Here is a 72,089-nt window from a genome sequence, read left to right as displayed (position 1 = left end):
ATTTGTCCTATGTTCTTGTTTAGACTCAAGTATGTGCAATTGTGTAACTGAGATTAAACACAAAGGTTAGTGTTTAATTCACTCAGTGTTGGCTCTGATACCAACCTGTCACACCCCGATTTCCACGTGTCTCACCGGTGGGCCCGGTGGGGGATTACCGTGACGTAGTTGGCAACATTATAGTCAAACCACACAATATAAATTAATGCACAGCGGAAGCATAAAGATAATATATTTCAACATTAAGTGTAATATCAATGTATCACCATTGTTGAAATAATAATCCACAGGGGATCAAATAATAATAACAAAAGTATTGTTCAACAGACTTCAGGCATCTTAAGCTTGCGAGACTTCTAGTGATGCTAAGGAGAAATCCCAGGCAATTACGCATAGTACCTGCATTTAGTCTTTTTGGGGAAAATACGTCAGTTTACACTGGTAAATACATTCAACCGACACTTTTGTAAAATGTTTAATAAAATTGGTTTAAATGCACAAGGCACAAACTCTTTATAACTTGGGATAATTTATAATCAAATCTTGTAAAGAATTACATGTTACTATGCGTTCGGTCGCCCGAGTCGTGTCGGGTTAAAGTTTAATAGACACACCACATAGTATAAAACCGTGGCGGGTAACCAACGGCTACACTTTTATAATTATGGACATAATGCCGGGTGTACGCCTACACCGGGATGTCAAGGTCGTGGCCATTCGTAAATGCTGCCAAGGATATCCGGGACATGGTCATTAAGCCCCCAAAGGCGTGAAGCCAACAAAACAAGTTTTTAAACGGGTCACATTGATAATACCCAACTACTAATGAGTTGGGGTCAGTTGCCCGACGAAGCGGTATTTTAAATACCGTAGCCCAAGCCCGTATAACGGAAAATAAGTTAAAAGTATTTACCTTTGCAAGTATAATTCCTTAAATTGAAATAAATTGCAGATAGCTTTTACTGGTCCCCTAATCTGGAACGAAGGTTAAATTTAACCTATTAGAATCCTAATGGGTCTTTAATTTAGCCGTAGCTTAGACCGGTCAGTTTCAAAGTATAGTTACGGTTTAATCGCGTGAAAGGCGAAAACCGTGAATGGAGTGTGATTTTGACCCAACAAGTTTGAAGACTTGTTTTATATGGGTATAATAATCATACTCTGGATTTTGGGGTCAAAACAATATGGTTTGACCCGTTTCGGCTAATTTATGTAAACTAGTTACATAAGCCGAACCGTGCGCGCAAAAGGCGCAACGGGTAACCGTAAGAGTCCTACAATACTTTCCTAAGTCAACATGCTTTAAAGAGGTTGTGGTATCAGTAGGATACCTTCCATAATGCCCGTAACGAGTTTAAGTTGATATTATGCCCCGTAGGGGTATTTCGGTCTTTTTAAAGATTATAACAGAGGTTTCAGAGTTCTACAGGAAATCTGAGTTTCCCGAACAGTTTATAAAGTCTAAAATACTTTATTTATTAGTAAAAATCAGTAGCAACTGGAATCGGGTCAAAAGACCTTGTAGAACTCAAGTTATGGCCGAAAAGGGTATATTCGGTATTTACCGAACCGTTGCCATAACCGCAGGTTATGAGCAGGTTAAAAATAATTAAAAATCTTTAAAAATCCCAAAATATTATTTTACATCAGTGAGCAAAAGGTTTGGTGTCGAAATCCGGGTTTAGATAGGCGTTATGCTAATTGCGCTATTTAATTACTAAAGTTTCGCAATTTGCGCTATTTAGCATAACTCATATTCTGGACCTCGGATTGACGTGAAATTTTAGGGACATGCTTAGAAATCAGTAACCAAGGTTATGATCCTTTCACATGTTCGAAATTCTCGTTTTAATTTAAAAAGGGCGTTACGGTCAACTTTTAAGCATTTAACGGAAATGTGAAAAAAGGCTCGGACAAACAACGAACCGGTCACAGAGGGTTATACCATCATGTAACCTGGTCCTAAGAGAGTCCTAAGGCATTTCTAAATCAAACTTTAACGGGTTAGAACTGAAGTCAATGCAAAAGTCAAACTTTTGCGACTTTCAGCTCCGAACCGGGTCTAAACAGAAAATGGTCGGATCAAACAAGCTTAGACTAGTTAATATACTTATTATCATGTTTTATGAGTGTTTAAACAGGTTACATATCATCTACATTACAGATTACGTGTAAAATCGCAAAATAGCTTTCTGTTGACTTTTTCTAAGCATGTTTGACTCGTCATTTGAACTAGTTAGAGTGGTGATCAGGAGGAACCCTTTTAAGGGTTTATTACCCACATAAATACCAACTTAACTACTTTCAATTCGAGATATGACTGAGCCATTGAGGACTAATCTCGAAGTCAAACCGTAATTACGACGGTTTGATTTTTAGCTACATAACTAAGCAAAAACTAAACCACAAAGGATTGAACGACTTACAGAAGTCCAATGCAGATAGGAGAAGACTTGAGAGTGTTCTTGAGCTCCAGATGTGATCAAGAAGGTGTGAGGAACATTGTTGCAACATTATGGCCTTTTATAGGCAATGAGGATCACTAAGATCATCACACAAGGGTCTACAAGGCTCCCTTGATGATCAACAACTGTCCCTCAGTGCTAAAATATGATTAGGGGTCGCCCATATCTCTGGAAGATCTTGGCATTAATGTTTTACCGCTTAAAACAGCCAACAGCCAACTTTCTGTCGCTGGGCGTCGCTTACGGACCGTATGGCATGGCCCTTGCGGTCCGTAAGCCTATGGCGGAAACACTTTTACTCCTTCACCCCCTTACGGTCCGTAAGGCAGGACCCTTACAGTCCGTAAGCGCTTAACAGTGGCAAAAAAAATAACCTTTCAAGGTTTGAATAGTCAACTTGCAATTCATAATTCTTCTGGCTTTCCTTTAACCCATACTTGACCAGATGTCTACCCCATTATGCATTATGGGTTTGCAAAGGATGGGCTCATGGACAATTATTTAGGTTGCATTATTTCTTAGGATTTAGGTTAGTAATTTTGATCCTTTGATAATTAGTAATGACCAGATTAAGATATATTAGATGCTTATTAATTTTGCTTAGGGTCTCGGGATTTATAACGACGAAGCCGCTCAGAGGTATAAATTTAACATGTCGACATAATCGAAAATCCTACCGCATATCTTAATTAAATCCGGGTTTATATTACTTTTGTCGTATTTGACACGTGTCATTTATTTATTGGACACAAAATTTCGAGGTGTTACACCGAGGTGAGTTCACACTTTCTACAAGGCATGGGATTCCTAGGGGTTGGGAATGGGTAAAGGATTTGAACTGAAACTGCGTGATCTCCTGGTTTGGAACACGTACACACCCTCTTTATTGAAGGGTGACAACACGTACTAAGAACTTAATCGGAACCTGCGTAATCTCCTGATTTGGGGATTGCGTACACACCCTCTTTACTGAAGGGTGACAACACGGATACTAGACCAAAACTTTCTATCATGAAGTCCCTCCTTTTATATCGACTTAATCGCCGGGCCAATGGCGAGCGGGTCATTAGTTAGATAGCGCTATTTAGGTTTGACAAGCCTCACACCTTGCCGCAGAGGACGGGCGTGAACTAATGGATCTGGGCACTAGTCAATGATGATAGACATTGACGTCAGGGCACCAACTTACTTTAGTCAGTGGTCGATATGGTAAACGGGTCTAGTGGTTAACATGGGGAAGCCCCCACTGATTATGGATATGTTTGGGAAAGAGGGTAAACTAGTTAACTTACGACTTACAAATGAACTCCTGGTTTTTTAAACAACTTAACAATGAACCCCACATGTGAACTCGCTCAACTTTGTTGTTGACTCGTTGTTACATGCCTTGCAGGTCGTTAGGTATTTATGGAGCTTGCACGAGCAGAAGGAGTCGTTCTGGGACATGGACCGTTGTGTGCCATGTTATCATTTAAACTTATTGAACTTATGTTTTGGTTTTACCTTTATTGCTTCCGCTGTTTAGTTTGAACTTGGTTAACTTGATTTTGAACACCAATTATATTGTGTGGTTGGATTTTATTTACTTTAAGTACATTGTTCAATATGATTGGTGGCTTGATCCTAGTCAGTCACGCCTCCATGCGGTGATACTCCGCTCGTGGATTTTGGGGGTGTGACAGAAAGAGGTGAATGGTCTTGAAAGATTTGTTGAAATCGAAGAAAAGAGTAACTAGCATAAGACGTGTCGGGTTTTTCTGCTAGTTATTCGGAATGTTTCGAATCATCACATAAGACGTGTCGGGTTTGTATTTCCCATAGCCACCGTTTCCGTAGTGAAAAACAGTTTGCACATTCAATCTTCATTGCTTCATTAAAATTAACAAACTGATTCGGATCATCTTTCGTAGTGTTTGTTTGACAACTTGATTTAGATTTAAACAATGCACGCCTCATTTAATCTTTTTTACTCATTTATTCGATTTCAACAAATCTTTTCAACAATCAGTAAGCAAATACACAACATGATTCACATCATTTAATTTGTAAGTGCTTGGGATCTCTCAGTCTCTGAGTTAGGGAAGATTGGAGGCTACTCTTTAGACCTCAGAGGAAGAAAAGAGGAATTTGTCTCCATTCATAGACAATTGAGAGATGTGTAAAGGTTTGTTTCTCAAAGCCTTTTACCATTATATAATGTAATTAAGATCTAAAAAATTATGATAGGCAAATAACCTTCTGAAGCTTATGAAGGATTTCATATGAGCTACTTCCTATTCTTAGGAAGTGTTGAGATTGAAAACTATTTTGTATAAACAAGCTTCTAGTTTTTCTTTACTTTTCAGTAGTTTTAGGTTTGAAGAAACTTCTTAACTCCTTGATCATCATGGTTGATGTGAAGTTTCTGGAAGAGCCAACATAATAAACCCTTATTAGCTTACCATCTTGATACTTCTTTGCTAACCTAATGATTGGTGAAAGCTCTTAGAAGATGTCAACTAAAATTTACGGGGTAGGAAAAATACTGGGATTCCAAAACTACTGGAAGGATTCCAACGCTTTTGGAATCCAGTACCTCTAGTCTTCTGATGTTGACATGTTGACTTGACTTGTTGTCTGATCTTTAGTTTTTAGCTTTGATTTGTTAACTGATCTTTGGTTTTCTAGCACTTATACTCTGTCTTCCAGCACTTTGACCCAGTAGTTCTTGTTCCAACAGTTTGGGTTGGTTGTTTGAGACACTTTAGGGGGGAACTTCTGGTATGATTGATCATTCTTTAACCTTAGTCCATCAGGCAGGGAAGATGGTTCCTTTGGGTTTTGGCTTTCATCATCTGCAGATCTTATATAACCCAACAATTTCTCCCTAGATCTGCTGATGCCAAAATCACTCGTATTAAGGCCTGTCTTTTGTTCTCTTATTTGTTGATGAAGAGTCATAGAAATATTTTACTGCAAATATTACTCTAGACAAGCTCTTTATCTTCATCATAGTCATCCATCCTGACCTCAGAGAAAGGTTCTCTGATCATCACTTCTTTTAATTTGGCATGATTGTTCATTCTTTAACCTTATTCCATCAGTTAAGGAAGATAGTTTCTTTAGGTTTTGGCTTTCATCATCATCATCACATTTTATATAACCCAACATACTAAATAGTTGTTGGTTCCCGATTAATTAACAAGGTGTGAATGTATGCACTAATTACATATATTTTTAGCTAACCGAATTGAGATTTGAAACGAGATGTATTAAAATAAGACATAAGAACTTAAGTTCATATATCGAGAAAACGAAAATAAACACCCTTGACTAGATATACTTACAATGTGAATAAATCACAACAAAACACAAACCCTAACATATGACAAATTTGTTTGGATTGTGATCTTTGACTAGTATCCTTGAATCTATAGTGATTTAATAGAGGTTTGTGTCCAATTTTATAGTGATTAAATTATTCAATTATCTTAATTACATACGAGTTGTGCGCGAAGATAAACTTGCATATAGATACAAAAAGTAAGGTTGCGTATAAAGATTGGTAAAGTGCTTAGTTCAGTGTTTCCCCCTTCAATACCTCTTCCTTTTGGTAAAATGCGTAATACATTCAAGCCATGTGACGATACCAAGATTACATTAATTTCTTTAGTCGTTAAATTATTAAGATGATAACAAACTTTTGACGTTCTTGCCTTAGAAAAAGATGATGATGCACACGACGATTAACCATCATCCACCAACAATATATACAACGTAGTAATCCTTGATCGAGTAACACTGCTTCACAATTTGTCGTTGATCAACATTATCTTCGGTTGTAATCATTATTGACAAAGATATATGATTATTTTAGGTGTAAACTATAGTAAAATTTATTTATTTATTGTTTAAATATACAGTTCTATAACTTGCACAATAGATAGAAACAAAAAGCACATTATATTCTAACAAATATGACAAAATTCGTAAAGGTGTTTAAAGGTTTCGCCTTTACCAATGGACCACCACCCCATTGTTGATCTTTTCTAGGGTAAAGTTATTTTACAAAGGCTTCTAAAACTAAGAAGTGTACAAAGACACAATAGTTCGCAAAAAAATAACACAATGTTGAAGTAAAAAGACACAATGACACAAATATAGAAAAGATAACGATAAATAAGACACAATGATGTAAACAAAATGTCTAAAATATACAAGCAAAACATCTAAAAACAAAAACCTAAAATCTCACGTCGTAGAGTTCGATGAGACGGTTCAAATGTCACTTGAATAAGGTTAATTGGAGACTCTTTGATACCATTCTTACGAATTCTTATTTTTAGAAGACTTTGTATTTGATTCTAACCCTTCTTTTCTATTATATGGCATGTCTCACTTCCGTAAGATGTGAAGTAAATGGTCCCCTACTATGATCAAATTTCGACAATTTTAATGTTATAGATACCCGTCAAAATAATGTTCTCTTAAAAGGTTTCAAGCCAACCAAATGGCATACAAAAAGAGTTGGTCCATTTATTTTTCCTACTCTCATGCCACAACACTATATATTTATCTCTTCAAAGTCCGCTCGAATAAACATGTATTGTTAGGTCAGCTGAATTCAATATTGCCGGTTTGAAAGGTTTGAACTATCTTTGATTGCTTGTTTGTCATATACCGTTGATGCATCATTAATTGCTTGAAGCCCATCTAATGTTGTGTAGATTGAGAATAGATGAAGGGTTAAGACCGTCGTTTGATGTCATTGATGTCATGAAAGTTACGAATCTATCTTTTTTTCAACGACAACAACTATATAGAATATATAGAAACAAAGGGGCCAACAAGGAGTTGAAAACCCCCCAAAGACAACAAACAAAGCGTTTACAACATTGAAATTACACCAGAAAGTTGAAAATCATCTAAAGTCACAGATTAAAAATAAATGAAGGGTTAAGATCTCATTAAAGTCTAGTGGATTAAAAATAACTGAAGAGCTAAGATTAGGGTGTTTTGGTTTGGTTCAACCAGTTTTGGCGAAAAATTTGGGCTAAACCGGTAACTAAGGTTTGAGAAAATACAAACCACTCGTTTTCACGATTCGGTTTTACAAGTTTTAGATGATTTTTTAAAGAATAGTTTTGTATTATATTCTAAAAAAAAGTGATACAGATTATTCACGATACATACACACGACTTTATAAGTTATTAAAACCAAACCATGAAGCAGACCGTACATCTTTCAAACCAGCCAAACTGGCCGCCTATTTTCAATTTGGACGGTTTTGATGGTTTTTTTTGTGAACACCCATGGTAAGGTTGAGTTCTTTTCTTTTCATGAACATTCTTATTTGGAGTGTCAAACATAGGAGTGTTTATGGTTTGGTTTTGACAGGTTTTATATCAAACCGTGAACCAAACCGTCAGCAATGATTTTTAATAATCGAAAATCAAAACTGAACCTTTAAGAAAAACCGAACCAAACTGTTTCATCAAATACTAGTATCGATATACATAATAGTAGTATTAGTAACAAAAGTTTTCTTTTTTTATATATTAAAGATCATAAAATATTGGAAACTAAATTACCTTTTGTGGTGGGGTTAAATATGTTTTCACACAGACACCAACAGCAAGTGTTAGGGATAAATATGTATCCACACAGAACATGATAAAAAACAAAATAGAAAAAAGACCAAAACCGTAACCAAGTTGCGATAGGAAGAACACACTAACCAAAATGTGTGTCGAACAATGAAAGGAAACTTAAGGGGGATAACATGAGTTGTACTTCATTTAATCCTAATATAAAACCTAATTATAATATAATATAATATGTTAAAGACAACTAGATGATCACCTTCGGTCCAGTTTTATACGACTAGTTTTCAGTATATACTATAAAGTATAAACCAAACCATCTAGAACGTTTTCAATTTGAAACCGACGGACTAAGAGTTCATGAAAAAACTGACCACGAAACCAAACCAAAAACCAATTTGTATGGTTTCACATAGTTTCATATCTTTTAACTTGCTTAGGATTCCAATAACTTGGTTGCATTGTTACAAATATCTTAGCTCAAAAATTGGAAAACTTTCCAACTTTAAACATTTCCTTCTTGTGAATAGGAGTCACATAAAGCAGGTGCTTTTGACCACCAAAAGAAGTGCCACAAGTTAACATAAAGCTATTCTTTCTCCAAAGAAAGAAAATCAGACACAACACATGATATTATCAGCAGCCTTAAAACCAACCAAATACTTGGTAACGTTATTGGTTGGCCACCAAAGCCGGAATACTAGGTTCAGCGACCGTGAGCCGTGAGCGCACTGGTCGCTATCCTACGTGTCAAATCCTCGACACCAACTATATGATAAGATTTTTACAATTATATATGAGCCTGAAATTACCATTGGTCTCAAATACACGACTAAGATTTCACGTATCTAATAGTTATAGATGATAATTGTTCTCATATCTCCTTAGGCCATATGTAGTCATAAAGCCCCCGAGGGGCGTTATGCGACAAGTGGCGAAACGCGTTAGAGAGGAGCTTTATATCACAAAAGGGTGTAGTGGGGTTATATATGTATAGGGCATTATATATGTATGTATATATGTGTGTGTGAGTGGTAACTATTGGATTTTTGAAAACAATCCCCCCTCATGCCACGAAAGGATAACGGGAGCACAATTTTAAACACCCGTAGCGCCCCCTGTAATTGTGTTGGGTGGCGCTATGGGGCGCCATGTTTGATTTGAGCGGTATATCACGGAACACTAGACATGGCCTAATGGTCGAGAAAATGACTACCTTGAAAATTGTCTCATCATAATTTTCAAGCTTATACTCTCAAAATCATAAACAATAATTCCTTTTCTGTTGTTTGGTTTGTCGCTAGTGGTCCGTTAGATTAAAGGAAATGGTCCCCTCCAATTACCAAATTTCCAAAATTTATTGTTATATTTATGTTCTAATAAATGTTCATCTCTTAAAGCTAATCAAATGTCATACAGAAAAGTTGTTCATTTATTCGGTTACTCTCACGCCGCTAAAATAGCTTCATGACTAGGCTCAAGCTATTCACACATCTTAAAACTTATTTTGACACCCTGACATGTATACGACCCGTGTAGACGAGCCTCTTATACATCCTGTTTACACATATACGAGTTGTGTTTTTAGGGAATATCAACTATTCACCAATATACATTTATATGACTCATCTACACCTATACGATAAATGTCAGGGAATGTTAGCTTTGTTGTGTGATGTGAATGTATACGACCCATATACATGCTGCACATATATAGGGCCGGCTTAACCATTTTAGAGGCTCAAAGCAAAGTAAGAATTGAGGGCCCTTTGTTAACAAAGAATTTGGTCCGTACTTTTAATTTCTGTTTTACATGGAAATTATTAGTAAGGAGCTAATCAATTTAAAATTAGGTGGTTTTTATGCTATACAAATAAAGCACAAATAATGAATATTAATATAAATGAATTAAATAATTTAGAAACTATACAAATCAAAGCAATATAGTAAGTTTATAAAGAAGAAAATCTAAGTAACCATTAAAGATGGTGGCCTCATGCTATTGCTTCATTTGGATCGCACTGGAGTCGGCCTTGTACATATAGAAAGACCCCTAAGGCTAGGAGGTGTGGCTTGTGGAGGGGGATCGTGGAGGTGATGACCATTAAAGATGATGGCCCCAGGCTATTGCTTCATTTGGATCGCACTGGAGCCGGCCTTGTACATCTAGAAAGACCCCTAAGGTTATAAGGTGTGGTTTGTGGAGGGGGGTCGTGGAGGTGATGTGGTATCATGCACATGACAAATCAATAATGGAGATGATTTGGGTGACACATGGACATGTTGAATAAGTTAATTGACGTGAAGAAATGAGAAAAACCACCATTGTTGTTTTTTTGTTATCATGTCTATTTTCACTATTTTTAAATGTAAATTATATATATAAACCTCATTATTATTCCAAAAAGGTATACCATAAAAAATGAAAATTTATCATCTTAAATTTTATATAGCTTAGTATAGGTATACTTGAAAAAAAATCAGAATATTTATAACATCAATGTACTATGTGTTACATGCGTAACCGTGTATTATAAACTTTGGTTGCGTAAATATTTAACATACATTGTGTAATTATTCATGAATTGCATATACATCTTGCCTCAGCCAGCCACGTGTCGACTCTTGATTGTTTAGTACCTTTTCATGATAAGAATCCTGTGAACTCTATACGTACAGTTAACATGTAGACCTTTTTTAAGAGGTTTTGATGTATCAATGCCTGAAGCACATGTAGTTAGGGCTGGGCATTGAGAGCCACACCGACCAATCCGAAACCTGATCAGGTCCTATGTTTAAATCCAAAGAGCAGACGTAATTTGGTAAGTTAGTCGGTTGTTTCGGTTTGGGCCAGACCAAATATAATGTTGTTTCGGTCAGGGCCAGATCGAATATAATGTTGGGCCAGATCGTTGCTGCAGTTGAGTTCACTTGACCGTCGATCGTATAGGTGCTGCTGATTCGGTTCCCATGGAGCCGCACACATACACATTAGGTTAAAATATTATACTAAATCACCAAATATCACCAAATCGGGTTTCAGTCATGGTTTTAAAAAACGCTTGAGGCGTGTGCCTCAAGGCGCGCCTCAAGGCGAAACGGCCAAAAAACGAGTCTGAGGCGCGCCTCATGGGGTTTTTACTGCATATGCGCCTCAGAGGGGCCGAGGCGCCAAGAAAGGCTGCGCCTCAGGTGCGCCTCATGGGATTTTCATGGTTGTTTTTGATGTTTTTGACTTTTTGTGTCAATTTCAAGCATTTCATGTCTTTTTTATGTATGTTTTTGATAATTTTGATGAATCTAATGATGAAATTACAACCACCATACCCAGTAAATCCCACAAATAGCAAAGCTACTTATAGGGTCTGGGGAGGAGGGGAGGTAGCAGAGATGAGGATGCTGAGGTGGATGTGTGGACAGACGAGGTTAGATCGGATAAGAAATGAGGTTTTTAGAGAAAGATTAGGAGTGGCTAGTATATCGGAGAAGATTAAGGAGAGGAGATTGAGATGGTTTGGGCATGTGAAGCGGAGAGAAACGACGGCACCAGTTAGAGTAGTGGAAACTCTTACTGTGAGGGGAGGAGAGGAAGAGGCAGACCCAAACTGACATGGGATGAGCAGATTAGGCATGATTTAGTAGAGTTGCATCTTTCTGAGGACATGGTCCAAGATAGGATTTCGTGGAGGCGTAGGATTAGGGTTAAGGACTTCTAGAAGATATTGCAGTAAGGTCTTAGGTGTATTTTAAGGAGGTAGGTTTTCTTAATCTAATGATGAAATTAGTTAGTATTATTATTTTTATAATATATAAAATTTTTATATTTCTTTATTAATACCGCCTCGGCCTTACGCCTCGTTTCGCCTCAAGGCTTACGCCTCGTGAGGCGAAGGGAAAACGCCTCAAAACTCGTTTCCGTTCTTTTAAACCTTGGTTTCGGTTGACCATTTAATACACTCAGATTTGAACCAAACCCGAAAGCTTCAAGTCTAAAACAAAAACTGTACCAAATCGGTCAGTTCTAAGCGAGTCCAGTTATCGGGTTGCTCGATATAGACCGCATAACACACCCTACTACTGGTTAACTAATGCTTGACGCTTGACATAAATATATGGTTAAGACATTACGTTCGGTAATTTCTTATAGTTCTTTAATATGCAGGGTGACAATCGTGTCGGTTTTACAGTTTAAGATATTATTAGGAACAAACACCCAAAATTATGGTCAAGCAAATACTGTTGACCAAAACAAGTGCCACAAATCAACATAAATCTGTTCTTTCCACAACGAAAGAAAACCAGACACAACAACACATGATATTATTAGCAAATCTTAAAACAACCCAAATACTAGGTAGCATTATTATTAGCCACCAAAGCAGGAATACTAGGTTCAACAACCGTGAGTGCACCGGTCGCTATCCTACGTGTCAGATCCTCGACACCAACTTTCACGACATCCCTCCTCATACCGATATCAGCAGCATAACGACTAGCACAATACACGCTAACAGCAGTCGCCACCATCCCATAAACATTTGTCGTCACCAGTCTAAGCGGGGTTGAAAGTACAGCCGCAAGTGGCCCGCCGATGATTGAAACCGCCTGCCCGCTTTGACCCATTGTCCTTTGGTCAACAACAAGAAGACCCGTCTTGCAATAGATCGCAAAATCTTCACAGTTGTTCTTGAATACATTATAGCAGCCGAAGCCGTTGTCGAGGAGGTATTTTGCGCGGTGGACCACGATTTCACTCGGGTCCGAGACTGCAAGTGTGCAGGTCCCACCACGGGCTTTTGCGAGAAACACAGCTGGGGTGACGGCATACTCAAACCGGTACAGAATCCCGCCGGAAAGGAAACAGTTCAGACATGAGGACACGACTCCGTTGGTGTCTTCGGTGTGAGTGCAGGTGGTGCACGGGACTAGGGACCGGCGTGGACCGGAGCTAACCAAGAGCACATCGAGCACCGTTCCGGTTCCTACCTCTTGACCACGTCTAGTGAAATGAACAACTTTGTTATCACCAAGATATATACCTGTTGACATTAATTCAAAAACATTTAATTTTGAGTCTCCCTATTCCAACACCCTAAAATCTTATTTTCACACCCCTACATGTATACGGCCCGTATAGAGTTATACGGGCTGTATAACTGATTGTTGCACAAAAAAAATGTCAGGGAATGTTTTTTTGTCCATGTATACGGGCCGTATAACATTATATGACCCGTATAGAATGTTATACGACCCAAACCTCATATAATGTTATACGGGTCCTAATATTTTCTATATGTATACGAGCCATATAACATTATACGGCCAAATATTTGTCATGTTAGAATGTTAGATTATTCTATACGGGCCGTATAACCTTATACGACGGGTGTGAAATTAAGATTTTAGGGCGTGGGATTATTAGGACCCTTAATTTTCTCCAAATTTCTACAATCAGAACAATAATAACAAACTTCAAACCAACCAGATTCCAAAATCTACAAACTTATAAATTACTTTAATTTAGTCCTACTAATATAAAAATCAAACACACGAACACGCGTGCATATCACGCAATCAAATAACAAAAAATTACTAAATTAGGGTTCATAGCTAGATGAATAACACATAAATACACAACAGATCGATCGAAAGAAATTAGAACAAATTGATGATATATTACCGTGATGGGCATAAATATAAGCAGTCCGCCATGAATATATATGATCTCCTGGCTTCAGACTCGCTCTATCCAATCTGCATCACAAAAATCAAATTATTCGTCAAATAATCAACAAAAGCAAACATATGAACCACAAAATTGAAGAAAAAAGCCACCTGTTGGAGAGCAGACCCATCAAATTCTTCCTGAAGATGATGAACAATGGAGTCTTTCACGTTTGTATTATTTTCTTCAGGGAAGATAAAGTTTGGAAACCGTTTTCTTTTCGGCAGAATTAATATGAATTTTATTTTATTATTAATGACGGTTCTGCCCCACACGGTGCTTCGTCGCTAAGTAAACGCAAGTAGGAAGCGGCGGTGAACCGGACACGTGGGAAGGTGCCGGTTCAGAATATTTGATGTGTAATGGGCTGTTGTTATGATGCTTAAAGAAATGACCAACTGGGCTTATGAGTTGGGCCACATTCTCACTCATGAGTTTTTTTTTTTTAATGTTGTGATTATGGACTTACGGTTGTTTTGTTGGGCTTGGTTGATGCTGGTTTGGTGTCTAGATATAACATAACTAGGTTAGAACCCCGTGTATTATACGGGTTGAATAAATATTAGTTTTATATACTAAGTAATAAAAAAATTACATCTTTAAAAACACGTGCGTTGCACAGATTTAATAAACGCGTGTATTACACGGCTTGAATACATATAATGTAATCAGTTAACACACATAGTCGTCAATATATGTTTTTGGAAAATGAACTTTGATGTGCTATATAATTTTTATTATATTTTACTTTGTTTATTTATTTATTATTAGGTTAGAAACTTGTGTATTACATAAGTTATAACATTTTACTTTGTTTTTTTATTTATTAATAGGTTAGAAACTAGAGTGTTACACGTAGCCGAATCAATGAAATATTAAATAGTTATTGATAAGTAAAAACAAAAAAAAAAATAGTTGAGAAAAGAAAATTAAATAAATAAGAGATAAGAGGAAAAATGAAAATAATTGTATATTAACAATCACTGAAATTGATATTAATAAATAACCCGTTATACTAAACAATATATATTGATTCTACTATATGACAAAACGATCCATTTATATTTATTATGTGGATATATTATATATCATCTAATAATATACATATTGTAGCTTATTGGTATAATAACTGTATAATCCCTTATCCTGTATAATCTAATCTAATTTAATACGCATATAAGTAAATAAAATTAATAAATAACCCATTATACTAAACAATATATATTGATTCTACTATATGACAAAATGATCCATTTATATTTATTATGTGGATATATTATATATCTAATAATATACATATTGTAGCTTATTGGTATAATAACTGTATAATCCCTTATCCTGTATAATCTAATCTAATTGAATACGCATATAAGTAAATAAATACATGATCATTTAGATGTTTCTTAGCTAAAAGAACACACAAAAATATGCAGGAATCTTATATGTAAATATTAATTACGGTGAAAAGTATACATACAGACTAATTTATAGAACGTTATATATAAATTAACCATTTCGATGTATCGGGATACAAACAGACTAATTTATAGAACGTTATAGATAAATTAACCATTTTGATGTATCGCGAATATCGATAATAAAATGAATTTATTTAAATAATTTGAAGATAATTTTATGTAAAATTAATATATTACCTTTATAGAAAGTTAATAAATTAGACATTGTTTTCAGAATAAAATTTAATGGATATAATAACTTAGACAATCCATATTGATAGTTAAAAAAATTGGGCATTGTTTATTTAATTTTCAAGGTATAATATTTGACTTAAGTATATCCAACATCTTAAAGCTAGTATTATTTTTTCAGTTTAATTTATTATTTAATAGCAGAAGGATAAAATGTTATTACGTTTTAATTTGTTGTTATTCTTATCATTATTAGATTAGATTAAATATTATTATTATTATTTGTATTAGATTAGATTAAATATTATTATTAGTATTATTAATAATTTTAATCAATTAAATGAGAAAATGACAAGTATCTCAAAACAGGTTTCTTTTATTATATAGTATAGATTTGTATTTTTATTGCATGTTAACTTTAAGGAACTTAGGCCGTGGGGTATGGGGCTTGGGTTGGGGTAAAACGCCCAAGACACCACCCCGGGTGGGCTTGGGTTGGGGCGTGACCCCTTGGGGCTTGACTTTCAAGCCGGGCGTGGGGCGGGGGAGCAAGTTTAGTTGGCGGATTGTCATTGGCCCATTAAAAGTAGCCGTTGGGGGCTACTTTAAAAAAAAAAAATTCTCCTTTATAAATGCTTACCACATTTAACATTTTTCTCACACAATATCAAACACATAAAACACAATATTACCATGAGTTCTTCAAGTTATACTGAATCGTCATCATCATCTGACGATGGTGCGGAAATATTTCTACAAACGATCGCGGCGGTGGTGAAAGCTATCGTGGAAGACGAAGACGATGAGGAAGAGACTCAACAACCTAAACGGAGGAGAAGGTACATCGCTCGTGAACGGCACACTGCTAACGATTTGTTGGTAAGCGATTACTTCTCAGCGGAACCTAAGTATGATGAAAAAATGTTTAGGCGTCGTTTCCGTATGAGTAGAAACTTATTTTTAAGAATATCTAGAGATCTTGAGGAGAAATATGATTATTTCCAACAAAAACCCGATGTAACCGAGCAATTAGGATTTAGTACGTGGCAAAAGGTCATGGTCGCACTTAGGCAGTTAGCGTATGGCAATAGTTCGGACATTATGGATGGCTATTTAAAAATGTCTGCACGTGTAGCTAGAGAAACTCTTCACAACTTTTGTTCGTGTAATTCTGGAACTTTATAAGAAAAGATATTTGAGAAAGCCCTCCTTCAGTGACATGCAACAAATATTGGAACATCACGCTGATTATCATGGGCTATCCGGGATGCTAGGTAGTTTAGATTGTATGAAATGGCCCTGGGAACTTTGTCCTACCCAATGGCAAGGCGCTCACACTAGTGGATTTCACGGGGTGCCAGCCATCATGCTTGAAGCGGTTGCGTCCCAAGATCTTTGGATATGGCATGCGTTCTTCGGTATGCCAGGTTCACATAATGATATTACCATCATAAACCACTCGCCTCTTTTCAATGATCGGGTAAATGATATAGGACCCAAAGGAACTTTCTTTGTAAACGGGATTGAGTACATGTACGGGTACTACCTAGTTGATGGGATTTACCCAGAGTGGGGGGTTTTCGTAAAATCGTTCACAAGACACGGCACCTCAGATCCAAAGAGATTAAAGTTTAACAGGGTGCAGATGGCTGCACGTAAAGACGTCGAGCGAGCATTCGGTGTTTTGAAGAAAAGGTGGCGAATATTGGCAATGCCTTGTCGACTGTGGGACAAGGATCAGATTGGAAACGTGATGTACACATGTATCATTCTTCACAACATGATTTTGGAGGATGAAGGTAGAGCGGTCGTTACCTACTATGATGACGATGACCCCCAACCAGGTAACGTAACAGACGAAGATAAAGCGGCAAATGAATTTTTAATAAAGTCAAAGGATATACATCAGAACCTTCGAGCTGATTTGGTGGAACATGTTTCAACGATTCCTGAGTTCGAAACCGACGAAGACGACGAAGAATGACTGTCTTTTATTTTGATAATTATTATGTATGTTTATGTATTTTTTTTAAATATGTATGTTTATTTTTATGTAATTATAAATATAAATATATATTAAAAATAATTGTTGATGTGGCATAGCCACCCGCCCAGCCACGCCCAACCCAAGCCCCAACCATACCCCTTGAAAACTTGGCTTTGGGTTGAGAATATTCAAGATACACGTGTCACCAAATGCCCAACCCAAGCCCCACCATACCCCATGGTCTTATGGAGGGTTCAATTGAAAACTACTAATTAGAGTGAAAACTTGAAAACTAACTAAAAAAAGCCTAAAAGCATACCAATTTTTTTTTTTACAATTTTTTTTATAAATTTTCGCTACTTTTTATATAAAAAAACTTAAAAAAAAATTATAGTGCACACGTGCAATAATACACATGTGTAGTACACATATAATGCATATGTGCAGTACAAGTTTTTTTTTTTTTAAAAAGATTTTTTTAGACATAAAAAGTAGCGAAAATTTGTAAAAAATGGCATGTTTTTTAGACTTTTTTAGTTAGTTTTCAAGTTTTCACTCTAATTAGTGGTTTTCATTTGAACCCTCCCCTATCAACGAAAGCTATATATAAGAGCATTCACATCCATCCCATCATATTTTCACCCTAAATTACACTTGAAAAATACTACATTTTCTCTCTCCTTTTCAATTAAATAATATTTCTTATACTATTATCATTATCTTTTCTCTCTCCTACACTCACAACCACTTTCAAAATATATTAAAAAATTATATGGGTGAACAGTGTCCCCCAAATATACAGATGAACAGTAACATTTTCCCTCCCCTCCACTCACAACCACTTTTTATACTTTTTATATTTTAAAAACACCATACACAGAATTTGATGCCATGGATGTGAATACTTTAATAAGTTAATTTTGAAAAACTTAAAATTATATGAATATCGTATTTACCACATATACATTTATAAGTTGAGGGAATAGTGCCAGGCAGCTTGCCTGGCAGTTCCCTATTGAACCAACCAATTTTTAATTTAATTTTACTTCCAGTTTAAAATTACGCTTTCGTCATTCGTTTAAAATTACGTTTTTGCCCCCAGCTTAAAATAAAACTATAATTTTGCCCCTAGCATAAAATTAAGCTTTTGCTCTCGGGTCAAAAACTCATTTTTAATTTTGTTCCCAGTTTAAAATTTCGGTTTTGCCCTCCGTTTAAAATTACGTTTTTGCCCCCAGTTCAAAATAAAATGTTGTTTTTTCCTCTAGCTCAAAATTACGATTCTGCCCTCAGCTCAAAATTACGTTTTTGCCCACAGTTCAAGTATTTTTAAGTTAAGGGAATAGTGCCACACAGCTTGCCTGGCACTTCCCTATTGGACCAACCCATTTTTTTAATTTTATTCTCAGTTTAAAATTACACTTTCGTCCTTAGTTTAAAATTACGTTTTTGCCCCCAGCTCAAAATAAAATACTAATTTTGCCCCTAGCTCAAAATTACGCTTTTGCCCTCGGTTCAAAAACTCATTTATAATTTTGTTCCCAGTTTAAAATTACAGTTTTGCCCTCCATTTAAAATTACGTTTTGTTAGTGCAGTAATGTCTATCGCCTCCGTCATTTCCGTTTGTAGCAGAAACAGAAGAACTTTAGTGATTATAATGTAATATCTTGTTACTAAAAGGCAAGGTGGCATTATTGTAAATAAGGAAAGATTCCTTATCACCTTTGGCCTATAAATAGAACCATTAGGGTTCTCATTTAGAACTTTTGCCATTTTGGAGCTTTGAAGGTTAGAGGTTAGAGAGAGAAGCCAGAGAGAGAAAGTAGAGAGAGAAAGGCAAAAGGTGATTCATGTTGCTTGTACATTTTCATATGTTTCTATAGTATCACAGATTGAGTACGTCTCGTGTGTTTCGGTCGTTCACGTTCACGGATTCCGCACGTCGAACGTGTCATACGCAATCGTTTCGGAGTCAAACTGGTCCTAACAAGTGGTATCAGAGCAGGAGCTCGATTGCACGGATCAAACGCACGAATTCGCACAGAAATTCATCAGATTCAGAGTCAATTTCACTCAGATTTGTCAAAATTTCTTCACTTCTTCATCTATTCACGTTTTTGACTGAAAATCGCAAAATTAAACAACTTTTTACGATTAAAAATTACTGAATTTTTGATATGTTGTGCGAAAATATCTGATCTACAAGCCTACAAATTTTCAGGTCAAAATTCCAAGCCGTTTTGGAGAAATCTTGAATTTTTGGTTCGAAAAGGGTGATTCAAGGTAATTCAGAAGTTCAAACCATGGCTGAGGAATTCTATAACACGTTTTTCAACGCGTTCACATCCGAATCGTCCGAGATTGCAAATGTTACACCAAAAACCATCACGAAGGCGATCAATGAGAACATCAAGCATGATAACTTTTACGGAACGCACTCAAAGCCACCAACTCTCGAAAGTATTGAAGACTATACTTGGTGGAAAGAGCGGTTCATCAACTGGGCAAAAGCGTATGCGCATGAAAGTTGGTTCTGTCTAGAGTATGGATACGAAAAGCCAAAAGATGACAAAGGTGAAGAACTACCATTCAAAAGATTCTCCAGAGATGACAAAGCAGAATTTGCCGCTGAACAAAGGATGATTGCATTGATACAGTCAGCAATTAGGAATGATATATTTGCATTGCTTAATCATAGTGGGTCATCAAAATTGGTTTGGGAAGCTTTACGTGTTAAAGCTGAGGGTGGCAAACAGATAAAAAAGAACAAAATCGCTTTACTTAAAAAAGAATTTGATCTTTTTGATGGTTTAAAAGGAGAATCGGTGAGGCAAATGATAGAGAGATTCTGTCACCTTAAAATCGAGCTTGAACGTTTTCAAATTGACAAAACAAGAGAGGAACATATAGATAAAGTAATTGAAGCGTTACCACGAGTTGATCAGTGGCAAACGTTTGTTTTTATCTTAAAAAATGATGCTTCATATGATGAAATTTCTCTTGATTCTTTGTTTGAAAAGATTGAAAGTCATGACTTGGAGCTACAAAAGCAAAGCAAAATGACTGGTTCTTCACATCAACAGAATGTTGGATTGTACTACAAAGGCAGTGTACCTTCTGATAAAGGTGTTGGTTCACCAAAGACAGCATTCAGTGGTGAAAAGATGAAGGAACCACAAACAACGTCAACAAGTCATCATTCTGGATATCATTCATCCTCACAAACTAGATCTGAAGATGGAGAGGAGATTTTGTGCAACATTGCTCTTAAACTAAAGAATTCTCCTTCGATGAGCATCAATGCAGCAAAGCAGCAAATGAGCTTTCTTGCATCCGTTCTGGAATCATATGAAGGTCTTGTAGCTGGAAAAATCGGTAATTCGGAACTGACAAAAGAAGACTACGACCAGATTGATCCAGAGGAAATGGAGCTTATTGATATTCGTTGGTGTTTGGCAAGCTGCATTCGAAGAGCTCAAAGATACATGGAAATTACTGGGAAACAATCTCTTGGTGGTCCATCAACGAAGCTCGGATTCGACAAGTCAAAAGTGACCTGCTTCAGATGCAAGCAAAAGGGTCATTTCAAAAGAGAGTGTAAAAATGCAGAAGTTGCTGAAGTAAATGAACGTCCTTTCAACGATGACTATTATCGAAAGATACATCTACCACCGAAGCAGAGAAGAGCCGAAATTAATCGAAGATAAACCCAAGGAGAAATCAAGAGCCTGTTTTGTCATTCATGATGATGAAGGGTTTGACTGGAGCGAAATTTGTCTAGAAGAAGATCGTTTGGAAAATGTTCGAAAAACAGCTCATGGCAGGGCTATTACAGAAAAAAGAAAGTTTGTTTTCGTTGCTGAGATTCAAGATAAAAACAAAGACAAAGACACTGCTGAAATCCATGAAGAAAAAGTTGAGATCAAGGAGAAAACTCGAGAAGAGATCTTGAGTGAGAAGACTTACAGAGAAAGAAATGTGGTCTACAACAGAATGGATGAGATACAGGAAGAGTATGAGAGTGCTGTCAGCAACAGAAGATGGGATAAGAAGAGAGAATGTTACTACAACAGAGAAGGAGAACCGGTTGTTCCAAAGAAAGACATAATTTTTGATGATGTTCTTCTTGTTGTCCCGTTGAGAGCCAAATACTACAGAAGGGTGATGAAAGATGATGCATACGTTAAACAGTATGAAAAAGATATCAGATATGCTATGCTGTCATGTTTGAGAAAAAGGGATGAGGAAAGAATGAAGAAAAATGTTGAAGAGATGGTAGATAATTTGAAGAAGTTTGCTGAAAAGGTTGTTGAAGCAGAAGTTGTGAAAAAAGTTGTTTCTGTAGAACAACAGATTGAAGAAGAGGTAAAAGAAGAAGAAAAGAAGGATGTAAAGTCAAAAGCTGGTGATGTTGGTGAGAGAGTCAGTGTTGAAGAAAAACAAGATGATGCTGATCAGAAGAAAAAAGAAGCTACTGAAGACACCGAAGTGACAATCACTGAGGTAAATTCTGATTCTGAAAACTTGAAACTGATTGTTCAGTGCAAGAAATGCATGGAACCATGCAGAGATTGTACTGAAAAAGATGAGCAATTCAGAATAAGAAATCTTGAATTCACAAAAATCGAAAACATTTTCAAAGAAAAATGCAAAGAGATGTTAGAAAAAGAAAAAGTTTTTAAAGAAAATGATGAAAAACTTTCAGAAAAATGTAAAAAAATAGAAAAAGAAAATGAATTTTTGAAAGAAAATGTTTCTAAAATGACAGAAGACTGTTCTCAAAAAGAAATTGCTTGTCAAGAAATGAAAAAGGAATATGACTCTATGAAATTAGCATATCATATTACAAAAGAGTCATATGAAAAGGTGAAAGACGAAATGAAATATGCTCAATCAAGAATGAATTATTTATGTGAAAGAACCAAAGAACTTAAACGAATGTATGCTATAAAACAAGATGTTGTTAATTCCTATATTGAGGATGTTGCTAAGCTAAAGCAACAGATTGTTGATTTAGAACAGGAAAACAACAAGTTAAAAAGTTATCACGTGTCGTCATATGTGCTTGAACGAATTTTCAATATAAAACCGGGTGATGGTGAGTCTGAGCAGAACAAGAAAGGCATTGGCTCAGAGTATCATCAAGTTCCACCACCGGAAAAGTTTGCATTTTATGATGCGGAAAAGGTCGAAAAAGCTTTCAACATGGTAGATCAATTGCCAGATAACATTGACATAACCTATTCCAAATCTGATGATTCTCATGATCCAGAGGTGGTAGGTAAAGTCGTTGAAAGCGTGTTGAACAAAGAGTCGGTTGATACAAGTAAATCTGAATCACAGGATGAAGATGAAGGAAATCTTCATGATGGATATCTGAAGAACACAAAATCTGAGAAAAATTTGAATGATGATTCAAAGGGATTGGTTTATACCATGATTGGATCAGACAAATTATTCTTAGATGTTGTTTTCCCGATTCAGAATGTGATTTCAGAAAAAGTTGATAAAATTTTCAAAATGGTTGAAATTGAAAAGTCTGAGATTCCAAAGTTTGCTAGAAAAGGTCACAAAACTTTTTATAACAAACCTGGTTACAAGAAGAAAAACATGAAGGCTGAGTTGGGTTATAAGAAGAAACAAAATTGGAATAAAAATGAAACTCCGAATTTTCAGGCAAAAATGAACTTCGTTCACGGAACAAGTTCAGAAGAAGAGAAAGAACTCAAATTTAGACAACAGTCTAATGAAGAGTTTCATGCTCAGAAAAAACAACAACAACAGGTCAAAGATGTGTCCAAGAGAACATGTTTCAAATGTAATCAAATTGGACATCTTGCACGCAAGTGTCCGAATCTGAAACCTGTTGGTGTTGAGACGAAAAAGAAGTCTGTTTATGTTGAGAAACAGAAATCTGAAGTTGTGAATCAGAAGTCAACCAAGTTTGATTCAAAGCAAACTTGGAAGCCGAAAATGTCAAAGGCTGACTCACAACAAACATGGAAATCAGTGACACCCAGACTTAGAACAACACAAAGTTGGAAAAAAACTGTTGATGCAACAAAACCAAACCAGTTTTGGAAACCAAAAGTTGTTGTTCAGAGTCCAAATGTTCAAAAAGAGTCACATTTTTACAAATGAGGGACTCCAAAAGGTCAAACATGGAGTGTTAAGAAACAAATTGCTTCGGTAAAAGATGAAAAGGTTGAAGTCAGAATTGACAAAGTCTTTGTACAAAAAGACAAAGATTTTCCGAAGCTGAATGATGCATATTGTGTTGAAATGCCTAAGGTTCAACAGACCTGGGCTAAATTGTTCAAGTAATTGAATACTTTGAATGTGCAGGTGCTTCTGAAGAAAACTGAATGTCAACCAAAGGAGACTCGAAGCAGCCTGGCACAGGAGGCTGCTAATCCCTGCAATGGTTAAACAGGGAGTTTGTTTGTTTTCTGTATATAAATAAACAATATTTCAAAACCCTAAAAATTGAAAAATTTAAAAACCAAAAATATGTTTTCATTTTATCAAAATTTGAAAAATAAAAAATATGTTGTTTTAAATTTGTCAAAAATACAAAAATTCAAAAATATGTTATTTGAATTTGCCGGAACTCCCAGGTTGGTAATTGAGGAGTAGGAATCGGCATTTTTCTTGAGAAATGTTTTATCAAGGACATGAAGTTGTACTTGATTTAACTTTCGTACTAGTTGATGAAAGAACAAGGTGATGAATAAACCCCGTGTGTGAATCAAACAAAACTTATTTTCCGGAAAAACCATTTTGATTAAAACAAACTTAAGTGTTTTGAAATCATAATGGGAAAATAGTTTGTTATCAGGGGAAGTTCTGATTGAATATGCCGAAACCCTCACGGCGGAACAAACATGATTAATTTCACAAGATTGAAAAACGGTTTTCAAACTGTAAAAGATCAATGTGTTGTAAATCATGGGGGTACATTATATATTTTCTGCAAAACGGAGCATGTGAAGCAGAAAATGGATGGCGAGACAAAGCTATCAGTGTCGGTTTGTCAAATTTTCTTTAAATGGTTTTGAATTTTAGGTGGAGTAAAAAATATTGTCAGACAATCCAAAAACATTAGAAAATTTGAAAAGGCCAAAAACATGATAAAATTCAAAAATTGAGTTTTGTATAAAAAGAGGAAATGATAGTACATCAGTAGACAGTTACAGTATGCTAAAGAAATGTAATGATTAAATAGCGTTAAACAGTCTCACTGATGATATGCCGATAGGTTTTTATACATTTAGTAAACTTTTTCGGGATATAAACCTAAATTCAAACTTACTTATTTCGTGGGGAACACTACTTGGATATATAGGTAACCCCTGAAATCTCGTTTGAAAGGTTTCGTATTCTGATATACTAGGTTTTTATACTCAATGATGTCTGGGGTATTATTCCGGGACTTCTGCTGAATGGAAGTTCTGACCTAGTCCTTGGATAATACTTTCTGCCAATGCTTGAAACATAGCATAAACCCTCAGCATGCAGATGAAACAATAAAATTGATAGTCGCTGCTGTTGTAACTAAAAGATCCTCTAAAGGGGACATACCATAAAGTCGAAGCTGATATCTCTCTACACATACGGAAGTATCGACCTGAGATCCCTCGGCCCTCGCATACCTAATTTATGTACAGATATCATTGTAGTATTCTCACCTGTAAGACTGAATATTGGGATCTGGATACGGGAGTATATTCAAGAGGTGGGACACATGAATGAGTTTAAGTTCTTAAAACATCTAATTCGTATCGTGAATCAGTTGAAATTTGTATGAAATGTTAAGTGGACAAATATATCGACAATCTAAGTGAATTGTTTAATTCTTAATGTGAAAGTAAGCTCAACGGTACTTGTGACTTGTCAAAAACTGATATGATCCTCTGACGCATACTTAAACAAAAATATTGTCTGTAAATATGTTTGTACATATTTCTTTACTGCTTTATATTTCAGAAAAATACAAAAAAATTTTGATTTCTGCTTTATTCTCGACAACCGATGTCTGAATGCTGAGTTTCAAAATCTGAGATTGCTGATCGTGTTTCTGAAAATAAAACAAGTTCATTAATTTGAAACTTGAAGTTAAAAATTAAAAGTTAAAAAGAGTTTGTGACATCTCCAAGGTCATTAATTTGGACTTGGATGATTAACCGTGAAGGATTTGGATGCTCATATTGTTAAAATCTGTTGAAAAGAGCCAGTTTTCGTTTTTGTTCGCTGAAACTGCTAAATCTATGAAGCTTTTTGATAGGGGGAGAGAGTCAAGATAATCCTGGATATATTCATATTATTATATCTTTAAAGCCAGGATCTTGATTTAGAAAGTTTAAAGATCCAGAATACGATTTCTGGACAATTTCAAAACATTGTCACTTATAAATGTATGAGTGTTGCAGATGTTATTCCAGACTACGATCCCGACAGCCGAGTCTGAGGGGGAGTCTGAAGACGAGCTCAATGCAAACGGAAGCGTGTAAGAAGCCAGGTATCGTTTCTGGAAGAGCTTGTAACCGGAAAGCCAGGTGTCGATCCCAAAGCACGGAAGCTTGACGAAAGGGGGAGCCTGAAGAGTCTACCGAAAGGGGGAGCTGAAGCTGAAGACAGATCCACCGGGATTCTGTACGAGCAAGAGGGAGTCTATGTTGCTAAATACGTGTTAAAGCTTCAAGAAGACTCAAGAGAGAAAGAAAGAAAAGTCGCTACGAGCTTGATTACGGATTGACTACGGCAATATCCAAGTGGGAGTCTGTTAGTGCAGTAATGTCTATCGCCTCCGTCATTTCCGTTCGTAGCAGAAACAGAAGAACTTTAGTGATTATAATGTAATATCTTGTTACTAAAAGGCAAGGTGGCATTATTGTAAATAAGAAAAGATTCCTTATCACCTTTGGCCTATAAATAGAACCATTAGGGTTCTCATTTAGAACTTTTGCCATTTTGGAGCTTTGAAGGTTAGAGGTTAGAGAGAGAAGCTAGAGAGAGAAAGTAGAGAGAGAAAGGCAAAAGGTGATTCGTGTTGCTTGTACATTTTCATACGTTTCTATAGAATCACAGATTGAGTACGTCTCGTGTGTTTCGGTCGTTCACGTTCACGGATTCCGCACGTCGAACGTGTCATACGCAATCGTTTTGGAGTCAAACCGGTCCTAACACGTTTTTGCCCCCAATTCTAAATAAAATGTTGTTTTTTCCACTAGCTCAAAATTACGATTCTGCCCTCAGCTCAAAATTACGTTTTTGCCCACAGTTAAAAATAAAATTATGTTTCTCCCAGCTCAAAATTATGACTTTGCTCTTAGTTTAAAATTATAATTTCGCCTCCAGTTCAAGATATAGTTACGATTTTACCCTCTGTACAGACATACATGTTATGAGAGAGAAATATTCGGCTTATTACCCTGTGACACGGGATGGGCAAAAACTGGTTCATTCTAAAGGTCACTTCCGACTTCTATTAAGTAACGAAATATGTTCTATAAAAGTAGAAATACAAGATTTTCTACTTTAGTCAATTATTATCATAAATATGTTAATAGTAAGAGGAAAAATAGTAGTAATTTTGTGAAAAAAACAACTTAGAATTTTAAATAAATAAAATTTAGTCACAAAACAATTGCAAATCTGTACGATCACAAAACAGTCAAAAAAAAAAAAAAATATCTATGTCTGTCACTCGCAATGAATTCACAAATTAATCAAAAATTATACATGGTAAAAAAGTTAAAGAGTAAATTTCACGGTTTGTCGAGTAACTTTATACCAACTTTCACCGTGTATCCTTTGTCTTTAGAAATTACACCGAGTGTCCTTTATTTGAAGTAGGGGTGTGCAAAAAACCGAATTAACCGAACCATAACCGAATTAACCGACAAAACCGAACTAAATAAAAAACCGGTGGGTCGGATAATGGTCTTTTTGAAAACCGAATGTAGCGGGTCGGTTATGGTTATCATTTTTTCCATACCCACCATAACCAAAGCGAACCGACATGTAATAAATCTTTGTAGGATTTAGGACTTTTCACCATATGTTTAAAATTTGATGTTTTTGACTAAAGATTTTTAGTACTTATTGGTTTTTCATATCATTTTGTGGTTTTGGTTGAATGTTTATTTGAATTTATGGAATGCATCATATCACTTTATTTGAATATTCGATAATAATTGGTATTAATATTATAGATTATATGTATTTTTTAATACTATGTAACATACTAATATATACAAATATGCAATAACAATTTATTCCATGTTAAAAAATTAAGCTATTTTTAGCTAAGCTAAACACACGGTTAATCACCCAAAACCGACCAGCTATAACCATCAAAACCGAATAACCATAACCGGTCGGTTATGGTTATGGTTATCCAATAACCGACATCACGGTTATGGTTATGGTTGTTGGTCAAAACCGACCCAAACCGACCCATGCACACCCCTAATTTGAAGTATTTGCACACCACAAGTCCTTCACACTAACCTCCATCCATTATATATATATATATATATATATATATATATATATATATATATATATATATTAAGTCTAACCAACTTTTAAATTAATCTCCACCATTAGATGTTGCTAAAACTAAATCCTGACCATTTAAACTCCATTTTTCAACTGCTATTGTGGCAGTTTAGGGCAGTTTGTTCCTCATGGTCGGTTCACCCCACTACACTTTTCTCCTCCTAAAACCTTGCTACTACAACCGCAACTCCTGTAGGTTATTTTATAGACCGACCCCAAATCTTCCATTCTCATTCTCATATTTACATTCTTCAACTATTCCCCAAAACCCTAAAGCTATTCAAAATACATCCAACTTTACAAGCCACTGGAGTAGTTCGATTTCATCAACAATCATGGAGCCGTTACCAACAACTGATTGGTAAACCCTTACCTATTTTCTCATCTTCTCCGTTCAATCTCCAGTAGGTTTCCGTTCAATTTCACATCGACATTCTCTATCATCTAACTTTCATCACTGATTCGATGCATTCATTTTTTTTGTTAGCGAATCGCCAATCACTGCTTGGAGCAACTGACCGTGTCACTTCACCAGTGTCCGCCGATGAATATGTGCCATCTGTAACGGAATGGATGTGGTGTATGGAGGGACCTCTTCGATGTTGGGGGTATTTTCGAGTTTTACTTCTTTGTTGGGCCGTCCTTTCTTGTCGTGGTCGCCTTACTTGGTGAGTAAAATATCTCTTATTTTAATTGTTTTAGTTACTGATATAACCGTTTTTTAGGTTTTATGGAATTCTTAGTTGAAAAGCCTAATACGGATGTATATGTGTAGAATTGGTTGTTGAGTCATGTATACGACAGGATGATCCTGGATGGTGTGAAACCAGAAAAGGATAGAATGATGGAAACAACTTGAATGCAGAGGATGTTGCAATCCTTAAGTTGGCATGTAAGTAAATTGACCCTTTTTTATTAGATTATATGTGTTTTAAATAATTTTTTTTAATTTGCAATGTTCTTTGAAGATCTCACAACAAAAAACATGGGTTACTCATGTTTTTGTAACCAAAGGAGCGGGCTATGCTGGTTCTCACGCTACACTTGACTCTAATCGTGTAACCAGTGTGGTATGTCTATGTAATTTATTAATACTGTACTGATAATCAGCTTTGATACAAACTAAATTTGTATGATTGTGTTATAGGATAATCGATCTTGTGGAAACATAGGCGCTGTTAAAGTTATTCAAGACATGTTTCCTAAACCTGGGAAACTTCATTTCATTTATGCTGTTCTAGGAGATGAAAAGTTGTATCCTACTAAGCATAAAACATAAATTTTCTTGACATAATTTGTTTTGGGCATGCACTTGGACAGTTGTGTTGTTTCTTATGGAAGTTTTTAATGCTTGAATTATCATCAATAGATTTGTTAATTTAGGCTTCAACTTCTTTTTTGTTTAGGTTTACGGGCGTCCAACAAGACACGGATTGATTCGATTAATATTTTATAAGTCCTTTTTGGCCATTAAGGTAACTAATCAAACACTAATGTCTTAACAATTGCTTGAGCATGGTTTTTGGGAATGGTTTTTCCTACCAGTTGTTCGATTAAATTTCTACTAGATATAGCTAGCTATCATGTGGTTATAATTTCATAATGTTCTTTATAGAACAATTGCTCCACTTGAAGATGACGTAGCTCCTTGTGAAATGTTTTGCTGGTTTGCTACTGTAATCGTCAGAAGAAGATCTCAACTTCTGGCCACACAGGTTCTATATTAGCTTTGCTTCGGGTGAACTTTTTTCTTATATATTTGCACCGTTGTCTTAAACCTTAATGCACAAATGGGGATTTTTTTAGTCAGTTTCTTTTTTAGGTTCAAAAGAGTAATATTAACTTTTTTAGGTTCAAAAGAGTAATATTAAGAATAATAATGTCACAACCCCAAAATCCACCCGCGGATGACACCCGCTTTGAGGGCGTGACTGACCAGGATCCAGCCACCAATTATACTGAATAACTAAATTGATAACAAAAGTAGTACTTACTAACCATGCGATTAGCAAGTGTTAAGTTTAGAGTTCAAGTCTTAAGTTCAGAGTAAAATGTAGCGGAAGCATAATTAACAGTTTTAAACATTGTTCATAAGGTAATCATGATAAATGCCCAACACACGGGCAGACGACCACTACACATCCCAAGCAGCTGCTCCAGTCACTGGCCACCTGCAAAGCATGCAGTAAGGGGTCAACAATAATGCTGAGTGAGTTCACTAGTTGTCCAGTTTTAATTACCAAAAACTCGTTTCACCAGTTAATTTATCCGTTTATACATGCCATGGGGAGCTACCCCAAAAGTTAGCGACTAAACGGTTTTTCCAATACCGAACACTAGGTAACCGAATGCGTTTCCGCAGGATGCCCCGATGTCAATGTTCTATCATCATTGACGGATGCCTGAGTACATTAGTTCACGACCGATCCCATACCATGGCACGGTGTGAGGCTGGTAAGACCTAAATAGCGCTATCAACTAATAACCCGTTCGCCTGGCACCGGCGACTAATCGGTATTATGTAGTAGGGACTTGAGTGATAGAGTTGCGTTTAGTGCCGTTGATTGCATTCCGTATAAACAGTAATTAACTAAAAAGGGTTTCCCAATACAAGGGAAGATAAAGTAAGTTTGTTTCCCAATAACTAGGGAAGGAATGTAGACGGTATCCCCTTTACAAGGGGATAGGGTTGTTTCAGTCTCGTGTCCCAAACCACCGGGACGCATGCTTTTAAGTTGTGAACTCACCTTGGGTTGCTCGGTATGATACGTTACTTGGTTAAGTATGTTGGTCACCACGTCCTAGCATGGTTACCAAGTATGGGTCAAGTCGGGTACAAGTAAACACGTATAGCATGTACGTATACAAACAGTAACATGTAGACAAACAGTAGCAGATCAGAATGAAGTCCAGTCAATAGGAGGCCCAACAGTTGAAGCCCAAAATAACAAGACCAACAGTCAAGGCCCAATAACATAAAACAGCCCAGTCGAAACTAAGGTGATTGCGACTCGCAACCGAGGTTGCGACTCGTAACTGCGGTCACGGTCCGTCACGTTTTGGTTACGACTCGTAACCGGAGATTGCGACTTAGCAGGTGTGGTTGCGACTCGCAACCAGGTTTGATGCGTGCTGATTGCGACTCGCAACTGGGAGGTTTCGACTGGTCATGCGTGGTTTCGAGTAGCAACCAAAGGCTGCGACTCGCAACCGTGGTTACGTGTGCATGAAGCCCTTCTAGAACCTGTCATTTTGTACGAACCAATAGAAATGCATTTTCATGAAAATTATGTACCATTACCACTAAAACATGTTTGTTTGTCTGATCAATAGCCAAAACAGATCAAATATACACATTTCAAAAATATTTCAAAGGCATTCAAATTGTTCTTCATGTTCATCATCATCATTATACATAACATTCAAGCAATAAGCTGAAAATCATTCCAACAAAGGCATACTACTAAAACCCAAAGCCGTGCACTTAAACCTCATAATCAAGCCCTTAATATGATCATTCAAGCAATTAGTTCATATCCGAAACATACATATTATTTGGCCAAAATCATTCAAACAAGCATCTAGCATAATATCAAAACCATTTAACACCAAACCGGATATCATAACAACAAACATCATAAACATTCACAACAAACATCATCAAGTAACCATCTTCCTTAGCATATTTATGAACATACAAGCCTAATATTCATACTAAGACCTCTAATCACATCAACAAGCATAAGACCATAGCAATCACCAACAATCATGGACATAAAAACACTAACCGGTTACTCGGTGTTGAGAGAAAAAGGGGTGTTCGGGTGGTCTCTTGGTTCGGCCAATCTTCCTTGTTGATAGCTCACTTGATCCGAGAGATATGAAGGAATGGGAGATGATTTTGGTTGCTAGAAACTTAGGGTTTTAGGGTTTAGTGAAGAAGATGAGAGGAGAGTGTGAGAAGAGAGTGTGTAAAATGGATAAGGGAGGTGGGGTTGGGTTTATATAATGTTCCGAATGGGCTTAGGGGGTTTCCGGGTTGGGTTTCTCGGCTACAAGGCCTTAACCGGCCCACGCACTTCACTGCTCACTCGAGACCGTGGTCTCGAGTCGGGTCTCGGGTTTGGTTCACATATATATAGCACTTATATATATATATATACACATAAGTAAATCGGCACATAACACATAATGACAAAAATAATAACAAATAGTTTTTCATACATTTCTACTGTTAGTCGATTACGTACACGTTTGTTACATCGAAAGGTTATCCGGAAAGATCCCAGGTGTCACATTATCCCCAAGTTTTAGGAACTTTCGTCCCGAAAGTTAAAGCAGCCACTGTCAAGCTAGTGTAAGTGAAAGCGTTTCAACGGGGTGTCACATCATCCCCCCGTTAGTTTGGAATTTCGTCCCGAAATTCGTTCGTAGCTTCAGTGCTGGGATTTTCGTTAGGGAACAGCTGGGGATATTTGTGCTTCATCTGGTCTTCCCGCTCCCAGGTATACTCTGGGCCACGTCGCGAGTTCCAACGAACTCGTACAAGAGGTATCTGGCTACGTTTGAGGGTTTTGATCTCTCGATCAGTGATCTCAATCGGTTCCTCAGTAAAGTGTAGCTGTTCGTCAATCGTCAGTTCCTTAAAAGGAATCACAAGTGTTTCATCCGACAAACACTTCTTCAGGTTGGATACGTGAAAAACGTTGTGTACCGCACTCAGTTCTTCAGGCAGCTTCAATCTATAAGCAACCTTACCGATCTTCTCGGTAATTTCGAATGGTCCGATATATCGCGGATTAAGCTTGCCCCGTTTGCCAAAGCGAACCACACCCTTCCATGGTGAGACTTTAAGTAGAACCCGGTCACCGACCTGGAATTCCAAGGGTTTCCTACGCTTGTCAGCGTAGCTCTTCTGACGGTCACGAGCTGCCGCCATGCGTTGTCTGATCTGGGCAATCTTTTCCGTTGTATCTACCACCATCTCTGGGCCCGTGATTTGACTATCACCGATTTCTGCCCAGCAGAGAGGTGACCGGCATTTACGACCGTACAATGCCTCAAAAGGTGCTGCCTGAATACTGGTGTGGTAGCTGTTGTTGTAAGAGAACTCTACTAACGGTAGATGCTTCTCCCAGTTCTTGCCAAAATCGATCACACACGCTCTAAGCATGTCTTCTAGAGTTTGGATGGTACGTTCGGACTGTCCATCCGTTTGCGGGTGATAAGCAGTGCTCATATCCAAACGTGAGCCAAAGCATTTGTGCATAGCTTGCCACAATTCCGAAGTAAATCGAGCATCTCGGTCGGAAATAATTGAGGTTGGCACTCCGTGCCTCGAAACTACTTCCTTTAAGTAAATCTCCGCCAAGGTAGAAAACTTGTCTGTTTCCTTAATAGCCAGAAAGTGCGCGGACTTGGTCAGTCGATCCACTATTACCCAAATAGCATCATTTCCGCGTTGAGATCTAGGTAGCCCTGTAACAAAATCCATGGAAATTTGCTCCCATTTCCATTTCGGGATTTCTGGTTGTTGGAGTAGACCTGCTGGCTTCTGGTATTCTGTCTTGACTCTCGCGCAAGTCAAGCATTTGCTGACGTATGTTGCTATGTGGGCCTTCATACCAGGCCACCAATACGTAGTCTTCAAGTCGTGGTACATCTTGTCCGAACCAGGATGTACTGAGTAGCGGGACTTGTGGGCTTCATCCATCACGAGTTCACGTAAACCTCCAAATAGTGGAACCCAAATACGCCCTGCTACATAGTAAGCACCATCTTCTTTCTGTTCTAGTTGCTGTCTCGATCCTCGCAGAGACTCAGCCCTGATGTTTTCCGGCTTCAATGCTTCAACTTGAGCATTCCGAATCTGAGTAGGGAGGTTAGACTGGATGGTAAGTTGTAGTGCTCGCACGCGCTTTGGTATAGTGTCCTTTCGGCTGAGGGCGTCTGCCACGACATTGGCTTTGCCCGGATGGTATTTGATGGCGCATTCGTAGTCGTTCAAGAGTTCGACCCATCGACGTTGTCTCATGTTCAATTCCTTTTGCCTAAAGATATGCTCGAGACTCCTGTGATCGGTGTAAATGGTGCACTTGGTACCGTACAGGTAATGTCTCCATATCTTGAGAGCAAAGATCACTGCTCCCAGTTCCAAGTCATGCGTCGTGTAGTTCTTTTCATGCGTCTTGAGTTGTCGAGAGGCGTAGGCAATAACTTTCTCGCGTTGCATTAGCACGCAACCGAGTCCATGAATAGACACATCGCAGTAAACCACAAAGTCGTCAGTGCCTTCAGGCAACGAGAGAATAGGAGCGCTACAGAGGTTATCCTTAAGCCTCTGAAAAGCAGATTCCTGTGCTGCATTCCACTTGTAGGCGACGCCTTTCTGAGTGAGTGTTGTGAGAGGTTGTGCAATTTTTGAGAATCCCTGAATGAATCTGCGGTAGTAGCCTGCTAAACCCAAGAATTGGCGAACTTCAGTGGGGGTCTTAGGTGTAGGCCAGTTCTTTATCGATTCGATCTTAGCGGGGTCGACGTGAATTCCGTTCTTATTAACTACATGGCCGAGGAAATGGACTTCTCGAAGCCAGAAGTCACATTTAGAGAATTTGGCGTACAACTGCTCGTTGCGAAGGAGTTCGAGGATAAGGCGTAGGTGTTGTTCATGCTCTTCTTGACTTTTCGAATAAATCAGGATGTCGTCGATAAACACAATCACGAATTTATCGAGGTAAGGCTTACATACGCGGTTCATAAGATCCATGAACACTGCCGGCGCATTGGTCATTCCAAAAGGCATGACGAGGAACTCGTAATGACCATAACGAGTCCTGAATGCAGTCTTGGAAATATCTTCATTACGAACTCTCAGTTGATGATACCCTGACCGCAGGTCAATCTTAGAATAGTAGCTCGATCCTTGCAGCTGATCGAATAGGTCGTCGATACGCGGGAGAGGGTAACGATTCTTGATGGTAACCTTGTTCAACTCACGGTAGTCGATGCACATTCGAAATGTGCCATCCTTCTTCTTGACAAAGAGTACTGGTGCTCCCCATGGTGATGAACTGGGACGGATAAATCCTTTATCCAATAGCTCTTGTAGTTGCGTAGAGAGTTCCTTCAGTTCTGCAGGGGCTAAACGGTACGGTGCACGAGCTATAGGTGCTGCTCCGGGAGCTAGCTCGATTTGGAATTCGACCTGACGGTGAGGAGGGAGTCCAGGTAGTTCCTCAGGAAATACCTCGGGATAGTCGCGTACTACAGGAAAATCTTCAATCCTCTTTTCCTTTTCGTGGGTGTTGGTGACGAGTGTTAGAATAGCGGTGTGCCCTTTCTGCAAACACTTCTGGGCTTTCAAAAGCGAGATGATGCCTGTGACTTCTCCACCTTTGTTGCCTTTAACGATGAGGGGTTGACCAGAACGGCGAGGTATACGAACTGCTTTCTCTTGACAGAGAATCTCAGCGCGGTGTTTGGATAACCAATCCATCCCAATGACGACGTCGAAGCTTCCAAGTTTGACAGGGAAAAGATCGATACTAAACGTGTGGCCAGACAATTCTAAGGTGCAGTCGTGGATCACATGCGTGGCCTCGATGTTCTTACCATTAGCTATCTCGACGGTATGCTTAGAACTTAATAATGCGGGCGAGTGCTTAAGTTTCTTACTAATGCGAAGGGATACATAACTGGCATCGGCACCGGAATCAAATAACACAGAAACATAACGATCATCAAGTAGGAACTTACCCGCCACGACGTTGGGATCGTTCCTTGCCTCTCCAGCACCAATCACGAAAGCTCTGCCCCTTGCATTTCCAGCATTGTTGTTTTGCTCATTGTTCCCAGCTCCCTGATTGTTGTTGCGATTCTGATTCAGTTCAGGGCAATCCTTTCGCATGTGCCCTGTTGCCCCGCATTTAAAACATGCTCTGTTGTTTCCCTGCTGCTGCTGCTGGGGTTGTTGCTGATTCTGCCTTGCCGAGAACTGACTTCTACAATCCCTTGCTTCGTGCCCCATCTTGTGGCATCGCTGACACTGACCCTTGTTGCATGCCCCATTGTGGTGCCTGTTACACTTGTTGCACTTAGGGTAGTTTCCCCGGTAGCCACCCTGTTGCTGAGTGCCTTTGTTGTTGTCAGTTTTCCTTTGCTGAGCTGGGGCTTGAGTAGGGTTAGCATCCTTACCCTGATTTCCATCCCACTTTCGTTTGCCATCACTAGAACTTCCTTCCGCAGCACTGATCCTTTTGGGCAACCTGCCCTCTTCCACAGCCTGATCCGTGAGTTTGTGAGCAAGTCGTACGATCGGCTGAATGGTAGTGTGGTTAGCTGAAGTTACATGGCTTCGGATTTCTGGAGCCAGACCCTTGATGTACAGTTCGATCCTTCGGTACATAGGTCGAGACATGTTTGGACAAAGAGCAGCATAGTCGTTGGACAGCTTGGTGTAGGTCTCAATCTCTGACCCAACCATTTTGAGTTCATAGTACTCATTCTCAAGCTTGTGGATGTCATCCCTGTGACAGTACTCTTCCTTGATCATATCCTTGAAATCTTCCCACGCAGTAGCGTTAGCAGTCTCCAAACCAAGCATTTGAATTTGCGCTTTCCACCATGAAAGTGCGCTCCCCTCTAGAGTACCAGTAGCAAACTTCACCCAATTAGCAGGGGGACATTCGCAGACAGCGAAAACAGCTTCGACCTTCTCGATCCAGTGTAGAAGTCCTATGGCACCCTCAGTGCCACTGAATGGAAGAGGCTTGCAATCCATGAAGGTCTTGAAGGTACAAACACGTGGTTGCACAGGTGCAGGCTGACCTGTTGTGAGGAGTGAAGCGAAATAGGTTTAGAGGCGAAAAGACGATGTGGCGGTAGGATCTAAACATCCTAAAGCATCGAGTTTACCTATAGGGTGAGCTGCGAAAGCTGCAGCCACAGTGTTGAGCAGGCTAGTGAACTGAGCCTGAGTCATGTTGATGTTTCCTCGTCCGCGTCCACTCATTGTCTTCATAACCAGAAAACATAGTATGAGCGTGATGTCGCAACATAGCGAGAATAAGATAGAAGAGAGAAGATGTATCTATCTAATCAGGCAAACTAGTACGTATAGCAAAACGGAAAGCATAAGACAACCAAGCAAGTAAATATGGGTCCGAGCTACGAGGTCAGATAAGTCGAGCCTTGTACTTGGAGTGTAGTGTCGTCACGAGTCACGGGTTATAGTCTGGTTTTTCTCAAAAAGATTTTCCCTTTTTAAAACCAAGTTCACTATAACCAATGGCTCTGATACCAATCTGTCACACCCCCAAAATCCACCCGCGGATGACACCCGCTTTGAGGGCGTGACTGACCAGGATCCAGCCACCAATTATACTGAATAACTAAATTGATAACAAAAGTAGTACTTACTAACCATGCGATTAGCAAGTGTTAAGTTTAGAGTTCAAGTCTTAAGTTCAGAGTAAAATGTAGCGGAAGCATAATTAACAGTTTTAAACATTGTTCATAAGGTAATCATGATAAATGCCCAACACACGGGCAGACGACCACTACACATCCCAAGCAGCTGCTCCAGTCACTGGCCACCTGCAAAGCATGCAGTAAGGGGTCAACAATAATGCTGAGTGAGTTCACTAGTTGTCCAGTTTTAATTACCAAAAACTCGTTTCACCAGTTAATTTATCCGTTTATACATGCCATGGGGAGCTACCCCAAAAGTTAGCGACTAAACGGTTTTTCCAATACCGAACACTAGGTAACCGAATGCGTTTCCGCAGGATGCCCCGATGTCAATGTTCTATCATCATTGACGGATGCCTGAGTACATTAGTTCACGACCGATCCCATACCATGGCACGGTGTGAGGCTGGTAAGACCTAAATAGCGCTATCAACTAATAACCCGTTCGCCTGGCACCGGCGACTAATCGGTATTATGTAGTAGGGACTTGAGTGATAGAGTTGCGTTTAGTGCCGTTGATTGCATTCCGTATAAACAGTAATTAACTAAAAAGGGTTTCCCAATACAAGGGAAGATAAAGTAAGTTTGTTTCCCAATAACTAGGGAAGGAATGTAGACGGTATCCCCTTTACAAGGGGATAGGGTTGTTTCAGTCTCGTGTCCCAAACCACCGGGACGCATGCTTTTAAGTTGTGAACTCACCTTGGGTTGCTCGGTATGATACGTTACTTGGTTAAGTATGTTGGTCACCACGTCCTAGCATGGTTACCAAGTATGGGTCAAGTCGGGTACAAGTAAACACGTATAGCATGTACGTATACAAACAGTAACATGTAGACAAACAGTAGCAGATCAGAATGAAGTCCAGTCAATAGGAGGCCCAACAGTTGAAGCCCAAAATAACAAGACCAACAGTCAAGGCCCAATAACATAAAACAGCCCAGTCGAAACTAAGGTGATTGCGACTCGCAACCGAGGTTGCGACTCGTAACTGCGGTCACGGTCCGTCACGTTTTGGTTACGACTCGTAACCGGAGATTGCGACTTAGCAGGTGTGGTTGCGACTCGCAACCAGGTTTGATGCGTGCTGATTGCGACTCGCAACTGGGAGGTTTCGACTGGTCATGCGTGGTTTCGAGTAGCAACCAAAGGCTGCGACTCGCAACCGTGGTTACGTGTGCATGAAGCCCTTCTAGAACCTGTCATTTTGTACGAACCAATAGAAATGCATTTTCATGAAAATTATGTACCATTACCACTAAAACATGTTTGTTTGTCTGATCAATAGCCAAAACAGATCAAATATACACATTTCAAAAATATTTCAAAGGCATTCAAATTGTTCTTCATGTTCATCATCATCATTATACATAACATTCAAGCAATAAGCTGAAAATCATTCCAACAAAGGCATACTACTAAAACCCAAAGCCGTGCACTTAAACCTCATAATCAAGCCCTTAATATGATCATTCAAGCAATTAGTTCATATCCGAAACATACATATTATTTGGCCAAAATCATTCAAACAAGCATCTAGCATAATATCAAAACCATTTAACACCAAACCGGATATCATAACAACAAACATCATAAACATTCACAACAAACATCATCAAGTAACCATCTTCCTTAGCATATTTATGAACATACAAGCCTAATATTCATACTAAGACCTCTAATCACATCAACAAGCATAAGACCATAGCAATCACCAACAATCATGGACATAAAAACACTAACCGGTTACTCGGTGTTGAGAGAAAAAGGGGTGTTCGGGTGGTCTCTTGGTTCGGCCAATCTTCCTTGTTGATAGCTCACTTGATCCGAGAGATATGAAGGAATGGGAGATGATTTTGGTTGCTAGAAACTTAGGGTTTTAGGGTTTAGTGAAGAAGATGAGAGGAGAGTGTGAGAAGAGAGTGTGTAAAATGGATAAGGGAGGTGGGGTTGGGTTTATATAATGTTCCGAATGGGCTTAGGGGGTTTCCGGGTTGGGTTTCTCGGCTACAAGGCCTTAACCGGCCCACGCACTTCACTGCTCACTCGAGACCGTGGTCTCGAGTCGGGTCTCGGGTTTGGTTCACATATATATAGCACTTATATATATATATATACACATAAGTAAATCGGCACATAACACATAATGACAAAAATAATAACAAATAGTTTTTCATACATTTCTACTGTTAGTCGATTACGTACACGTTTGTTACATCGAAAGGTTATCCGGAAAGATCCCAGGTGTCACAAATAATGATCCAGTTATTGATTTAGCAATGTAAGAGGTTGTAAACTTTTCTTAGTTTTAGACTGTTCAACCCTTTTCTTTTGTTGCTAATATTTTATGGTTCAGTAAATTTTCACTGGTTACGAATAAATTTTGACCGGCTAATGAAATATGTTTTCAACATCTTTGAGTTTCGGCTTAGAGTCTCACTTTGGATGGATGGAAACTTGACATTGGTATCTTGCATTAGGAATTTCAATAGGAAAACTTTTAGTTTCTCTTTTGCTCATCATTCATATCTCTCTGTTTTTGACATAAGGTAAGGGATCTACATCTACATGTTATATATATTTTTTTCTCAATATTTATGATTAACGATAAATTGTTTATAAAATATTATTTTATGAATGATAGTGAAGTAAGGGTTGAAGGGCTAGAAACAATAGACTACACTTTGATAACCTTTGTGAAAGAGAATGGTTCAGGGAACAAGGAGATGGCATTACTTTTGAATCCAGGTTAAACCTTTATACTTCTTTAGTTTTTCTTGTAGTATAATCATTAGGTAAAAACTGGTATATTTCTTTAGGCCAGGGGGTGTGGCTTCGCACCCCCCGCCACCTCATCAACTTTAGCGCCCTATGGTGCCCTACACCACCCCGCCTTCGTTAATGGGGCGCCATCCTTGGCTTCCGCCAAAGGAATAGCGGGCGTGAAGGGAAGAAATCAAGGGGCCCCAACTTCATCAACCAATCAGATTCTTTTTTATTTATCTTTTTTTAATATAATTAAAAGGGGCGTTATTCCACACCGTGTAAGTTAGCGATAAAGCATCCTGCTTATGTGTCGCCTATGTGACTACATGGCGCTTACATGGCGTAATAAAGCCCCTAGGGCTTTAAACCACACCCTCTAGCTTTAGCAACATTTTTTTTTAAATTTTGTAAATAATCTATATGTTAAAATTTATTATAAACTAGGAACACGACCCGCGCGCGTTGCAGCGCGGGTACATCGCAAACATCGAATGGATTAGTCCAAACGTTATGTGATGCGTTAATTATATGAAAACATGTGTTTCGACGTAGCTTATTGAACTCAATGCAACCTATATAATCATTGCGATTGGATAGACGAAAAATAAACGTGTTGCGATTGCCTTTCAAACGGGAAAAAATAGACGAAAAACGTTGAATCCTACACGCACGTTGTGGCGTGTTGACTCCAAAAATTTATATCGAAACTTAGAACGAAAAACTTGTGAAAGATGAAAAGTATGGGGGACCAAAGTTGGAAATAAAAAAGTGTTGGGGGTTAAATTGCAAAAGATGAAAGCTTTTTGTTAAAAGTAAAAAAGTTAAAGGGGTAAAAATGCAAAAGATTAAAATCTTTGGGTTAAAAATGAAAAATACAATTTTTTTTTTGAAAAACTCCCAATACCAATGTTACAACCACATAAAGCATATATTTGTTGCTAATTTATAGTTTTGAAATATTAGTTTTAAATGATTGATTGTTTCAAATTGATCGCGTTTATCTTAGTTCTAATTGTATTGTTGTACTTAATCATGAAAGGGATATGTGTCTAGAAAGGAAGGATACCTGACACTCGTAAGCGTTTATCTGATTGCTACACTAATATATTCATATATACTTTAGATGCTTATTGAATTTGTGTAATTTGATTATTACGTATGAGACTCCATTAATGTTGGCTGCAATGCACGGGAAAATCTATTGTGTGAAGAAGCTAATTGGAGTTGATGCTAATGAATATCTAACTCCCTTTTTCAAACATTGCTAATGAGAATACTATTATCAGCAAGGTTTGTTTTTCACCCTTATCCCTTAATATCATTCTGAACGTCGTTATTTTGTGTTCAGCTCTTGTGGATTGAAGAAGAACTCGGGTCAGAAGCAGTTTATGCTGGAGCCAACTTTAGGAAGCCTGTAGAGCCCTACTATATTTGCGTTTAATGCGGCTGAAATAAAAATCAAGGGAAGGGGCAAAATAGACCTTTTCCTCATAATAATTGAATCTTTAAAGTTGAAATTGGATTTTGATTTGTGGTAATTAATCATTAGTATGAAATATATAGAAAATAAATTATAAAATGTTGTTATCTTTGTTTTTGATGTTAATCATGAACAAAGTACATGTCTACTTTTAAAGTAACCCGTCCAACGGACGGGTATTAAACTAGTTTTCTTGGTTAAGACCAATCATGTGCCCCTCAGTACACCTCACGTGAGGGGCAAAACTGTCATTTTATCATTTTTATGTAACTATATGTATTGTCCTTAAAAAACATCTTAGGTTTATATATATATAGTGGGGTTCCTGCGCAAAGTTGTTTTTCCTACAAAGTGTAAGAAGCGATCCTGGCCATTGGATGGGTGTGTTTAATGGTTGAGATCAAGTTGGTGGCATTTTTGTAATATTTGTGTGTCATTAATTAATTGTTAGGGTAAATTACACTTTTCGTCCTTTATGTTTGTATCGAATTGCAGTGGATAACCTTTAACTTCAATAATTACAGTCGCAATCCTTTATTTGGAAAACTCATTACACCCTACGTCCTTTAGCTCTAACCTAAAAAATTTCAGTTAAGTTTGTCATGTGCAAGGCACATGAGGGCAATTGAGTCATTTTACCTATTTATTTAGAAAAAAAAACAATAAATAGAGTTTGTCTACTGATTTGGGCATCATCTTTCTTCTTCGCACTTTTCTTACACCCAAAAACCCTAACAACAATCACAACAGTCGCCATTTGTCAGATTTGAGTTTGAGCAGTGCAAATTGGGTCTGCAAATTCTTCACTTTGGGTCTTCAACGAGTCAAAATCAAGACTTTATTGGGTCAGGTGTCAGTCATCGTAGTTCTGATCGTCGTGGCTTGTGCCGTCGGCGTATCTGCGAGTGGGATCGGATCCATCTTTGCCGATGAAAATCCAATCAGACAAGTGGTGTCTGATGGTCTACGGGAACTTGAGACCGCTGTTCTTCAAGTTATTGGCCAAATCCTCATGCTCTTACCTTTGCTCGATTCACTCACAGGTTAATTACTTTTTATCATGAATCTGCAGTGTTATGTACTTAAAAATGGATCGATTGATGTTTGTCTTTTAACAGGTACAGGAGGAAGTACCAAAGTAGTGAGGAAATGAAGCAAAGGTACTCGATCTTCGCTGAAAGTTTGGAGTCAACGGTGAGTCTTTTATGCTAGTATCAATTTCGTGTTTCTATTGATTGTATTTGTAGCAGAGCTTCTTTTTATATTGATTAGTTAGCCTAGTTATGGGGTTTGACTTTTTTAGCCTATCAGTTATTAGCCATGTGATGTGGGGTTTGACTGTGAATCCATGACATGTATTAAGCCTATGTTACTGATTTAGTTAGTTGTTGGTTGGAACAGATTATGCTGATATGACATGGGAAGAATTCAACAAAAATAAACTGGGAGCTGCTCACGGTAGATTGACTTGTCGGTGGTTAGGTCACGAGCTAGATGGAGGTTGTCGTGTGGCGGATTTGATGGTGGTGGTGGTGGTGATAAGGGTAGGGGTTGGTTAGAGAGAGAGAGAGAGAGAGAGACGTGGTGGTTGGAGAGAGAGATGGAGTCAGAGAGAGGGGTGGTGGTGGTGGTGGTGGTGATGATGATGAAGAAGAAAGGGAAAGAATGAAGTGGGTTTTTAAAATTAGGTTTTATTTTTTTCTTTAATTAAGTTGGTAGAAAGACTAAACTGCCCTTGACTGCTCAGACCTAACTGAAATTTTTAACCAGGTTAGAGCTAAAGGACGTATAGTGTAATGAGTTTTCCAAATAAAGGATTGTGATTGTAATTATTGAAGTTAAAGGCTATCCACTGTAATTTGATACAAACATAAAGGATGAAAACTATAATTTACCCTAATTGTTATAATAGGTTAGGGGTAGTCTGGTCATTTACCATGTTTTCAATCAATCAAATAATTGCCAAAAATAATACACCTCCTATAATCTCGCACATTTCCTTCTCTCTATCTAAAACCCACAATCAATAACCATTTTGCATACCAAAATTAGCTAGAATCATTGATCAAGATTACAAATTCAACATGAAATACAAGCATAAGAGTTGATCATAGTACCGTGTTTTATTGCACTTGATGTTGGATACTAGATGTGTTCATACTAGTGTGTTTTAGTGATAAAACACAATGTGACGAACAAGTGACTAACTTGGTAAAAGTGTAGTTTTTTACATTGATATTGTTTTAAGAATTGATGTGTTAAAGCTATATTGTGATTAGATCCTACATATACATCTATTTAGTGTTTTGTTAAAGAAGTTTTTTTTACAGTTTGATCATAGTACTGTGTTTTACTGCACTTGATGTTGGATACTAGATGTGTTCATAGTAGTGTGTTTTAGTGATAAAACACAATGTGACGAACAAAGTGACTAACTCGGTAAAGGTGTTGTTTTTTAAATTGATATTGTTTTAATGATTGATGTGTTAAAGCTATTGTGATTAGATCATGTATATACATGTATTCGGTATGTTTTGTAAAGACATCGTGTTTTTTTTAAATCTGATCATAGTACTGTGTTTTACTGCACTTGATGTTGGATATTAGGTGTGTTCATAGTAATGTGTTTTAGTGATAAAACACAATGACGAACCAGTTACTGACTGATAAAACACAACGTGGCGAACCAGTTACTGACTGCTACATAGATGTGTTCATAGCAGTGTGTTTTAGTGATAAAACACACTGTAATGCCATGGTTTTTTTTTTTTCAGCGAACCACTTTAGAAGAAGAAGAAGAAGAAGAAGAAGAAGAAGAAGAAGAAGAAGAACGATAAACATTGAAATGCTCCTAATATAACCATGATTTGATTTTAATGTGATATTTGGTTTGCTTAAATTTCTTATGAGTTAGTTATAATAAATATATACCATAAATAAAATAAAGAGTAACTTCTATTTGCTCCCTGTGGTTTGGTGGTTTTAACGCTTTTGCCCCAAACCTTTAAAAACGGACATTTTACTCCCTGATCTTTCTAACTTATCACCATTTTGCTCCCCGCCTTTAACCCCGTCTAAAATGTATGTTATAAGTAAGGGTATGTTGGTAATTTTATAGATAAATATTTTAATAATTATTATATATATCAATTAACCTGAGCACACCATGAACATCTGCCTTCTCCCCCATCTTCTCTCTGCTCTCTAAAAAAATAAAAATAAACACAATTTTTTTAAATATTTTTTAAGTTAAAATTGCAACTTTTAGTAGGCAAAAAAATTTTTTTTTGCTACTAAAAGTAGCGATTTTATAATAAAAAATATTAAAAAAAATTTGTGTGTTTTTTAGCTATTTTAGGTATTTTTGGTTGTGTTCACATTGGTTCTCGCGGTTCTCGCAATAAAGGGTGGTTCCTAACGGATCTTTGTCCTATATATATATATATATAGGGAGGTTCATTTGAGAAGAATCTTCTTAAAAGAAGAAAAAATGAATTAATATAGACCTTATATTTTTTTGATCAACGGTTGTGAATCAATGTAGGATCGTTTGCACGACCAAACGAGTCGTTCAGAAGAGTTTTTGTCCAATACGAGAGGCGGAAACAAACGTATCGGAGTTATTTCAGCTGGTTTGCACACAGATTCACTTAAACTGTCTCTTGTATTGATATCAGATCGTTTTACAATGCTGGAGACACTTCGGCCGAGCTTCGCTACCGGAATCGAAACGTTACAAATGAAATCACCAAGGCAGGTATTTATAGGCATGCCATTTCGTACGAAACAGCTTCACACGATATGGCATTTCCATTTCGTGCGAAATGGCATTTCCATTTCATGTGAAATGGCCTTTTCCATTTCGTGCGAAATGGCTCAAATCTATATATTTCTTGTTTTTCTCGTAAATCATGCCCTGATCTATCTAATCTATTACAAGACTCGATACAAGACGAAGTCGACAAACATATGCACCAATAGACTCCCCCTTGGATGTTGACGAAGTCTTCAGTGTCGAGTCTTCAGTATGTCAACTCTTCAGTCTTTATCAGTCTTCTCGCTCTCTTCAAAGTATTCTCCATTGTAAGCATCTTCAATCTCTATCTTCTCTCTCTTTCTTCCAGAATCTTAACCCGACTCTATCTTCTCTTGATCAGATCTCTTGATTCCTTAAGTTCTTCAGTATCAGCAGCTTGTGTGAACTGCAGGATTCAAATCTGGCTCTCAACCATTCAAACTCCTCCTTGAATGTTGTTCCAGAATCAGGATCAGAAACTAGCTCTAGTATCTTCAGACTCCCCCTTTCGATAAGCTGGGATCGCAGTCTAGAATTCACAATCTTTGGATCAGAACCTGGCTCACATCTGCACAAATCTCTACCAATTGTAAGATAAACAATTTAGACTTTAGTAAGTTCCCTGAATTTGTAACATTCATAATTTTGATTCAAATTAATGAACCATTTAATCATTTCAAACTTATTTCATATCTCAAACAAACTCCCCCTCACCTGCTGTTCATCATGTTTAGCACTCGGAATTTTGAAAATCAGCTTTTCAACATCAGTTGTCGAAAATAAGATGAAATAAAATCTTTTTGAATTTTCAAAAATTTATGCTAAAACACTCCGAAAATCTTTTTGGATTTTTTAATGAAATGCACTAAAGAAATATTTACAAACAATATTTTTGTGAGTCTGTGTAAGAGGATCATATCAGTTTTTGAGACATATCACCAACACCGTTGATCTTGATTAATCATTAAATCTTAAACAAATTCACTTCTGATTGTCAGTATTGTCGTCCACTTAAACTTCTACACAAGTTTCAATTGCTTCAAGATACGAATTAATGTTTTAAAAGACTAACTTACTCATGTATTTCACCTCAGAATATATTCCTGTATCAAGATTCCCTAGATTCAGTCTTACAGGTGAGTATACCAATCTGATATCTGTATTCGGGTTAGTGCCAGACCTTGAGAGCTCAGGTTAGAACTTCCGTTCAGACAAAGAGATGAAGGCTCGACTTTAGGTGTGTTCCCTTTAGGGAATCTTTTCTTCAACTGTTATTGATTCATATCTTTCGATATTTTTCAATTTTTTAGCAGAGGGAGAGCTTTAAAAGCGCATTAAAGTATTATATGAGGTCTAGGCCATTGCTCCCACAATATCAGAAGACCAGGTATAATACCCCAGATATCAAACAGTATAAAGACCTAGTATCTCAGAATCAGGCAATCTCTCAAACAAGATTTCGGGGGCTACCCATATATCCGAGAGATGTTCCCCACGAGATAAGCAAGTTTTGATATTTAGGTTTATATCTCGAAAACAATTTACTAACTGTGCGAAGCCTACTGGCACATCATTAGTAAGACTTGTTTAAAATCATTTTAACTTTCCATTTCTTTAGCATGTTGTGATAGTCCACTGATGTACTATCATTTCCTCTTTTTCACAACAAAACTCATTTTTGATTTTTTTAATGTTTTTGGCTTTTTGGATTGTATCATGTTTTTTGAATTTTTCAAATTTTCGAAATTTCTAAATTTTTACTCCCCCTAAAATCAAAAATATGTTTCAATTTTTTATTTTCAAGGAAAATTTGAAAACAAGCTGTACAAATAAAGTGACAAACTGATTTTCAAGCTTCATTTCTCCATCCTCTTGGCATAAACAATCAGAACTCCCCCTGACAACAAACTATTTTCCCATTATGATTTCAAAACACTTAAGTTTGTTTTAATCAAAATGGTTTTTCCGAAAAATTAGTTTTGTTGATTTTCACAATCCACTTGTAGGTTAGGGGTTTACTTCATCACTTTGTTTTTCTTTTTCAACCATTTGTATGACAGTTAAATCAAGTTCAACTTAATGACCTTGATTAACTACTTGTAGGTGAAAACTCCTTTTTCAACCACTTGAAAGTTCACTTATCAACCATACCATTTGTAAATTGAAATGTGACAATTCTCATTTTTAGAAAGATGCCGATTCCTGCTCCACGCTTACCAACTTGGGAGCTCCGGCAAGTCAGGATTTTTTATTTAAAAAGATCTACCCAAGCCTGACGGTCCTTGGGTTTGCCAATTTTTTGTTTTAAATTTCCGTTTGACAGTGATGGAAAGTTTGCATCATCCATTGTCGACACGGAATCATCACTTTTTACCTCAATTTGTGGCTCTTCTGACTTTGACAAGTCAGATTCATCGCCCGAACATGGCTCTTCTGACTTTGACGAGTCAGATTCATCGCCAGAAGATGGCTCTTTTGTTTTCAAGAAAACAAATTCATCACCATTCTTTATCGGAACCCAATCTACATAGGATTTAGGTTTTCCAAATTCATCAACCTGTGACATGAACAACCTTTCACAGTTTCTTTTATACTCAAAAACCTCGATAAAGATTTTATCTGAAAAATTAACTTTCTTTGATTTTTTATCAGTTTGATTAGTTAATTTTTCTTTCTTTATCCTCTCTTTTGTCCTCAGATTTGTATCTGATGAATTCGTTTTACTTTTTGTTGAGTAAATCGATTCATCAGAACTTTTATCTGAATCAACATTTGTACCCGAGGACAAAATCTTTTCAAGATACCCCCTCGCTTTCTTTCTTTTCTTTCTCAGTCTATCTTTCTGCCCTTGTGAAAGTTTCACTTTCTGTTCTTTGGGCTTTTCTTCAATTTTGACTGAGTTCTTCACCATTTTATGAGATTCCGCCCTCGATCTTCTCTTTGATCTCATTAGGCAATCTCTGGCGATATGACCTCTGATTTGACATTCATAGCAAATTCTTGTCTCAAATCTCTGACTCTGACAGTTAGCAGCAATGTGTCCTTGAAAACCATATTTGTAACACACTATGTTATCATACCATTCACCACTTTCAAACCACACACTCAAATCATAATACTGACTGGCCTTGTGGTAATCATCACTTCTCTTGTAAGCTTGATTTGACTTTTGAGCACTGTGGTCAAACCTGCACCACTTATTACCAACTTTTTGTGAGTTTTGATTTTCAACTTTTTGTGGTTTTTTACAATGATTGGATGATTGAACTGATGATCTTTTATTGTTGTTTTGAAATTTTTTCGAATTTTTAACATTTTGTTTTTGTTCTACGTTCTTCTTAAAAGTTTTTGCTTTGAGCATTCATCTCTTTCAGTAGATTGTAAAACAGTTTCTTGAAATTTTTCTTTTAATTTCAAAAATATTTTCTTTTTATCATCTTCATCATCAGATTTATTATCACAATCTTCAATTATGACTTTGTCATAATTTGTGACATTGTCACTTATTGGAATTTCATTGATTGGTTTTGGACATAATTGATCTAGTATCACTGATGAGGTCACAAAACTTTTCAATTTCTTTTCAAAATCTTTTATTTTATTTCTAGCACACTCAACTTCATTTTCAAATTGAGTAATTTTCTCAAGATGAGAATTTATTGCCTTTTCATCTTCAATTTTATTTTTATCTAAAACAAATTTTTCATTTTCTAAAAATTTTATTTGATTTTGAAATTCTGTTTCTTTTTCTTTTAAAACTTTGTTTTCTAATTTTATCCAAACATCTCTATTTTCTGAAATTTTTATTTTTTTTTTCAATATCTTTTTCAATTTTTAATTTATCATTTTCTAAAACTGTTATTTTATTTTGAAATTCTTTTTCATTTTTTTTTATCTTTTTATTTTCCAATGTCAAACTCTCCACATATTTTAGAAGTTTAACATTGTCTGATTCAGATTTATCACATTTTGAGCACACAAGTTCAGAACTTGAAGTTTCATTTGTCTCGGATTCTTCATTCTTTGAAATTACCTCTGTCTCTGTCTTGTATGTACCTGCACAAAAAAATTTAACAAAATCAAGAGGATTCATATTTTCATCTATATAACAACCTCTCTTAATATCATATTTCATATGTAACACCCCGTGTTTTCCCAAAAGTCAAAGTCAAAGTCAAGAGTTGACTGTTATTGGAATTAAAGATCAATAAAGATTAATTTCATTTTAGTTTCATTTTGATTTTCATATTATTTGGAGTAAGTGTTGTATAATCAAACTAATCGGCCGATAATCGAACTGTGAATCAACGACCGACTGTGAATGATAGGAAGTAACAATGCAATAAAGCTAGTCAATCAATAATCAAGCTAATCAAATCAATCATCGAACTCAAGTGTGGATAATTTTAATGCTTTTATACGTGTGTGTGTGCCTTACGTGTTACTTGTGCATGCTTACTTTATGTTAAAGTGTGTGGTGAATCAATCAAAATCAATCAAGAATCGAAGGATAATCAAACTCAATCGAAACCGACTTTGAAAATAGGTTGTAAGGATGCTTGTATGTTAGATATAGTAGTTGGGACTGAAAGTAATTTGAATAGAAACTCTATCCTACTCTACTCCTCCACTATCGAGCTCGAAATATCAAAAATCGTCGCAAAACACTCAAAACCAGGCAAGCCGATCGAACAGGGCAACCTGATCGAACAGGCTAGCCGATCGAACAGGCTGTTCGATCGGGCAGCCGCTCGATCAGGGATGCTGTTCGATCAGCCAACCCTTTCCACTTTTGGAAGCCTATAAATAGGGCTGTCCTTGTCAAGCTTTCCACTTTTGGAAAAGCTCTGACCGACCAGCCTTCTATTCTCGCCATTTCTCAGATTTCTCTCAAACCTGTAAGTATTTCACTCCAATCTTTGTACAATCTTGTTCATTAATCGATTCTCCATCTTTCTATCTTTCAAAATCTGAATTCCAACCATGAAATCACCAAGATCTAGGTGTTCTTGGGTGATGTCATCATGGTGTTCTTCAAGAACACTAAGTTTGGCATCATTCCACCATGAATGACTTAGATCTAACCGATTTCCACATGAATAACCTAAATTCTACCAAGGATCTTAACATTTCACGGTGGGAAAGGATTGGAAGATGGGTTTTCATCTATCTTTCAACTCTTTTACACTCAAACCGGTGAAAACGAAGCTTGAACCGATTTATAAACCATTCTAAACAAACACATGGTTCAAGATTCGGGTTCTATCGAGAGATTTACCGATTCCGGGTTAAACGTTAGACTTAGGTCCTGAAACGCCCACTGACCGGACTTGGGTGATTCCAGCCGAGTCAGTGAGTCGAGTAAAGGCTGAGGTTCTATGGTTCAACTCGTAATCAAACTATCTCTAAAACATCACCAAGTAACGGGAAATAACCAAGTGTTAGGAGATAGGCTAACCAGGTCAGATGCTGGTCGAACGGTTAGGCTATTCGATCGAACAGCCCAACCGAACGAACAATGCCAGCCGATCGGCCGGGCTAACCGATCGACTAGCACCTGGGCCCACAAACTCAAAGTGTAATATTGACAGAGTTCTATTCGATCGATTGAGCCACTCGATTGTAATCATTACTACTCGAATCATGAGATACTACACTTCAAAACACTTAGACTTTTCGAAACATTGGAATGTCACCCGATCGAGCATGCCAACCGATCGAGTGACATATTTGAAAACAATGAAGTGCTAGCCGATCGGTTGGGCTAACCGATCGAACAGCCCGTTCGATCGGCCAACTTGAAAGGTAATGCTGCAAAAACTTCAAAAGTACAAACCATCATACACAAACACACCCTTCACATCAAAGGAAGAAACAATCCACTTGAAGGAACCAGCCGATCGAGCCAGCCGGCCGATCGAACGGGACGTTCGAACGGACTTTAACCCAATCGAACAGCCCACTCGATCGAACAGCCGTCCGATCGAATGGTCTATCCGATCCAGTTTCCACTGTTCACTTTTTCCGCATTACTCATTGTATTGTTATCGAACTATTCAGGCTAACCTATTCTCAGTGCTCCTCTCAATCCACGATCAACCACTGTGAGTATACTCGATCCCTTTTTGCTTTTAGCACTTTTGGGTGTTACATACGTAATCTATCAAATTCACAAACAACACAAACTACTTGAACGCTAACCTACTTGCATGTATTACTTGACTAAATGATTGCTGTTTATTATGTTTACACGTGGAGTGCTATCTGCCTGCTTTAGCAACGTAGTACTATAGTTTGGACTCAGCACCCGTTCACACGGGGGTTGCTAAGGACAATTACTTGCATGGATTACAGTGGTAATCATGTATTGCGAACTGTCTCGGACAGTCAACTCGAAGTCGTTGGTATCGATGGTCCCATGTTGATAATTTACATGCATCGTTTGCCCTTGTGTACGTGCTTGGTTATGCGTAAACTTTCGAACTTTATATGCTATATCAAACTTGTGTACTCACCTTTACATTATATGTATTGACTTTTATTTTAACGTATGTGACAGGTGTTTAAGCTACTAGCGTGCTAGGGAAGCGAGGCAATAATAAGCTTCTAGGAGCCTGTGACCTTAGGACAGTGTCCACATACCTGCTCCAGGGCCATAATTCTCTGTAGATCTTGTACTGGCACCTGTAGTCAGTAAGATCTACAGTTAGCCGTCTAGAAGTCTTAAAACAATATTTAAATTCGGTCTGTAATAATTAAGAATCTGAGTTGTCGCAACAGTTCCCATATTGTTTAGTTGATTTCTATGATAACTTGTTATTATTTGGGACACGGTATGGGACGTGTTATATAACTGAATTGTATGATAGTTGTTGTGGAAACTTCTGAACAATCTGTTTCGCTCAGTGCCGCGCCCCAGTGATTCCGCCATCGGTTGGGGTGTGACATCATAACATTTTTTGCTACAAGACACATATTGACTCTTCTTCTCATTTCCAGAATCACATCCAAACTTATTTTATCTAAGTTCTTTTCTATTTCATTTAACACCCCTTTCTTTTTCTTATTATTTTCATAATTGTGTGTTTTAAGCACGTTAATAAATTCTTTTGGATAAAACTTTGACAATCTAGAATCCTTTTTTTAGATTAATCAAAAATTCATTCCACTCTGCAGGTAACGCATCTGCAAATTTTGATATTTTTTCAGCATTTGGCATTCTTATCTCGTGCCTTTTAAAATTGTCAATTAAACTTTCATACCGGTTTTCTAACTCATCCAACTTTTCATCCTTTTTACATAAAAAACATTCAAATCTTATAACCCAACCATCCTTTTTCACATCTTTATACCTACTATCCCAATACCCGTCATACCAATTATTTAATCTTTCAAGATCATCATTTTGCATTTCGTCAAACATTTTAACCACAATCCAAACAACCTGATGTGATGTTTACTCAAACCGTATGAATTGAAAGTTCAAACTTTCAAACGAACTGGAAACCTTATACAATATCAAACGAACTGATCACAAATCAAAAGAATTGGATCCTTTTACCCACTTCGTGCGAATTGGAATAAAAAATGCTCAATTCGTACGAAATGACTTGGTGCGAATTGGCCCGATTATTCAATTCGTGCGAAATGGAGGTATTTGGTGCGAATTGGATCAATTTCAAGCGAAATGGTTCTCTAAATAACCATTTCGTGTGAAATGAAGTCCAATATGTTTAATTCGTGCGAAATGAGGTCCAAAATTTCCAAATTGTGCGAAATGAGAGTATTTTCACACCAAATGATACTTTAATGCGAACTAGGAATCCAATTCGTGCGAAATGGTTCAAATTCACACGACAAAAATCTATTTCAAGCAAATTGGAAGTCTATTTCGTGCGAATTGGAGGTAATTTCACACGAAATGCTGCTGATGTCACACTATCGGACGGTTTTTGCCAAAATTGATCAAGTTTTAGGTCGAATTTAGGTCTGATTCTTTCAAGGATTGATTAAAACAGTGTTTCGCTTGTTATATTACAAATCAGTCCATTTTAACCGTGAAACCTTGATTAATTTTGAAAAACGTGCAGAAGAATGAGTAGAAATCAGAATTTTTGGTGCAACCGAGCTGAATCGGTAAGAACTCTTCCTCCTGAGCTCTGATACCACTTGTAGGATCATTTGCACCACCAAACGAGTCGTTCAAAAGAGTTTTTGTACAATAAGAGAGGCGGAAACAAACGTATCGGAGTTATTTCAGCTGGTTTGCACACAGATTCACTTAAACTGTCTCTTGTATTGATATCAGATCGTTTTACAATGCTGGAGACACTTCGGCAGAGCTTCGCTACCAGAATCGAAAGGTTACAAATGAAATCACCAAGGCAGGTATTTATAGGCATGCCATTTCGTACGAAACAGCTTCACACGATATGGCATTTCCATTTCGTGCGAAATGGCTCAAACCTGTATATTTCTCATTTTTCTCGTAAACCGTGCCCTGATCTATCTAATCTATTACAAGACTCGATACAAGACGAAGTCGATAGACATATGCACTAACAATCAAGATCTCATTTTTGTCTAGTTTTAATTAATGCTTTAATTTCTAAGGGTAGTATAGACATTTTGATGTAGAATATTAATAAATATTTTAAGAGTTACTCAAGTCTTATTAATGCAACCATAAATTCCTCCTTCACCATCATTAATGTATTGGCTCCTACACAAATTTTATTAGAAGTGACAAAATTATTTAAAAATTTTATGTCATACACATATTTTACTATGAGTCGCAAAATTATTTAAAAGTGTTTGAGTCCTACACATTCTGTATCCTACACCAAAATATTGTTTTAATGGTGTAGGAAACGTTGAAAATGTAAGATCATGTGCATAATTGTTTTTATTGTGTAAGGTGCACAACTATTTTATAAGATATGCTCATTAAATGATTAGAGTTCATTAATTTAAATAGCAAAAATAAATAATAGACTCATTAAATGATTTGTTCAAATTATCTTTGTATCCTTTATTCTTTTTATTCTTAATTTTTATTTTTTCTCATTCGAACTCTCCACTATATATATATATATAGGGTAAGGATTTAGAGAAAACGGTAGAAAGTGTGAGAACGGTGAGAACCCTTATTGATCGTCTGATCAAAACAATCTATGGACTAGATTATCGCGGTAGTATTTTAGTAAATAACACCAATTTTATTACGTGGACGCGCTTCATTAAGGGTAAAAAAGTAAAAAAAAACCATTTCTCACATAAAACGCCATTGAAAAATAAAATGCCAAATACATACAAAAGGCCAATTTTATCACTGCGTACTTTTTTCTGTATTTTTATTTAAGCTCTCTGGCTATAAAAACGCCAAAAACATGAAACGCCATTATATATAATGCCAAAGCTTACATCAGGATAAATGTTAATTACATTTTTTATTATAAAAATAACATCTCGCCTAAACTACGCGCCAAAAAGAATTCTATAAATAGAAACGTCTCACCACCTTCCCGTTTATCAAACCAAAAAAACACATAGTGGTTGCTAAAAAAATTTACAACTCAATGTAAAACGCTAAAAAATACAACGACGGCAAACATCTTTTCTTTGATCCTCAGTAATGTTCTGCATGAAGCTTCATTGAATGATTTGTTACGTGAGTGTAATAAAATTTTGCTGCATGAGATGGACAAAATTGAAAAAAGAGGGACTGATGACACCCATATGTCATACTGTCATCTTTGTTCCTGAAGAAGATTTGGATGATAAGAAGAGACCTATACCACTGTAAATGCTACTTTGGTCTCGATGATTATAATGAAGACGACAGGCAGATAGCATCCACCCACACGGGGTCGATCTATGTCTCCAACATCCAAAAAGACACTTCAACACATGAACAAAGAAAATAAACAACGCCAAACCCAAAACGCCATTTATTTGTCACATTTCTTGTAGTTTCAAAAGAAAAAAGAGACTGATGACACTGAAGATTTAAAATCATAAATTGCTTCTACTTTTTTTTTCTTTATCTATTGTTTGTTTTGTAATTCCAGTTAATAAACAACAAAAAGAATATTAATGCTATAATGAAAAATATAATAAAACGCCAAAATTAGCAAATGCGTGTAAAACACCAAAACGCCATAAAAAGCGCCCTCAAAAACTACCAAAGTATAATAAAATTAATTTGAACAACTAATATTATAAAAAAAAAGAGTGAAACAATGTGCAAAGAATATAAAACAAAAAGAAGTCCAATAGTTATCTAACCGCCATTGGAAAATAAAACGCCATAATTACAACCGTCAAAGATTTGACGTGTTACACCATAAAAACAGATGAGTGTGAAAACAAAACACGGTAAACTGCAAAAAACAATAAAATGAAACAACGAAAAACATAATAACTAACATTTATTATATTTATTTATCTTTTCCAAAACGCCATAATTACCTGTCATACGCGGGAAAAAAAAGTCAATATAAAAGAAGACCATGAGAACCCAAGCTCAAACACGCCAAAAAATTTGACTAAAACGCCACATATTGTCCAAAACGCCAAAAAATTTAAAAATAGCTAAGGTTATTGCATGGAGGTTTGAAAGGAAAGAGAAACGATTCATCATAAAGTTCTCTGATAGGAGAAGGGTAAAGGTAAGGACAATCAAAGCCATGTTTGGAATGAATGAAAATGTTCAGAAGGATATCCTGGCCCTTGGGGTTCCAATAGACAACGATTGTGAAAGAACGAGAACTGTAATAAAAAGACTGAAGAGAAAATTTCCGGCAGAAGATGATGAAGATGATGATGATATTGAAGATACTTATATACCAAAACTTAGCAGTTGGGTATTGCATGAGGAAGAAGGGACACTTGAAGTGACTTAAAAAAAACGGGGTGTGATATTCAAGGCCAATGGAAGAAATGTTAAAGACGGGGTTGCTATCTATCATTAAACAACTCTGTGATTTAACACCTTCAAACGATCCAAAATCCAAGGATGCAGTGATATTCAAGAATAGGCTACAGCAAAGAAGAGACGAGCAAATGGAGTTATACGCAAAAATGAAATTTGATGATGAAGAATCTGAAGAAAGTGAAGAACAAAGCGATGGGTACATCTCTGATGTAATCCCACCTACGGAAGACTATTAGTTTATTTTGATTTTCGTGTTATTGTAGTTTTATAAAATATTAATCTATGGTAATCAATTATTAACAAAAAGATACAAAACACCAAAAATAACATGGAAAAAGCCATAACACCAAACAATTAACTATGTGACACAAAAAGAATTAATTCAACGAAAAGAAATATGAGAAAAAATAGTAAAACGCCAAACAATTAATAATTCTACATAACACCAAAATTATCTTGCACGCAAAAAATAAAGCAGCATGACAAATGCAAAAATAGTGAAAGGAGAAGAATACTAAAAAGACAAAAAAACCCCTCGGACCCTGATCATGCCCCGCACCACGTGTTCGCCAGGATGCGTTCTCACCGTTCTCACACTTTTTGCCGTTTTCTCCTGATCCCGTTTCTATACACACACGCACACACACACACACACACACACACACACACACATATATATATATATATATAGAGTGGGGATCCTGTGGAAAGTGTGTTTTTCCTAGAAAGTCTAGGAAGCGATCTGGGCCATCTAATGGGTGTGTTTAATGGTTGAGATCATCTTGGTGGCATTTTGGTAATATGTGTTTCTTAAAAATAGGATTATTTAATTAATCAGGGATAGATATGTCATTTAGCTTGTTTTAAATATGGAAATAACTGTCATTCCATAAACCACCCCACATTTCTTGCGATTTTCTCTCTCTCTCTCTCTCTCTCTTTCCCTCACCCCTCTCTCTTCCATCTATCCTTTATGAAGAAACACAACATCAAGAAAACACATCGTGACAAATGTCACCCATCGTAACAGCATGAATGGTAAAACACAGCGTCAAGAAATCCTCCGGCGTTACCAACATGAATGCTAAAACACAACGGTATTAAACTGCTGGCTGTTAAAACATAATGTCAAGAAATCCTTCAGCATTACCAGCATGGATGGTAAAACACGGCGTCAAGAAATCCTCCAGCATTACCAGCATGAATGCTAAAACATAACGGTATTAGTCTGCTTGCTGTTAAAACACAATGTCAAGAAATCCTCCAGCATTACCAGCATGGATGGTAAAACACAGCGTCAAGAAATCCTCCAACATTACCAACATGAATGCTAAAACACAACTATATTAATCTGCTTGCTGTTAAAATACAATATCAAGAAATCCTCCAGCATTACCAGCATGGATGGTAAAACACAGCGTCAAGAAATCCTCCAGCATTACCAACATGAATGCTAAAACACAACTGTATTAGTCTGCTTGCTGTTAAAACACAATGTCAAGAAATCCTCCAGCATTAACAGCATGAATGGTAAAACACATTGTCAATAAATCCTCCAGCATTACCAGCATGAATGCTAAAACACAACGGTATTAATCTGCTTGCTGTTAAACACAATGTCAAGAAATCATCCAGCGTTACCAAACATCATTCATATTATGGTTCTATAAAAACATTGACTTTAACCCTCTAACTGTTAAAACACAGTACCAATAACATGTTGATAGATTCTAGATAAAGTTTAATGATCAGCGATGAATCTTGTGAGCAAGAAAACGAAGGAATGATTGATATTTACATGAGATCAGAATTAGAAAACAAAAAATTCCGAAAATTATAGAGGAAATCGGTTTCATTTGTGTACATGGATAGTTAGTTATTGAAGATAATTTCCTAAAATAAAAATAGATTGTGAAAGTACATAATTGCCCTTCTAGTTAAAATCCTTCAATGCCACGTGTCGCATTCTGATTGCTTCCTAGACTTTCTAGGAAAGTCCACTTTCTACCCAACTCCTCTCTCTCTATATCAATGGACTCGTATCGTCGTTCTGATCAAAAGCCCTAAAAATCTGTTTATAATTTGGAAAAAAGCTTAACTTCGTTAAGTTTTTTTTAACGGGGGACCATTGTAGGAAAAATAGTTGAAAGGTGGGACTGGTGGGGGGAATATTCTGAGATGGGATTATTAATGGCCAATAAGGTCTAGGTGAGATTATTACAAGCCAATTCCCCTATATATATATATATATATATATATATATATATATATAGGATTAGGTTCAAGAGTTAGCACTAGTGTAGCTTGCGAACTGAGTAAATATATAGGTATATATATATATACCTATATATATATATATAGGGTGGGGTTCTAGAGTGAATACTAGTGTATTTGCGAACTAAGTGAACAAATCCTGGCCATTGATCTAGACACGTGTATGGCAAGGATCTCATCATCAAATCGTAAAATACACTAGTGTATTTCAACATCAAATCCTGGCCATTGATCTACACACGTGTATGGCCAGGATTAGTTCACTCAGTTTGCAAGCTACACTAGTGTTCACTCTTGAACCTAATCCTATATATATATATATATATATACATACATACATATATAGGGTAGGGTTCATGCGAGAACCACCCTTATTGCGAGAACCGCGAGAACCAATGTGAACATAGGGCAATTTTGTAAATACCAAACAACTTTAAAAAACCCGCTTACCTACCTCCATTTACTATCGGACTTCAAACAAAAGTTAAATTACATTTAATACAATTTTTCACGTCCACTCTCCAAACTCTCTGATTACATCCAAGTATCTCAACATTCTCAACCTGAATCTATCAAGAATTCGTCGATTACAATCGATTTCATCATCTTCTCGAACACATTATCACTTCACCAACATCAATTCACCATATTGAAGCATCTGGATTGAGATTTTATATCAGATTTGAGATTTTACCACCAGATATTTCATATTTCGTCATATAATCGAGGTTAGCTCCCAAAATTCGTCCAGTGATTATAAGAATATATGAATCAAATGAGTGTGTCACTACGACGGCATCGCCGGAATCAGTCGCCGTCGGAATCGCCGACGCCAACGGAACCGTTGACGGATTTGTAGTAGATATTTTCATATTAATCGAGACACCATTTTCAAGTTTATATAATTCGTTTATATTGTTATATGATAGATAATTTGTCGTTTATACTTTTATATGATAGAGAATTTGTCGATTCAAAATTTGTTTTGTATTGTGTGATATATAGCTATGCACATGTGCATATTTTGACATCACATGTTTAACAGAATTGGCTAATAAGGTAATTCTTGTGTAATATGTGATTATGCACATGTGCATAGATTGTAATAAGAAGTCAATATGCATATGTGCATAGTGTGCAATAACATGTGAATAAGGTAGTTAATGTTGATGCAGATGACATTGAATAAGGTATTTAGTTGTATTTTGGTGTGATGTATAGCTATGCACATGTGTATTTAATGTTAGATTATGTTAATAATGTAGTGTTATGTGATATATAGATATGCACATGTGCATAGGTTGACAAAATATGTTAACATGCAGATGCGCATGATTTGTTATAATAGGTTAGTAAGGTATTTAACGTTTATCCACATGTTCATTGTAGATCATCAATGGAAAAAAAATGAAAAAAAGTAACATTTGTATTAAAGTCAAGGGATGAAGGGTCATTAAGAATGCCGGACGCAATGGACGCAAAGGAAGATGAATATGTGAATGTTAAACAAAAAGGTTAGAAGATGTTGATTATTTAGTATTATTATTTTTTTAGTAATTAAATCTGAGTTTATGCACATGTGCAACGTTGTATTACTTTTTTTTGTTAATATTATAAGTTGTGTAAACACATTAAGTTTATAAATGTAGGTGTGCATCAGTATGTATGAACATTTTATAACATGTTTTATTTTCTTTGCACATGTGCATCATTGTGTGGGAATGCAAAAATGCGGTAGGTTTGGTAAATTGTATGATTTTGTTTATTATTGTAGAACAACGATGGAAAAACGAAAAAAAAGGTTCCATTTATTATAAAATAAAGGGAGTAAGGATCAAAAATAATGTGAGATGCTACGGAGGACGAGGGCGGGCGTAATATTGAAACAAAAAGTTAGAATAGGTTGCTTAATATTTAATATTTCAATTGAGTAAGGATGCACATGTGCATTACTTTTTAGTTTTTATGTTAAATGATGTTGTCATTCATTTAAACAAATATATTGTACCATATGCAGATGTAGATATAGGAAAAGACATTCAAAGGAGGACAAGTAAATATGCAGATATAGATATAGGAAAATACATACATTGTTACATTAATAACGGAACTACTTATGATTTCTGTAAATGCTTAAGTTGTACATAAGTTCTAGTTTTAAAACGCTCACAGGAGATTATTCTTTTTCCAATTGGGTGTTAACTGATTAAATGTTGCAGGTGACACCTAACCTGTATGGAAGCCTATTTGTAAACACTGCTGCTGGTATTGCTGGCGGTACGGGAGTCATGCCAGGAGGTACATAGTCATAAACCATATATTTAAATCCCTAAACCCTTTTTGCAACGATGATTTGTAGTAATAAAGTTTTTGCAATCATATTTACAGGTAATGTTGGCACGGAGTACGTGATCTTTGAGCAAGGTGCATCAGCCGGGAATGTTGGGAAACCATCAATGGTTGAGAAAAAGAGAGCAAACCCAGTGGCTCTGCTTCTTTCATCAGCCATGATGCTAGCCATGATGCTGAGACATCTTCAGCTTCCTGGTTATGTAGATCGTTTATAAACTACAGTGAAACGCATTATCTGTGAGGGTAAATACCGAACAAAAGATCTTGGTGGACATAGCACAACACAAGAGGTTACTGATGCAGTCATATCTGCACTTACATGACTTGAATCATAATCTGATCTTGTAATTATTCTTTGTTACAACCGACAATTTTGCCAAACATTTTAACTAGGTTTTGGTTACATATGTGGTCCAACGGAAACCCACAAATTATTGGTAATATTTTATACATTTGCTATGGTAAGGAGGTTTTTGTATGCACATGTGCATAATTTGAAATTGGTAAACACGTTAGTAATATATCCACGGGTGGTATGTAGATGGAAATGAACTGGTATAGGTTATGTTAAAGTGATATGTCATATGCACATATGCATTATTTAGAATAATAATACATGTTAGGTATTCAGTAATTAAAGTAATGTAGTTTAATAGTTTAGTGATAAAAAAGTATCTCATGCAATCATAAACATCGGAAATTTATAATCATAATATCGGAATACATAGTTTAAATGACGTTTAATCGAGTAGTTCAACGTAAACGTGTAGGTCAAATCGAATGTAAACAGGTTAAATTAAATGTAAACAATAATTCAACATAATCAAATTGAACGCAGATGTTTCAAATTAAATGTAAACAAGTTCAACATAGATGAGTGTTTCAACTTGAATGTAAACAGTTCAGATTAAATGTAAAACGAATAATAAAACAAAATGATCAATATTTGACGACGAACTTAATCAAATTTAGGATGGTTGGGTGCATTATGACGTTTGGATGAACGTCTAAGGGGTTGTTCATGTACATTTGTGTATGTAGGGTATTCAGAGTCATCATAAGTATCTTCATCAGTATCATTATCATCATTGGAACGAGAATCAGTTTCACCATTAGGGGGGGTCCGTAATTCCAACAGCAATGGTAGCAGTTTCATTGGGTATGAATGTTCCTGAATATAAAACGAATGTTAAAAAGTGAATAATGAAATGGTAAAAAAGTGATATTTAATAAGGTAAATGTGATGTGTAAGAATGTTGTATAAATGATAAACATATTATTGGTGATTATTATAGAGTAATGGTAACGTGATGCACATGTGCATGATTATGTACAGATATTGTGAACAAATTATTGTTGATGATTATAGGGTAATGGTAACGTGCTGACATATGCAGGATGTAGATTATTAGTGATGGTTATAGGGTAATGGTAAGGTGTTGCACATGTGCAGGATGGTGTATTTATAGGGTAATGGTAAAGTGCTGCACATGTGCATGATGGTGTAGTTATAGGGTAATGGTAAAGTGTTGCACATGTGCACATGTGCATGAGCAAATTTTCAGCGGATGGACATCAGTTTTGAGCGAATGGAAAGTTTTGTGAATGGACAGATTTTCAGTGAATGAATCAACTTAAACAAAATCCTAACTACGAGCGAATGAACTTAAATCTGAGCCGATGAAGTCTAATATGCGGATGTACTTATTCCTAATAAGCAGACGAACAATACTGCGAATGAACATTAATGCAGCAGATAAACAATTTAATCCAAACCCGTTAAATTCGATCCGTTAATTTTGCAAATGTAGTTAAAATCTGCAGATTGATTTAACTTCTGCAGATGGAAGGTTAATCGACTGGATAGATATACTTCGGATGGTGAAATCTATGCGGCGGATGTACTTGCTCAGCGAATAAACCAATTCCATCGAATGGACTAAATTGATTCCAGCAGATGAAAGTTTTGTTTCTGCGAATGAACTAAAATGCAAATGAACTGATTCTAACAGATTTGGGTTCGTGCTTATGTAACAATGTACTTGATCTTAGTTAGGGATTGTGCAAACAGATAGCACAACAACACAATCACTTGCGAACTGATGTAGATCTGTCACAAACTGATTCAATGCAACAAACAAAATGTAGATCTGTGAATGAAAACCTGGATTCGTGTGAATATGTAACTTGCAGATTCGTATATAACCAATCAGATTTGTAAATACGAATGAACCTGAATAGATTCGTATGAATGTTCAATACACAACACTTCGTATAAGTATATGGTAATGGTAAAGTGTTGCACACGTGTAGGATGGTGTATTTATAGGGTAATGGTAAAGTGCTACACATGTGCAAGATGGTGTATTTATACAAAAAATCACGTCCGACACTCGAATTGCATCAACAATTCTCAATTCTCAAGCATCACCAGTTCTCAGTAGTTCGTCTTCATCCCAATTACATTATTAACAAAAAAAATTAATACAATGATTCACTTGTGCATAAACTCAGATTTAATTAGTAAAAATAAAATAAAAAATAATACTAAATAATCAATAGCTTCTAACCTTTTTGTTTAACATTCACATATTCGTCTTTTATGCACATGTGCAGGATGGTGTATTTATACAAAAATCATGTCTGACACTCGATTTGCATCAACAATTTTCAATTCACAGGCATCAACAGTTCTCAGTAGTTCGTCTTCATCCCGTATTCGTCCCGATTACATCTGTAGTTCATCTTCGTCATATCAATGGCAACACACCATAAACCGTTCGTCATATCGATTTCACTATCTGATATTCCAAAATTCGTCGTATAATTGAAATTTTTGCTCCAAAATTCGTATTGTAATCGATGTTATTGCAGTATGAACGTAATCATAGATCATATATTCTTCATCCATTCGTAATCGAGTATTCCATCTGTAATTAGGGCAACCCGATTAGAATCATCAGTATCCCCAATGAATCCGCCGTAAAATGTGGATGTCGCCGCCGTGAAATTGGAGAGATAAGTCGCTGTCGTAGATCGTCGTCGTCAATGTATACAATCTCTCGCATGAAACCCTAGATTGTAAGAGATGATCGTGAGTGAACAGGGGCTGGAAATAACATAACAGAAGCGCATGTTTTTTTTATTATATGTCACTTAATTACAATTTTGCCATGTGTTCACATTGGTTCTCGCGGTTCTCGCAATAAAGGGTGGTTCCTAACGGATCTTTATCCTACATATATATATACATATATATATATATATATATATATATATATATATATAGGATAATGCTATGTAGAAAACCCTCCATTTTGAGAAAACTCTAGAAAACCCAACCTCCCGACCTTTTTTTTTTTTGAAAAAAATAACACATGTAGTATACATGTTTTTAAGAGTTTTGAGCCAAAAAAATCAAAAAAGCGCCGAGTGGTTTTTTTAAAAAAAATAAACAATTTTCAGCAACTTTTTCACTAACATGTGTTAGACAAAAAGTTGCTGAAACTTGTTTATTTAAAAAAAAAAAAAAAAACCACTCGGCGCTTTTTTGATTTTTTTTTTGGCTCAAAACTCTTAAAAACATGTATATTACATGTGTTATTTTTTTCAAAAAAAGTCGGGAGGTTGGGTTTTCTAGGGTTTTCTCAAGTTTTTAGGGTTTTCTATCTAACCTTCCCCTATATATATATATATATATATAATATGTGTGTGTGCGCGCAATGTCATTCATCAAATTAGGGTGTTTATTCAATTGTGTTTATTTCTAGTCTTTTTGTATGAAAGATGTGTATGGAATTGTGTTTAATTGCTGCAACTGCACTGCAGGTGTTTTATAATGTATGCATTTTTTGTTGCAATTGGTAAAAACCTACTATCAAGAGTCACATGATGTAAAAACCTATTGTATGCAATTTATTTGGTAAAAACTTGTTTTCATGTTTAGCGTATACAATTTATTTGTTAAAAACTTGTTATCAATAGCCCACATAATGTGATCAAAACCTGCACAAAACAAAGTTTAAAAACTACTCAAAACCATCCAGAAGTCAAACAACAAAATGACATACCCAAACTGTCCAATTACATATCACATTGTTCAAACAACCATATTAGACCATATATTGTTTAAACAACCAACAAACCAAGTTCTGAAAGGCCAAAATACCATAATGTTAAAAATACCAAAAGAACGAGTTCCAAAATACATGAAGTATTACCGTAAATATCATCAATATCTTCTTGTTTAAGATGTTCACGAATGAAGAATCGTTCTTGAAGATTATCTGGAGGATTATCCATGGTGCGTGTGAGGATTGTTAGGGTTTTTACGGTTTTAATTAAGATGGTTGTGTGTGAGAAGATGAGGAGACGATTGAATGGGCTGCATATATTAACCTGCGATGTTTTTTTAAAGAACAATACATTAATAGGGTAAAATTTGTAAAAAAGAAAATAACAAAATCCGTTTCAACCGGCCGGTTTCCCGGTCCGACCGCTCGTTCGTCGGTCCAACCCCCAGTTTGCTACATATCTGGTCTAATACCCTGACCCGAACACGTCAGACCTCTGGTTTCCAGTTCGGCCGGCTGGTCCAGTCCGGTTTTCAAACCATTGATACATATTGATTCATGAACCATAGTCTATGGACCATATTGACTTCTAATACAATGTTTTATCTCTTTACATCCGATTATGACAATTAAGGCGTAATATAAAACATTTAGATCAAACATTATCAATATTGGTAAAAAAAAGGAAATCGAATTTTAATAATCCTAATTTTGACCCGTTGGTCGACATTAGTCTCAACTTAAGAATTCCTTAGGAAATTCCTAACTTTTGAACTATTTTCCTTCACCGAGTCGTTTCTAACAGAGGTCTAACTCAGATAGTGTTTTGTTGATGTGGCGGCTTATGTGGCTCAAACCTTATTTATTTGCTGAGGTGGCTGCATATGTAACACCATCACCACCTCTACCCCTCAACACCACCATTAGCCGCCATCAGCCACCACCACCCACGTCCCTTCGACAACCTGAAATTCTAGTCAACATCTTCAACAACTTATTGTTTGTTGTTGATGGTGGTGAGGTGTAGGAGAGTGTGTGATGTCCATGATTGGAGGTGGTTTAATGGCGATGGTGGTAGAAAGAGAAAGATCTGGTTTAGGGTTTAATTGCGGAATGTTGGTAGTAGAAAGTGGATGATTGTGGTTGTTAGGCTATGAAGATATGTTGATGATGAAAGTCAAATCCAATGGAACCATCTTCCCTGCCTGATGGAGTAAGTTGAAGTATAATCAAAGATCCAGAAGTTTCCCTCCTTGAAGGCTTTCCAAACAACTACCCAAATTACTGGAACAGAACTGCTGCTACAAACAAATATGAAGACAAAGTACAAAGTGCTGGAATGTAAAAGTTATGGGTCAACAAGTCAACAAAGTCATGACTGAAGACCAAAAGTACTAGATTTCAAAAGTGCTGGAACCTTCCAGCAGTTTTGGAAATCCAGCTGTTTTCTCTTTGTTAGTAGTAGTTTCAATGTAATAGTGATTTAATTGAATGTCTAGAAGTTTTGCAAACTGCTGGCAGTTACGCCATTTATTGAGTTGTTTAGGGTAATGTAATTAGGTAACTTTAAGAGCTAAAAAATAGAAGAATTTAGAGAGAGTGCACCTGGTGAGGGGGAGTTCTTTTGTCCCTTTGATTGTATTGTAAACATTCTGAATACGTGAAATCATTGGACAATCATTCCAAAATCCAGTTGTGTTTCTGATGATGTGTTTATTATCATTGTTTGATTGAATTTCTAATTCTATTCAACTGTTTTATCAAAACCACACTATCACACACTCTCAGAACCAACAGTGGTGATAGTAGGTTGGGGTTAGATATAATGGCTGATGGTGGTAGGTGGTGAGGGTGGCTGATGGTGGTGGGTGTGGTGGTATGGGAGGACGATGTGATGGTGCCACATAAGCAGCCACCTCAGCAAATAACTAAGGTTTGTGCTACATATGATGCCATGTCAGTAGAAAAACTAACTAGGCTAGAGCTCAGTTAGAAAAGGCTCGGTAGAGGAAAATAATTTGAAAGTTGGAAGTGTTCATCATAATTTCTTAAGTTAGGATTAATACCAGCCAACATGTCAAAATTAAGATTATTAAAATCTAATGTCCCAAGAAAAAATAAATACTCCGCAACCATGGTCAACCAATATAGTGAACCATGATCAAGCATAGAAAATTATGTCAAATAATGTTCAATGATGGTGAATTATGGTTAGACATAAAATAAAACAAAATAGTTTATAAATTTGTCTCTAAAAGTGATTGCGATTCAATAGCTAAAAGCGGGCGCAAATCGATAGCTAAATGCATGTCACAAAGCTATCACTAAAAAGTTGACAAAAACCGCCGACTAAAAGCGATCGCAAATCGATTGCCAAACGCAGGTTGCAAATGGATCGGTAAATGGTAGCCACAAATTAGCTGTTAGAAAATGACCAAATACGGAAATGGATTCCTAAAAGCGGTCACAAATCAACTCCTAAAAGTGATCATAGAATAATTGCCCAAATCTGTCGCTAAAAGTTGTCGCAAATGAGATTTTGCTCGTTGGTTTTTTTATGACCACAATATCTGTCTTATCTTAATTATGACGGGTTTACAACTAAATTTACGTTTGTAAATCCATTGGTTTAGCTGTAAATTCTATATGATTAATGTTTTGTAAACTTTTTTTAACAACAAAATTTTACCCCTACATACTAGGGGTGCGTAAAAATTGAACCATAATCGAAAAATGAACCGTTAACCAAAAAAATTAACAAAATTAACTAAAAATTGACCAAACCAATTGGTTATCGTTAAGTAATCTTCAGTAACTGAATTAATCGAAACCGAACCGAACTTTTAAAATATATAATTCAAGTTGGTAAAGCAATCCTTCATAACCGAAGCTTGATTATAGTTATGGTCAACCCTCTATAACTGAACCGAATAACTATGATTATAGTTATAGTTAAGTCTCTATTAGTTGTTCGTTTGTTTACACGATTTTCCTTGATTTAAAACATGCTAAAAAATTGGGCTGATTTATAATAATATATGCCAGTTGTATAAAAATAATATAAATATTTCTATACCATGACACAATGACACATGCTTTGGTTGTATATTTGTAACTCTCTTTTTCATCCTAGACACATTTACATCTAGTTCAATGTGATATATCACGATGAATCTTTTGACTTCCTAAAAGATGGGTAAAAAGTGGCATACCTTTATTTGTACAATTTCATATAAAAATTTAAATATAAATCAACTATATAGTTAATTAAGAAACATTAGAATCGAAATTACGAATTTTACCGTCTTATAGTGTGTGGATTTTCTTTCTTTTTCTCCCACCTTTTAACAATGCATACATGTAAATATTTAAAAAGATTTAATTTGTGGAGTGTGCTTTGTGTTTTCCATAATTAACTAATTTTTGTACGAATCCACTCAAACACCCGCAACCCCTCTGATGTAAATGCATACAATGTAAGTATTTAAAAAGATTTAATGCTGGTTACATATAATAACTTTAAAAATTAAAACTAATTAAATATTCAGTGGTGATCAGTGCTACATACGCACAAGATGTAAATGCTGATCAGCTAATATATATACTTTATAAATAATACCTTTATAAAGTGTTATGCAGTTTGTGCACTTTCGGTCAAAAGGAATATATATACCACAGTTTGCAAACGACGAGTGAGACAAAATCAAACAATTTCTGGACTCCTCTTTTTACCTAATTCAAATCTTAGTCTTGGGTTTCCAACATTCGAGCATATTTTATTGACACACACACAGAATATTCTTAAAGTGTATCAACTCTCTCTGGGTTTAGCATCAGAGTTAATTTGATCCACCATATGCAAGTTAATAATATTGTATGTAGTCATTTGTTACTTTATTCTTTAATGGAATTGGGTTGGTAATGGGTTAATATATGCATATCTCATGCAGTCGATCTTTATACGATATATGTTTCTGACACCGTTTTCTTAATTACTTGATTATAAAGGGCAAAGAGTTAATTACATAGTTAGTCCCTGTGGTTTGCACAAAATAACATACTTAGGTACTAATAGTTTAAAATCACATTCTAGGGTATTAACTTTTCATTTTATAACGTTTGGAGGTATTAACGTTATTTGTATGTTTAAATCACATTTTATTAGTACCTAAGTATGTTATTTTGTGCAAACTACAGAGACTAACTATGTTAATGCCCTAAAAGTTAATACATCCTAACGTTACAAAATGAAAAGTTAATATACTAGAAAGTGATTCTATAAACTATTAGTACATAAGTATGTTATTTTGTGCAAACCACTGGAGACTAACTATGTAATTAACTCAAAGTGCAAATTATGAAAAAAAATGCTTGATGAAGTGAATTCATGTATGCATATAGTTGTTATGTATGAAACCGTGTTTATAAATATTGTAACTAATACCAAACATAATTAAGAGTATCCTAGTGTAAATATTTTAGAAACACTAGTTTATAAATATGTGAGTGTTTCATGTAAACCTTATTTGATGTGTTGGTACAATTAGGCTAAACGGTATGGTTCCATCTTTCTCCTTCTCTCCCATCGATCACCTCAGTGTCACGTCACCCTCTTCTTCTACCTCAGTATCCTTCCGTCAAGTAAGGGTGTGGTTCCCTTCCTCCTTTCATTTTTTAATACCTTTTATTTAATGTATTTTATTTATAAATAATATATTTTTATTCGTTTAATTTGTTAAAACAAAAATAAATAAGAAAATTTGTTAAGAAAATAAAACATTTTATAAAATTTAAGAAACTTACAAATTAAAAAAACACATATTTTAATCTAAAAATACATGCTCAAAGCATAAAATAAATTTTGCCTAAACCTACGAACACCACTACTTGTCGTCAATGGGATCGACATAGAAGTTATTCCAAATATGGTCGATTAAATACGCACAAAGGTTCCCATGCACATATTCGTTGTGTAGGACCCACATATTTGATTCTTGTTGCCCCTCGTCAACCGTCTCAACATTCTCATCAATGTCATTTGGATCGTATTCACATATCGCCCGACCTTCATCTTCAATAATCATGTTATGTAGTATTGTACAAGCATACATAACACATCTCAATCTTTTTGGTGTCTATGCACGTGCCGGGTGCTGCATTATATGTCATCGTGACTTCAACACACCAAACAACCATTCGACATCTTTTCTTTCCGCTTTTTGGCACTTCACGATTTGTTTTCCTTTTTCATCAGGAGGATCTGGTATAGTTTTAAAATCGATTTCATTTGCCCCCTCCTAGACCCCCTATTTTCACATGTGTCATAACCACTTTGTTTAACTTGAAGTAACTAGTATGATGGATATTTTTTCTAGAATTAAAATCCATCAAGGGAGGTCTAAGGATCTTTATATGTGTTGTCGTCAATTACCTACGTTTGCCAGATATTTTTTCTAGAATATGTGATTGGTTGTGTATGAATGTATAACTGTTTGGCAGATATTAGTGATGCTATTGGCATGGTAGAACTGCTAAACTGTTGTTTTGATTTGTAACATGGTTGAGATTACGGTTTGATCGTAGCTGTAACTATTACATTTAGAAACTGTTGTGATTTTTGCTTGTTTCTATGTTACCGTGCATTTGTAACTGGTCCGACCTTGTGAAGTCACAAAGTCCGAGTTTGTATAATTGCTCTAAGCAATGTACATAAGTTCGAGTTACATATACTTGTTCCGAGGTTATGTGAATATCATATGTTGTCCGAGTTTAATGCATATGTTATAACTTCCGAATTATAAATGAGATTCGAGTTTAATGCATGTGTTATAACTTCCGAAAGTTATGGGTTATTACGAAATATGCCACCGCGTCTGTGTGGTGTCGCGTCATGCGACAAGAGTCCCAATGCCCCTCGCGTGACGCGAGGGGCCTGATTTTGTAGAAACTTGGATTAACATCCAAGTTAACATGTTATAACCCTAATGACGAATTTTGAAACACATAATCCGACTTTTGGACGACCAGAGAGCTGCTAGAGGCGATTCTTGAAGATACGGAAGGCTAGGATTCAAGGTTTCAAGCAATACGATCAAGATTCTTTGGGTATTAACATTCGGTTTCTTGTTTCTATGATTTCTTTGATTCTTACAATTTTTGTTGAACTTGAATTGATATATGTTTGCTGTTTTGAGATGATCATTGGCTAAAACTCTAGAACTACCTGGCTTTACGATGAATACATATGATTAACTTATAAACTGTTGGTTTTTGGAACTTGTTTTGTGGATTAATGATTAAAGTAAAGACTTTGATTATATTTGATCTGATGTGTATGCCTATTTAGACAAGTTTAATTGCATGATTACTATTCCACGCGTGCTTTGTTGAATGTCTTTTAGTTATAAGTGCATGCTAGATCGTTTACTATGTGTTTTTCGATTGTTAACTGGTTTGGTAGACATAAAATGATATTTGTGAATTGAGTAGGTCTAAGTATTCAACCAATCTTGATATCCGTGAGGTGAAAGGTTGTTGGTTTGTCTTGAGTGTTAGGTTGCTAGGAGTAAAACCTTTGTGAATAGATTTCCCTAGTTTACTTGGCATTCCTTGCTTATCGAGTCCGATCAGTATTCCATTAATTACCCCTTGCACTTCTTAGTGTATTGAGACGTTTTCGCTTTGAGGTAGATTGTCTATAAGGTACTTCATCATTAGAGTTGGAAATACCGTGAGGGAATCCACTTAACCGGTAGTCTTAACAGATTTTCGGAGTCTATTAGGTGATACCTCGAAAGGGTCGAGGGTCCTATTAGATTACCCTTTGAGTTTAGTATAACAAGATCGCGGTTCCACAGAAGTTACATTACCAATAGAACACTTGTTATTCATGTGTAGGATTCTAACCTAGGTAGTGCTTTTATCATCATCTGATCTCGTCTGCAGTAGAGTACGTGTTCAAGTTTGCTTTA

The 72,089-nt window shown here is 36.4% G+C and overlaps 2 protein-coding genes across 2 annotated transcripts; one reads left to right on the top strand and one right to left on the bottom strand.

Moving 5' to 3' along the window:
* Positions 1-12,223: 12,223 nt before the first annotated feature.
* LOC110877184 lies at positions 12,224-14,052 on the bottom strand. The gene is made up of 3 exons (XM_022125352.2): positions 13,884-14,052; positions 13,729-13,802; positions 12,224-13,087 (listed from the first exon to the last, which is right to left on the bottom strand). The coding sequence occupies exons 1-3, from the start codon at positions 13,901-13,903 to the stop codon at positions 12,399-12,401; spliced, it is 783 nt and encodes a 260-aa protein (XP_021981044.1). The 5' UTR covers positions 13,904-14,052; the 3' UTR covers positions 12,224-12,398.
* Positions 14,053-21,574: 7,522 nt separating this feature from the next.
* On the top strand, positions 21,575-61,260 carry LOC118486521. Its single transcript, XM_035983018.1, has 8 exons — positions 21,575-21,913; positions 28,942-29,043; positions 29,121-29,227; positions 29,589-29,688; positions 59,699-59,752; positions 59,869-59,883; positions 60,913-60,991; positions 61,082-61,260. Exons 1-8 carry the CDS (start codon positions 21,575-21,577, stop codon positions 61,258-61,260), a joined length of 975 nt encoding a protein of 324 aa, XP_035838911.1.
* Positions 61,261-72,089: the final 10,829 nt, after the last annotated feature.

Source organism: Helianthus annuus, chromosome 14, assembly GCF_002127325.2.
Source record: "Helianthus annuus cultivar XRQ/B chromosome 14, HanXRQr2.0-SUNRISE, whole genome shotgun sequence".
NCBI lineage: Eukaryota > Viridiplantae > Streptophyta > Magnoliopsida > Asterales > Asteraceae > Helianthus > Helianthus annuus.
Note: the sequence above shows the minus strand (reverse complement) of the source record. Positions and strands in the feature narration are given on the sequence as shown.

Coding starts and splice junctions, on each gene's coding strand:
- LOC110877184 (XM_022125352.2), bottom strand. CDS start 13,903: ATGGGTCTGCTCTCCAACAG. Junction 13,803..13,883: donor ATGGGTCTGCTCTCCAACAG/GTGGCTTTTTTC, acceptor TTTGTGATGCAG/ATTGGATAGAGCGAGTCTGA. Junction 13,088..13,728: donor TTATATTTATGCCCATCACG/GTAATATATCAT, acceptor TAATGTCAACAG/GTATATATCTTGGTGATAAC.
- LOC118486521 (XM_035983018.1), top strand. CDS start 21,575: ATGAAAGATGATGCATACGTTAAACAGTATGAAAAAGATATCAGATAT. Junction 29,044..29,120: donor CTAATCGTGTAACCAGTGTG/GTATGTCTATGT, acceptor ATTGTGTTATAG/GATAATCGATCTTGTGGAAA. Junction 29,689..59,698: donor CTCAACTTCTGGCCACACAG/GTTCTATATTAG, acceptor TGTGATATATAG/CTATGCACATGTGCATATTT.